The sequence below is a fragment of the Chenopodium album genome, chromosome 19 (genome assembly GCF_948465745.1).
Source record: "Chenopodium album chromosome 19, dcCheAlbu1.1, whole genome shotgun sequence".
Classification (NCBI taxonomy): domain Eukaryota; kingdom Viridiplantae; phylum Streptophyta; class Magnoliopsida; order Caryophyllales; family Amaranthaceae; genus Chenopodium; species Chenopodium album.
Window position 1 is genome coordinate 33,877,271 of NC_137852.1, and position 65,512 is coordinate 33,942,782.

General features: G+C 36.2%; 2 protein-coding genes across 2 annotated transcripts in view; both read right to left on the minus strand.

Annotated features, from left to right (window-relative positions):
• Nucleotides 1-1,339, minus strand: part of LOC145595201 (GCN5-related N-acetyltransferase 4, chloroplastic-like) — an 8,956-nt gene extending 7,617 nt beyond the window's left edge. Inside the window, exon 1 of the mRNA XM_081651581.1 lies at nt 1,072-1,339. Within this exon, the coding sequence (XP_081507707.1) occupies nt 1,072-1,231 (160 nt within the window). The 5' untranslated portion in view covers nt 1,232-1,339. The remainder of the gene's footprint in view (nt 1-1,071) is intronic.
• A 23,886-nt stretch (nt 1,340-25,225) lies between these two features.
• Nucleotides 25,226-37,616, minus strand: LOC145595202 (mRNA-decapping enzyme subunit 2-like). Its single transcript, XM_081651582.1, has 8 exons — nt 37,476-37,616; nt 36,621-36,772; nt 36,236-36,363; nt 33,042-33,137; nt 30,005-30,157; nt 29,281-29,384; nt 29,133-29,200; nt 25,226-25,872 (listed from the first exon to the last, which is right to left on the minus strand). The coding sequence occupies exons 1-8, from the start codon at nt 37,553-37,555 to the stop codon at nt 25,688-25,690; spliced, it is 966 nt and encodes a 321-aa protein (XP_081507708.1). The 5' UTR covers nt 37,556-37,616; the 3' UTR covers nt 25,226-25,687.
• Between the last annotated feature and the right edge of the window lie 27,896 nt (nt 37,617-65,512).

Genomic DNA, 65,512 nt, shown 5'->3' on the forward strand with positions numbered 1-65,512 from the left:
CGGATGCTATGTAAGTTAGTCTTTCCACCCAAAACAATATCGACTCTTCAATCTACAAGGATCATTTATGATGCTATGTAATTTAGTCTTTCCACCCAAAACAATATCGACTCTACAATCTACAAGGATCATTTATGATGCTATTTAACTATGTAAGTTAGTCTTTCCACCCAAAACAATATCGACACTACAATCTACAAGGACCTACGGCGCATGTCACATGTACATAGTTTAGCCATAATATTAATTGCTTGTATAAATTAGTAGAAAATTATGGTAAAAGTAAGGCAAATGAATAGTGCCAAAAGCCAATTTGTTTAACATATTTTGAAATAGAAGTATGAGTAAGCTCTAAAAAAATTTCAGAATTTGGTCGTCTAAGGAATGTGGGATTAGTCTAACACCAACTTTTATATGTGGCTGGCCACACTAGCCATCATGGGAGTCACTTCATTAGTGTTATAGGGTTACTCGGTTAGTGTTATGGGGTTACTTTGTTCTTTTAATATTAGCATAATGGTTTGGCTAGCCACACACAAAATGCATTATTAATCTAAATGGCATGCTTGTAAGGAGAAAAAAAAAAAGGAAATTCACACACATAAATAGAAAACACCTTAGACACCCACTGCAACTTTGCTGCATCCAGCTAGTATGAATTATATATCTGCTTGTTTTGCCATAACTAACACAAATGTAAAAGCCAAGTTGTTCAGTAGACAGGCATAATAGTCTCATTTTCAGTCAAATGACTCAAATCCCTTCAACCAAAAAGGGCCTAACCAATACTAAATTACTTGAGCTACAAATTCACTAACCCAAAATTCTATGAAATCCATTGACACCCATTATTGCTAATCACATATCTATAATGAAAACACAAGTTAATGATCAATGAAAGTTAGGAAGGGGAAAGTTGAACAAAAAAAATAGCATAATTTAGAGTAATACACAAAGAAAAACTAGTTACCTCCGTTTCAAATTATTCGCAATGATTATACATTATCTAATCACACTTTATATCAAATCGTTGCAAATAATTTGAAACGGAGGTAGTATATACATGTATACCTGGGAAATTGGGGGGCGGAGAAGACGAAGAAATATGAGAGAAGTGGGGTGAGATGGAGGAAGAAGGAAGACGAAGTTTGGTGGTGTTGAAGGTGGAAGATTTAGCGTTGGAAGTCGGCGTGAGAGTGATGCCGACGCCGCCGAGTGGTATGGACCGCATCTCCGACTAAATTGGAGGAGTTTTGCGATGTCAAGTGGAGGTGAGGCTACAAAGAGCAGCGCCTGTACTGGCCAAGTGGCCTATAATTAGTCAATGAGTGTGGCCAAAGATTAGTCCCTCTCTCTTAGTGGGGATAATTAGGCACACACGTAAATTACTGTGCGGATGGCTTGGCTGATATGCTGATATATTTTACTTGTTGGTTGATGTGTTTTATGTGTTGACTGATATATTTTATTTGTTGGCTGATATAGTTTTGTGGTGGTTAATATATTCCTTTTGTTGACGGATATGGTTTTGTGTTGGCTAATATATCCCTTTTGTTGACGGATATGTTTTTTTTTTCTTTTATTTGGCTGATATCAGACATAATTTGGCTTATATGTTTATTTAGTTGGCTTATGTATTTATTTTGTTGGATGATATGTATATTTTAATTGTTCAGTACCTTTTTGGTGCAGCAGGCCACATGGTGTGGCCTGCTGCCAAATCAGCAAAGATAATGGGAGTTACTGGTATTGTCAAGGTTACTTGTATTTTTCAGCTGTTACTTGTATATTTTTTTTCAGGAGTTACTTGTATGATTACTTATTTAGGGGTTACTTATAATTTTTTTTTCAAGAGTTATTTGTATGGATTACTTATTCAGGGGTTACTTGTTTTTTTTTTTTTCGGGAGTTACTGATTACTTGTATTTTTTAGGGGTTACTTGTTTTTTTTTAAGGGGTTACTTGTATGGATTACTTATTCAGGGTTTACTTGTATGAGTTAATTTAAGAGTTACTTGTATGATTAATTATTCAAGGGTTACTTATATGAGTTACTAGCTTATTTAAGGGTTACTTGTATGCATGGGTTACTTGTATAAGTTACTTATTCAAGGTTACTTGTATGAGTTACTTGTTCAAGGGTTGTTTGTACGTATACCCTATACCAAACCAGTAACACCCTACAAGTAACCCCGACCAAAATTAGTAACACCCTACAAGTAACCCCTGACCAAAACCAGTAACATCGTACAAGTAACTCTTGAAAAAAAGAAATTGTATTATGGGTTACTTGTTTCAATTATGGAGTTACTTGTATTCTGGGGTTACTTGTATGGAACACTTGAATGAGTTGAATAACCCCAGATCAAAATCTCGTACCAAACCAATAACACCCTACAAGTAACCCCTGACCAAAACTAGTAACACGTATACAAGTAACCCCATTATACAAGTAATATCTACAAGTAACCCCTGACCAAAACCAGTACCACCCATACAAGTAACCCCAGAATACAGGTAACACCTACAAGTAACCCCTGACAAAACCAGTAACACCCATACAAGTAACCCCAGAAACAAGTAACACCTATAGTAACACCATACAAGTAACCCCTGCCGCACCATGTGACCAGCCGCATACAAAAATTTGTGTTAATTGTTACCTTATATGTTTCATTTTGTTAGCTGATAAGTTTATTTTGTTGGCTTATATATTGCTTTTGTTTGTTGATTTCATCCAGGACCGGCCCTTAGGGTGTGCGGCATGCACAACCGCACAAGGTCCAAAATCGCTTGGGCCTCAAAGTCTTACAATACATACAAGTTTTGTTGTGATAAATATCTAGTGTTATAAGGATGTGGAGTTGGCTTGATGGTAGCACTCCCATCTCGTAACCTCGAGGTTACGGGATCGATCCTTGCCCCCAGCATATGCTGGAATGTCCCCACCCCCCGTTGTACCCGCCCTTGTGGCTCATATGAATAAAAAAAAAAAATCTAGTGTTATTGTTGTGGCTTAGTGGTAAGTATGGTGATATTAAATCTTGTAGATACGAAGTTTGAGCCTTGCTTAAGCTCTTTCTTTCAGTTTTTATTTTTAATTTTTTTTTTTAATCTTTTCTTAATTTTAATTTTATAATTTAAAGGTTTGGATATTCTTTCGATTTTCAAATACTAGTAATGGTCCCTTGACTCAATATCATTTTAAGAAAATATTATCATTCTCTCTCCTCTTTACAATAACCCATAAATACTATTATAACAAATTTTTTTTGCTTTTCAACATATTTTGATCTCTTCAATAGTATTACAAAAATTACATTTATTTTTTTTATTCTAAACCTCTGCAACAAATCATTGCGGAGCATTTTATTAAAAAAATGCAATATTATTATACATTACTTGGGGGGGGGGCACAAATTTATCTCAATTGCACAAGGCCTCCATAATAGTTGGGACGGCCCTGATTTCATCCTCTTGTTAGCTGATATGCTTCATTTGTTAGCTGATATGTTCCTTCTGTTGGCTGATAAGTACATTTTGTTGGCTGATATATTCTTCTTGTTGGCTAATATCTATCTTTTGTTGGCTGATATATTTTTTTGTTGGCTGATATGTTTCGTCTTTTGGCTGATAAGTACCTTTTGTTGGCTGATATTTTAATCTTGTTGGCTGATAGGCTTCTTGTGTTGACTGATACATTTTAATTAATATCTCATGTTCATAATATTGACTGATATCATACACCAATTGGCTGATATGCACATTTCGATGGCTCATATGAGTTATTTGTTGGCTAATATTTTTTTTAATGCAAAAGGGGGTGAGAACCCATTTATTCAAAGCAAACTAAAATCAAGCTACAAAACGTGGCCAAGCTACACCAACAACATTCTCCCTAAGAAGATTATTTATTTCGATCGGAGGCGAATTGATATAAATAACCCTCTCTTCATGTATGAACCCCATATTGGCAAGTCAATCCGCTACTCTATTCCCCTCCCTAAAACAATGAGCTAAGCTAAAACAAGAAAAAGATTTAATTAAGCTTCGGCAAGAAGAAAAGATGTGAACACATTCTCCTCCTTGGATTGCAACATTGCTAATCGCCTCCACACAAGTTTTATTATCCATCTGTAAAATCAGCTCCGTAACACCCAAATCTTTAGCTATCTGCAAGCCCAATTCTAATGCCATAAGTTCAGCCTTATATGCATTGCATATCCCAAAATTAGTAGTGAAGCATTTTATGAAAGCTCCCCTACAGTCACGTAAGATACCACCTCCACCTGCGAAACCTGTAGACCTCTTGGCTGCCCCATCAGTGTTGAGGCAAGCCTAGCCCATAGGGGGCGCTAACCAACGAATCAGAACCTCCCTCCTTTTATTGTTGCCACCTCCAAGAGCAGAGTTATTACTTGCATCAGATTGCGACCTTATAAATGCTCCCACATCAACTGGAATATTGTTAGCATTCCCAAACTCATGGCAATTGAGCCATCTCTAAATCCAACACAAAGTAAAAGAAAAGCAGGTAGGCCACCTCTCTGAGTGGATTAATTCACCCCCCCCCCCCAAAGTTTCTTACTAACCACTCTTGCAAGTCACCTGTGTAAAAGGATGGATAAAAGGCTGTTCCACCTACACTTTTTCATATGTCTCTTGCTATTGGACAGTCTCGGAGCAAATGGAGTAGACTCTTTTTTATGTCTTGATTACAGCGCTTGCATCTGGGGTCATCAGTGAGGTGCCTTAACTTCTTGTTGGCATTACAAAGTACACGATCATGGAACAAAAGCCATAGAAAACTCTGATGCATTGCTGCACAGGTGCTGACCAAGCTAGGTCCCATTTTATGCCTGTAGGAGTAACATCATCCTCCTTCATTATTCTCATAGCATATTTAATTGAAAATTTCCCTGAATTAGACCCTTTCGAGTAACGCAGATCACCTAAATTCGGGTCTTCAGCTATTTTGTGAGCTGCTATACATTTCAAAGTAGAGGATGGGAGTATATTAGCAATTAAATCCCATCTCAAGCCTGAAGCCGTGTCCCAAAGGTCTTCAACAATTGCTCCATTCAGTGAGCTAGGAATGGGACCATTAATCAGTTCATGGAGAGGCACTTCGTGATCCCAGAACAACGTAGATCAAACATCCATTCCCAACTGCTACTGCCGAGCCTTTTTTCAACCACTCAACATTGTCAGTAATCCCACGCCAAACGTTAGACATATTTTGCGTAGAAACGAACATGTCTATATCACATGCATCTACGTTTACAGTATTTGTGACGAAGGACCCTTGACCATAATGCATTTGGTTTCGTGAGAACTCTTCAGCCTAGTTTGGTGAGAAAAGTTGAGTTCACTTGCCTGGCAGAACGGATACCAATTCCACCCTTGTCACGAGGTAGTTTTAATGTTTCCCATGATAACAGATGGATATGGCTTTTCTCTTCATCACCTCCCTAAATAAACCTTCGAGCTTTCTGATCAATGCTATCATAGATTGAATCATAGATTGATCTAGGAATTTTTGCAGATTGCATAGAGTATAGTGACAGTTGATTTGGCTAAGGTAATACGTCCTGTAAGTGACAAATATTTTGACTTCCACTTAGTCAAGCGCCTATCTATTTTTTCACAAAGATGCGCAAAGGTCTGCTTTGTCACTCTACTTGTCAAAGTCGGCATCCCTAAGTAAAGGCCCAAGTCATCAGTGACATCCATCCCCAAAGACTCACTTATATTGCCCTGCTCTTCCACACTGATAAAAAAAATAGGGAATTTCTCAACGGTGACCCCCAACTTATGCTACGCACCAATGGTGACCTCCCCTTTTTTTTATTATATAAAATAACCTTAGTTAAAAATTTCATTTCACTCATAACCTTATTTCATTAAAAATTAACTATGGTTAGATTTCTATTGTTTTTTTTTAAAAAAAAAGAAAAATTAAAAAAATTAACCATATCCACCAAAAGGCAAAAACCACCCACCAATTCAACTACCAGCCACAACCAGCCACCATCGTCGGCGATGCTAACCCAAGTTCCTTAGATCATCGGCGATGCAACCCAGACTCCCCTGACCACCGGTGATGATGCGCTGACTCCACCTTAAACACCGCCCTCTCCTCCACCCTCTCTTGATCGCTTTATCTTCTTCAATCTCTGCCCAGTATCAAAACATCAAACACTAAACCCACCACCTCTCCTCAAGACCTCGACCAAAACCAACCCGCGGGAGGCGGCGATAATCGAAGGTCAGAGGAGACAATTGTGAGGTTAGGGTTCGGCTCTAAGTAAATTGGTGGTCAGATCCATTGTTCCGCCACTTTCTTCCCTTGCCAATCCATTGTTTGCAATCAAAACCCTAGCAAAATTAAAGGAAATTGTTGAAGTTTTGTTCAATTGACATCCCTAATTTTCGAGATCTGAAGCAAAAGAAGATCGAAAATTTAAACTTATTGAGAAAAAAATTATCAATTCTGAATGAAAAGCGTTGCCTGAGATTGGAAACGGCGACGATGAAATTTCCAGGTGAGCTGAGTGAAATTTGGAGTGATTTTGAGAGGAGAATCGAAGGTCAGAGGAGAGAGAAAGGGCGTTTCAAATGAGGGTGATGGGTGGGAGGTGGCTCCGGTGAGGGTGGAGGTGGTTGTAACACCCTAGAAATTCCTTTCCTTTAAAAATACGCCTTACCCTCTTTAAAACACGATCTAGGAATATCTAAGACATTACCGCCACCGTGAAAACGGCTAAGGCAAATATCAAAGAATCACAGCGGAAGACTTGGAAGTCAAACTAAGAAATAAAACAATTTAAAAACCGAACCAAACGAAAGTAAAGTTGGAAATCAACAAAACCAAGTTAAAGATTAACTACTACAACTTGGAACCTTTAAGGCCCTTATTCAAAACCGTCAAATCCAATAATGATGTTAGTCCGACAAATAATAAATCATATTATTCAAAACTCAAACATGTCACATCCTAATGAAAACTAGCATAGTTCTCTCTTCACTCATGCCCCATCATGAACATGCCTCAATACCTGAAAAGAGAATCTCTACTTGCCCCCACTACTCTCCATTAGAATGGATCATCGTAGGGCCAAGATAAAGACATAGCCAGACACAAACAAAACACACAATCAGCAAAGCTGAGTACATACGTGTAATTAAACACACTAACATGCATACTCCTATCATCACACATACTTACCTCATTGCACCTGTTTTCAAGCACACACAAGAAGCAAACATGACTCTTTAACTGGACACGGATCAATTTATTTAGTGTTGATTACACATCGAACGGGTTTCCAACCAAACCTGCCTCAATAAATTGAGGACCACTGACACGGGAGCTAACCGTGCCAGTATCACCTGTGCCACACATTGGTGGCGGAATTCCAGCGCATAATAATAAAAAGGGAATATACAGCGTCCTGTACTCCATTAGAAGTTATGGTTAAATATGAAACCCCATAACTCCCCCCATATGTTCATACTCAAGGTATATACGTTCCAAGAGTTTTGGTGCGTAATCTCTTTCACTTTACGTTGTTTACATATTATTAGACTTGGTGATGACTCACAAAACATAACAATTCAATCATCAATAATAATTCAAACAAACAAACATACCAATTTAATTCTTGAATGATTAGTGACCACATATAATTTAATGTTGAACCCTTTTTAAATCTACCTCAGTGTCAAAGACACCTTAAGCGCATAAAGCGCCAACAATCCTATCCCTCGGTGTCAAAAACACCTTAAGTGCACAAAGGCACCAACATACAATTTATTCCTTGTGTACATAGACACTTATATAGCTCCTTCTTCATGCTTAACGCATTAATAAAAATTATATGAACCATAATAAAATTCCTTGTCAATATTCCAAACATAATTAGACAATTAGTTTAATTAAACATGCTCTCTAACATGCCATAAATAAATATGTAGTCCATATAATCATGCCAAAATATAATTTTCCAATCCATAGATCATTACAAATATTTCATTCTTCACAATTCAATCACCAACACCAATAATTCACAATTCAATACATGAACCTTAGCATGATACTACTTGTAATTGATTGAAATTAAGCCTAGCATGATTCTACATATCAAAATATGCTAAGTACGCGAACGTACCTTGAATATGATCTTAAATTCGCCACGACTAGTAAAAATCGCTTACTTCAAAGTCTCCTACACATTAAAATTATGATAATGTATCAAAGTCCACTCTAAACAAATTTCCAGCAATATATACTATTTTAAAACCCTTCATAAATTAATTAGAATAGGCTGAAATTATATTTAGAACACCCTAAATAAGTCCCCTTTAATGGGTAATTTAAATTCCCTTTAAAAACATAAAAATTAGGTTTCTACATAAAATTCCTGCACTATATTTATAATTAAAACTTGCTGAAAATCAATCTTAAAGTACATAATTTAAAGGTCTAAACATAATTACATCATATACTTTCATAATTTCATGAATCAAGAACCTAGGGTTTCAAAAATTGGGGCTTTTTAATTAAAATCAAATCTGAAAATTAATTAACATAATTACAATATTCAAACATCAAATTTTAATCCCAAACTCAAAGTTATAATTAAAACTAAGCATAGATTAAATAGGAATAACAAAAAAAATAAGTTTTTTTTTTTGGGAGGCTACCACGGCAGCAGCAGCCACCGCGGCAAGGCTGGGCTGCTGCCGCCTGCCGCTGCAGCTGCTGGCCGTGCGCCAGTGCTGTGGTGGTGCGCCGTGGTGGTCCGGCCACACGTGTGGTGGTGTGCGTGGTGGCCGGCCGTGAGAAAAGGGGAAGGGAAGAGGAAGAAAAAAAAGAAAGAAAAGTAAGGGAGAAAAGGGGAGAAACTTACCTTGGGTTTTCTCCACTCTGGGCAAAGTTGATTTGCCTCATAAGTGGGATATTTATACCCCCTTTTTACCCTAAACTTTCCTCTTTTAATTCTCCTAATCCCTTTCCAATTAAAACTTGTTAAAAATAAACTTCCTTAAATTAAAACCCCATCTTTTTTTAAATAAAGATAATTAAATAAACTTTCCTATTATAAAAATATATTAATAAAATGCTTTAATTAAAATTATTAAATCTACTTAAATACTTCATTAAATACATACTTTGAATAAAAATACGTATAAAATACGGGGTATTATAGTCTACCCCCCTTAAAAAAAGAACGAAATTGGACCTTTTTCTCAATTATGTATAGTATTGCTGTACTTTTTGTTACTCTTTTACTGCTTTATGTCTCTTGAGGGCATAAATACTAGAAATACTTGTTGAAATTTGGGGAAAAAGCGTGAAATTTACCGCATTCTACCCCCCTTAAAGAAAACGAGTTATGCCCCCGTAACTCTACATACCTGAAACAACTCTGGGTATTTCTTTTTCATTTCATCCTCGGCTTCCCAAGTGGCTTCCTCATATTCTTGGTTAGACCACAGAACTTTTACGATCTTAACATTCTTATTGCGTGTACTGCGCACCTTGCTGTCAAGAATCTTAACAGGTCTCTCTTCATAGGTTAAACTTTGATCTATCTCAATGGTTTCTGGTTGAAGCACATGGGACTTGTCAGGGATGTACCTTCTTAACTGTGATACGTGGAATACGTCATGTACTTTGCTAAGTTCCATAGGTAGAGCTAACCTATATGCTACTTTGCCTATTCTTTGCAGTATTTCATATGGACCGATGTATTTTGGACTGAGCTTTCCTTTCTTTCCAAATCTCATAACTCCCTTCATTGGTGACACCTTTAGTAACACTTTATCGCCTATTTCAAACTCTTCTTCTCTTCGTTTTGAGTCTGCATAGCTTTTCTGGCGATCCTGAGCTGCTTGGATTTTAGCTTGGATCTCCCTTACTTGTTTGATTGTATCTTCAATCAGTTGAGGCCCAAGAACTACAGTTTCACTAATGTCGTTCCAACAGATTGGGCTACGACACTTTCTCCCATACAAGGCCTCGAATGGAGCCATACCAATGCTCGCATGATAACTATTGTTATAAGAGAATTCAATTAAATCCAAGCTATCCTCCCATCCTCCCTGGAAATCTATAATGCAGGCTCTCAACATATCCTCCAAGGTTTGAATGGTTCTCTCGGTTTGCCCATCTGTGGCAGGGTGAAAGGCTGTACTCATTTTAAGGATTATACCAAAGTTTTCTTGCACACTTTTCCAAAATTTTGATAGAAACCTGGAATCCCTATCAGATATGATATCTTTTGGAACCCCATGTAACCTCACAACATGCTTGATGTAAGCTTTTGCAAGTTGTTCCATTTTCCAAGTTTCTTTCATTGGTATAAACACTGCTGATTTTGTTAGTCTATCTACCACTACCCAAATGGTGTCATTGCCGCTTTTGGATTTAGGAAGACATGTCACAAAGTCCATTGAAATGCAGTCCCACTTCCAGCTTGGGATTTCCAATGACTGTACAGTCCCTTGAGGTCTCTTGTGTTCTATTTTCACCTATTGACAAGTTAAGCACCTTGCCACAAATTTAGCCACCTCGTTTTTCATTCTAGGCCACCAAAACATTTTCTTTAAATCCTTATATAACTTGTCTCCTCCCGGGTGTACTGAGTAAGGTGTATTGTGACCTTCTTCCATCAACTTTCTCTTCACTTCTTCACATTTTTGTGGTACACACCATCGACCCTTATACCTTAAACTTCCATCCTCATGAATCTTGAAGTCTGTAGCTTTCCCTTGTTTAATCTTTTCACGAATCCTGTCCAACTTCACATCTCCTTCTTGGTTTTCTCGAATCTCATCGAATATTGTTGGTTGGACACTCAGATTTGCCAGAATACCTGCTGGTACTCCCCATTCCACGACTTCTAAGTTCAATTTTGCCATCTCTCTACATAACTCATTAGCTACTACTAACGAGTTTATTTTATGACTAGATTTACGACTTAAAGCATCCGCAACCACATTCGCCTTCCCTTCGTGGTATTGTTTGTCCAAGTCGTAATCCGTTGTATACTCCAGCCACCTCCTTTGCCGAGAGTTCAAGTCTTTTTGAGTGAAAATATACTTTAGGCTCTTATGATCGGTATAAATTCTACATTTCACTCCATACAAGTAATGACGCCAAATTTTTAGGGCAAAAATGATGGCAGCTAATTCTAGGTCATGGGTTGGATAGTTCACCTCGTGTGTTTTAAGCTGCCTTGATGCGTATGCTATCACTTTCCCATTTTGCATAAGCACGCATCCCAACCCATTCTTTGACGCATCACTGTACACATCATACAACCCGCTATCATCGGGAAGTGTAAGCACTGGTGCTGTAACTAATTTGTGCTTTAAGAGTTGAAATGCCTCTTCACACTTCTCATCCCACTCAAATTTCTTGCCCTTCTTCATTAAAGTAGTCATAGGTTTAGCAATTTTCGAGAAATCTTTAACGAAGCGCCTATAATACCCTGCTAAACCTAAGAAACTCCTCACATCAAATACAGTTTTGGGTGTAGGCCAACTTTTCACAGCTTCTATTTTGGCTGGGTCTACCTCTACTCCATCCTTAGACACAAAGTGTCCTAGGAATGCTACCTTTTCCAACCAAAACTCACACTTAGAGAATTTTGCATAAAGGTGGTTTTCTCTCAGTGTTTGCAGCACTGCCCTTAGATGTTCTGCATGTTCATCCTTGTTCTTGGAGTATACCAAAATGTCGTCTATGAAGACTACTACAAACTTATCCATAAATTGATGAAACACCCTATTCATCAAATCCATAAAGATTGCTGGAGCATTAGTCAACCCAAAAGGCATAACCGTGAACTCATAATGTCCATACCTTGTCCTAAATGCCGTTTTAGGAATGTCCTCATCGGCAATCCTCAATTGATGATATCCGGACCTCAAATCGATCTTAGAGAACACTGTGGCTCCTTTCAATTGATCAAACAAATCATCTATTCGTGGCAAAGGATACTTATTCTTTATCGTCACCTTATTTAATTCTCTGTAATCGATACATAACCGCATGCTTCCATCCTTTTTCTTTACAAATAGAACTGGAGCTCCCCAAGGTGAAGCACTTGGTCTAATGTATCCTTTCTCCAGTAAGTCTTGCAACTGCTCCTTCAACTCACTCATTTCCGCAGGTGCCATTCGATATGGTGCCTTGGATATAGGGGCTGTTCCAGGAACTAAATCTATGGTAAAGTCGATTGCTCTCTTAGGTGGCATCCCCGGAATTTCTTCCGGAAATACATCCAGGTACTCATTCACTACTGTTATATCCTCTGGGTTGGTCACTTGCTCATGGTCCATATCCCTGACACTGCAAAAGTATACTGGATGCCCTTTCTTCATGTATTTTGCCAACTTTAGGACAGAAATTAATCTCGGGCACTTAGTACCACCTTTCATCCAGTATGTCACTGATTCATTGGTGCTCACAACCATCTTGACTTTTCGTGACCTACAACTAATTTCAGCATTATACTTACTCATCCAGTCCATTCCTAGAATAATATCGAAGTCACTCAACCCAAACTCAATAAGGTCAGAAGGAAACATCTTTCCTTCTATTTCTAATGGCACATTTCTAAACACCTTAGTACAATTCACTACCCCACCTGTCGGAGTTGTTATGGGTAAATCTACTGGTTTGACTGCTGTTAAGCAGTCCCTAAGTTTTGTCACAGTACCCTTAGAAACAAAAGAAAAAGTTGCACCAGAATCAAACAATACTTTAACAGGAATAGAGTTAATAGAAAAAGTACCAGTAATAACATCGTTCGTGGCCTCAGCCTCATGTCTACTCAGCACATTCAGTTTTCTAGCAGCTCCACCCTTATTTTGGTTATTGTTATTATTGGGGTTACCGTTCTTCACTCCATTCTGTTGAGCTCCCTTGTTCCCATTAAAATTGTTGTTGTTGTTGTTCCCTTGGAAATTCCTCTGGTTCCCTTTTGAGTTAAAGTTGTTCTGCCTATTCCCATTAGCATTCTTAGAGTAACACTCGTACTCCCTATGCCCCAGTTTGTTACAAGCACGACAAGTGACCAGATTTCCTTCGCAGTCCTTTCCAGGGTGGTTGTTATTGCACCTCCTGCAACGATAAACCCTTCCATCTCTGTTATTCCCCCGGGTATTGTTTCCAACCCCTCCATTGTTGCCACGTCCACCCTGACGGTTATTATTCTGGAAGTTATGATTATTATTGGAAAAGTTATTGTTGTGGTGGTACTTCTGCGTCTTAAAACCATTCTGGTTTCCATGTTAGTTACCAGAAACTTGCACCACCTCCTTTCTTTTCTCCTTTCCTTCCATTTCACTTAGCTCTTTCTTCTTCTTTTCCTCCAACGCATACAGGTGTGCGGCTCTCCCATACACTTCATCCAGAGTTTCAAATACTTGCCCGCAGAGTTTTAACTGCAGATCCGTAGTTAAACCACTCTCAAACTTCCTAGCCTTGGCTTTTTCAGTAGCAACAGTCTCTTCAGCAAAGCGGGACAACTCTATAAACCTAGTATAGTATTCCGTGACTGACATCTTTTCCATTCTAAGGTTTGAAAACTCCTCAGCTTTCTGTTTCTGCAAAAAGCTAGGGTAAAACTTATCCCTCATTCTCTCCTGGAATTTGTTCCAGTTGAATCCAGGTAGGGTCCTAATAGTAGTTTCATTTTGCTGCCACCAGAGGTCAGCTTCACCCCTTAGGTAGTAGGTAGCACAGCCCACTTTCGAATCTTCAGGGCACCCCACCGCTTCAAATAGTTTTTCGAACTCTCTCAACCAGTTTTCTAAAATAGTAGGGTCGGGCTCCCCTTGATAAACGGGTGGCTTACTCTGGGCCACTTTCCTAAAAAGCTCCCCCTGAGTATCCCCGTTACCAGACGTGTTTCTAGCCAGCTGCTGGGCAACTGCTGCTAATTGTCTTACTACCTCACTAAGTTTATTCCACCGGTGTTGGTACTGCTTCCTCCTGCCATCTTTCTTCTCCTAAATTAAAAGAATCAGGTTCTAAATTAAATGTGGTTTAGGTTAACTTCCAAGGCATTCATATGCTAGGTTTAGAAGTATTAAAGCTTGCACAATTCTTTGAAGCTGATAAATTTTGAATTGGATTTACCAAATTCAAAGTTCATAGCTTTATCAATTAATTATTGATTGCTAACCAACCAAGCATTTAATAAAGCATCACAATAATAAATAAATAAAAAAGTCCCCGTTAACCCTCGATATTTGAGACTAGAATTAGATTTGTTGGAATTTGGTTAGTAGAATTAGAATGGCAATATAAGTAAAATTATTGGGAAATGGAGTGATTGTTGTATTTGAAATAATTGAATTATTGGGAAGTAGTAAGGAAAGAAAAGTGGAATTTTATTGATAGATGCGATCGGTAAACTATTTCTGCAGGCAGCCTATCAAATCAAATCGGATCTGATCGTAGCTTCGAGTTCAGGCTCAATTACTTTAGATGGGAAGCCCAGGCAAAAGACCTGAGGCAGCTAGGAGCATAATAAATCAATACTGGAATATAAATGAGTATAGTCACTAGCAAGTGTTCATAGGATCACTAAATTTTTGTGGAAATACCACTTATTACCTAGTTGCAAGAATTAAAGATACCGAAATAACTGAAAGTCCTAATAAAAGAGATTATAATAATTAGTCCTTTCGAACGTTGTCCCTTTTGTCAGTTGATTGCCTATAACTCGAAGGATCGAAATCATTGTCGTTAGAATCCTCCATTGGTTCAGGTGACTCAGGTTCAGTATCTACTTGGACGAATTCCCCCTCATCTTCCTCGTCTGATGATATGTCAATTATGATTGGAGTTGGAGGTGGGTTAAGATCGGATATCTCCATCATTGAACTGTCCCCCTCTTGTTGCTCCCCATTTTCCGCTTGGTTACCCCCTGATGATGCAGAAGAGGAACTTTCTGGTTGTTGATTTACATGGGGGTTGTTCTCTACTGGGTTGTCATAGTAGTAGTTAGGGTATGGAAGATTTAAACGCTGATAGTGAGCTCTTTCCACCCTTACAATGTAGTTAGTTAAATAAACATAGTCGGGGTACCACTGGCCATAATAATTTTTGTACTTGTAGTAGTTTGGAATATCTCCTGGAAGGTAAAAGTCAGCAAATTTTTCCTTGATAGCAACATAAGGAGGCTCCTCTGGCAGACAGTGGACAATCATTGCTGAGATACGATCAGGGGTCTCAAATATTTTGTCCCGCAAGACATTACTCCTATAAGAACAATAGTATCTGATTTTCTCTACGAAGTCATAGGGGTGCTCATCATTTTTCTTTATTAATGACCCCATTTGTGTATACTTACTAGGAAAGTTAGGCATCCTGTAGAGGAAAAAGACTTAGAAGGAATTCCCTTCCCCAAAGAAATAAAATAAATAATACAATTCGTGCAAGAATTTAAGTTTGGTGTTCAATCATACAATTTGAATAATTCCCACAAAACAATACATATATTCATGCTTCAATCAATAAACAATTAATCATACAACATGCATGAACACCCTGAAATAGAATTAATGCACGCAGGGAAGAAATTAAATTTTAGACTATATGCCCTTTCCTTTCCTACCCAAGCTCACCAACATGTTAATAAAAGCTTTTAACACATAATTCTTACCTCAATCCTTGCTCCCTGCAAAATTAACAAACAAAAATATTTTTCCTGCTAAAAAAAAAAAATTTCGGTCCTAAAAAAAAAATTTCGGACCAATAAATAAAATAAAAAAAAATTCGGCCCAAAAATTTTAAAAAATTCGGACCTCCCTTTTAAAAAAAATAAAATAAACTAAAATAAAATAAAATAAAATCGGGAAGAAGTGGAAATAAATAAATAAATTTAAAAAAAAATAAGCACTTGGCCAAGTTTAAGTCATAAAAGAACGTTTTCGTGTTAGTGGTAATTTAAAATCTCAACCAAAGCTCCCAGATACCACTTTGTAACACCCTAGAAATTCCTTTCCTTTAAAAATACGCCTTACCCTCTTTAAAACACGATCTAGGAATATCTAAGACATTACCGCCACTGTGAAAACGGCTAAGGCAAATATCAAAGAATCACAGCGGAAGACTTGGAAGTCAAACTAAGAAATAAAACAATTTAAAAACCGAACCAAACGAAAGTAAAGTTGGAAATCAACAAAACCAAGTTAAAGATTAACTACTACAACTTGGAACCTTTAAGGCCCTTATTCAAAACCGTCAAATCCAATAATGATGTTAGTCCGACAAATAATAAATCATATTATTCAAAACTCAAACATGTCACATCCTAATGAAAACTAGCATAGTTCTCTCTTCACTCATGCCCCATCATGAACATGCCTCAATACCTGAAAAGAGAATCTCTACTTGCCCCCACTACTCTCCATTAGAATGGATCATCGTAGGGCCAAGATAAAGACATAGCCAGACACAAACAAAACACACAATCAGCAAAGCTGAGTATATAAGTGTAATTAAACACACTAACATGCATACTCCTATCATCACACATACTTACCTCATTGCACCTGTTTTCAAGCACACACAAGAAGCAAACATGACTCTTTAACTGGACACAGATCAATTTATTTAGTGTTGATTACACATCGAACGGGTTTCCAACCAAACCTGCCTCAATAAATTGAGGACCACTAACACGGGAGCTAACCGTGCCAGTATCACCTGTGCCACACATTGGTGGCGGAATTCCAGCGCATAATAATAAAAAGGGAATATACAGCGTCCTGTACTCCATTAGAAGTTATGGTTAAATATAAAACCCCATAACTCCCCCCATATGTTCATACTCAAGGTATATACGTTCCAAGAGTTTTGGTGCGTAATCTCTTTCACTTTACGTTGTTTACATATTATTAGACTTGGTGATGACTCACAAAGCATAACAATTCAATCATCAATAATAATTCAAACAAACAAACATACCAATTTAATTCTTGAATGATTAGTGACCACATATAATTTAATGTTGAACCCTTTTTAAATCTATCTCAGTGTCAAAGACACCTTAAGCGCATAAAGCGCCAACAATCCTATCCCTCGGTGTCAAAAACACCTTAAGTGCACAAAGGCACCAACATACAATTTATTCCTTGTGTACATAGACACTTATATAGCTCCTTCTTCATGCTTAACGCATTAATAAAAATTATATGAACCATAATAAAATTCTTTGTCAATATTCCAAACATAATTAGACAATTAGTTTAATTAAACATGCTCTCTAACATGCCATAAATAAATATGTAGTCCATATAATCATGCCAAAATATAATTTTCCAATCCATAGATCATTACAAATATTTCATGCTTCACAATTCAATCACCAACACCAATAATTCACAATTCAATACATGAACCTTAGCATGATACTACTTGTAATTGATTGAAATTAAGCCTAGCATGATTCTACATCATCAAAATATGCTAAGTACGCGAACGTACCTTGAATATGATCTTAAATTCGCCACGACTAGTAAAAATCGCTTACTTCAAAGTCTCCTACACATTAAAATTATGATAGTGTATCAAAGTCCACTCTAAACAAATTTCCAGCAATATATACTATTTTAAAACCCTTCATAAATTAATTAGAATAGGCTGAAATTATATTTAGAACACCCTAAATAAGTCCCCTTTAATGGGTAATTTAAATTCCCTTTAAAAACATAAAAATTAGGTTTCTACATAAAATTCCTACACTATATTTATAATTAAAACTTGCTGAAAATCAATCTTAAAGTACATAATTTAAAGGTCTAAACATAATTACATCATATACTTTCATAATTTCATGAATCAAGAACCTAGGGTTTCAAAAATTGGGGCTTTTTAATTAAAATCAAATCTGAAAATTAATTAACATAATTACAATATTCAAACATCAAATTTTAATCCCAAACTCAAAGTTATAATTAAAACTAAGCATAGATTAAATAGGAATAACAAAAAAAATAAGTTTTTTTTTTTTTGGGAGGCTACCACGGCAGCAGCAGCCACCGCGGCAAGGCTGGGCTGCTGCCGCCTGCCGCTGCAGCTGCTGGCCGTGCGCCAGTGCTGTGGTGGTGCGCGGTGGTGGTCCGGCCACGCGTGTGGTGGTGTGCGTGGTGGCCGGCCGTGAGAAAAGGGGAAGGGAAGAGGAAGAAAAAAAAGAAAGAAAAGTAAGGGAGAAAAGGGGAGAAACTTACCTTGGGTTTTCTCCACTCTGGGCAAAGTTGATTTGCCTCATAAGTGGGATATTTATACCCCCTTTTTACCCTAAACTTTCCTCTTTTAATTCTCCTAATCCCTTTCCAATTAAAACTTGTTAAAAATAAACTTCCTTAAATTAAAACCCCATCTTTTTTTAAATAAAGATAATTAAATAAACTTTCCTATTATAAAAATATATTAATAAAATGCTTTAATTAAAATTATTAAATCTAATTAAATACTTCATTAAATACATACTTTGAATAAAAATACGTATAAAATACGGGGTATTACAGTGGTGCTGGCTAAATCTGGTGGGGATAAGGGTGGAGGTGGTGGTTGGGTTGGTCGTTTTCCTTTTTTGTTTTTTTTTTCAAAGCTAACCATAGTTAGGTTTTTTTAATTAATTAACTCTCATTAATGTGATAAGTGAGATAAATTTTAAATTTGAGGTCATTTTGTATAATTGAAAAAAGGGGAGGTCACCATTGGTTCGTAGCAAAAGTTAGGGGTCACCGTTGAGAATTTCCCAAAAAAATACTCGTGAATTCTAAAAGCTTACACGCTATCCAGAGGCAGCATAGATTCGATCCAAGCAATTCTTGATGATTCCTGCTTGATAAGATGTAGCCTCGGCAAAGAGAATCAAATCGTCAGCGAAAAATAGGTTCGATAACAAAGGACCTCCCCTGCTAGCATATATTGGCTTCCATTTGTTAGCCATAATTGATCCTTCGATTACTTGATTCAATCTCTCCATACACATAACAAAGAGATATGGAGACCAAGGGTTTCCTTGTCTAATGCCTCGAGAAGGGTAAAATGTTCCACCATTCCATAACACGTTCATTGAAGGAGAAGTAACACATTCCATGATGACCTCAATTAGTTTGATTGGGAAATTCATTTCCAAGAGGGTATCTCGGATAAACGACCACTTTAGACTATTGTACGCCTTTTCAAAGTCATTCTTGATTGTCATATAGCCCTTCCCACCCTACTTTCTTTTCATAGTGTGAAGAACTTCTTGGACAATTACGATGTTGTCCATAATCTGTCGGCCTGGCACAAAGTTGGATTGTGAATATGCAAGCAACCACAACAAGAAGCGTTTAATACGATTCACTATTGCCTTAGTGATTATCTTATAGGCTACATTGCAAATAGGGGTGAGCAAAAATTCCGGGTACCCGGAATTGGAACCGGAACCGGTTAGGAACCGGCGGGTCCGGAACCGAGATTGGACCCGGTGGTTCCAATTCCGGGTAATAAATTAAGGACCCGGTTATAACAAATTCCAATTCCAATTCTCAACTTTTTGGACCCGGAACCGGTTGGGTACCCGGTTACCCAATATATCCTAAACTAAATAAATTTTAAATAATAAAAATATGTTGAATGTATCTAATTTGTACAATAAAAAAAGTATTATTAATACCTAACATGAATACAAATAGCTTAATGCATATATAAATATAAGTATTAAACACTAATAATGATACTAACTAAAATAAGAATTATAATTTGTATTATATTTTAACAATTACATACATAAGTGGGTACCCGGAACCGGAACCGGTACCCGGTGGTTCCAATTCCAATTCCTAAAATTTAGGACCCGGTTAAACCAATTCCAATTCCAGTTCCGAATTTTAGGACCCGGTTCCAACCAATTTCAAGTCCGTGTCCTAAAATTTTGACCGGGTACCCGGTTTGCTCACCCCTAATTGCAAAGCCCTATAGGGTGAAATTGATTGGCAGATTTCGGATTATCTATCTTTGGGATCAGTACAATATAAGTTTCATTCAAAGAAGTAGGAAAATCCTTCCCTTCAATCACATTTTTCACTAAGGCATACACATTAGGAGCTACTGTGTCCCAATGCTTTTGATAAAAAAGCGCTTGGAAACCGTTCGGCCCGGGTGCCTTAAGAGAACCCATATTCTTCACGACATACTCATTATAACAATTAGTAAAGGGTCTGTTCAGAATATTCCAGTCAGATGTTGAAAATGCAGGGCACACACACCTGATAGAATGTCAAAGGCACCCTCCTAACCTTCATCAGTAATTCAGTATAGAGCTTGGTAAAATACGAGACCACCTGATTTTTCACTTGAGCCTGATCATGTAACCAATTCCTTGCTTTATCCTTGATGGCCACTATTTTGTTTCGCCACTTTCGAACCATTGTGCTTAAATGGAAGAAGGTGGTATTGCGGTCCCCGTTTTGAATCCAATCAATTCTTGCTTTTTGATACCAAAGGAGCTCCTCTTGATGTAAAACTAAGTCAAGCTCCCTTCTTAGATTCGCTTCATGTTTTAACAAACCCGATTTTCTGCCACTCGAGAGTTCAGACTGAATGCCCTTAATGCTGCCATGATCTCTTTTCTCTAAAAATATTGTGGAACACATCCTTATCCCACTCTTGTAAGTCAGTAGAAAAAGATTTCAGTAAGGCCGTCAAAGGTTGGTTAGATTTCCACTTATCTGCAAGAAACTCGGCAAACTTCTCATGAGATAACCACGCAGCTTGGAAACAAATGGACAATTGATTGCATCTCGAGCAGCAAAGCCATTAGAGGAGATGAGCAAAGGACAATGGTCAGATTGGATCGCTGGAAGGTGTTTGACCCTAGATTTATCAAATTGAAGTCCCCATTCTGCATTACACAAGGTTTTATCAAGGCGCGCACTTCTACGAGTTTCCATGGAATTACCTCGAGCCCATGAATGGGATGGTCTAGAAAATTCAACCTCAATGAGTTGATTATGTTCCACCCAATGATTAAATCTTTCAATTCTTCTAGTCATTTCAGCACAGCTCAAATTTCTTTCCCATTTAAACAAAGTTTCATTGAAATCTCCTAACAACAGCCACGGTTTGTTTTTTTGTCTAGCAAAATCCGAGAGTTCTCTCCATAAATCCTGTCTTTTGGAAGGGTCAGGGCTGGCGTACACTGAGGTAAAGTACCATGGTTCTTCACCCTGCCTCGTAATTACCATGGTGATATATTGGTTCAACTTGACAATAGGGTTAATTGTAACCAATTATCCAGTAGACCTAGATACCTCCACTAAATCCTTGAGCATCAACACGAGTATGACCATTATAGCCAAGAATCGAAGCAATTCTTTCAGCTTGATCACCTCCCATATGAGTTTCGACTAAAGCAAAACCAAGGGTTTGTTTATGCGGATTTATTTATGAAGCGTCGTTACAAACTCTCGACTGCCAGCTCCTTGAACATTCCAGACCATACTTGTGATTGAGAATGCATTGTTATCAGCTAATTGTGTGTTATTCATAGGAAATATTGAATTTGGGAATTTGGACATATAAGCAGCAGAGATGTGCTTAAAAGCTTCTTTAATTTTCCATGGTAACTTCAAGGTCACCACTAGTTCGAGTGTCTCTGGCATCGACACCCTCCATGAGGGTATCTCCATCTCGAGTTGATGGGTCAGGGGGCTTGCTATTCCCAAGTACTGGTCTGTGGGGGTGGTTACACAAATTATTTTCTCCAGAGGGATGGAAAGTGTGACTGTGTTCGGGAGTGGTTGAGACGTGAGTGATGGAATCAATGGACACGCTTGGTGAATTAAGCTTCTGGTGCTATCTTGAGAGGGAATAGTACTGGCGTGGAATTTGCTTGTGAAGGGCTTATGGTGTTCTTCTTTACCTTCTGCTCTGAAGTTAGAAGATAAATTTGGAATGCGATTTGCCACCTCATTAGATTTATCTTGTAAGATAGTTTTAGGAACAAGATTTTTTTTTCCTTAATTCTTTCCATTGTTTTGGAATTTCTTAATTTTTGCCTTGTGAAAGAGGAATTGAGTATCCTTGCCTAAGTTAAAGGAGATATTATTAGCTGGAATATTCTATGCTTGAGAAGATTTGCTCAAATCATTATTCTCCAAAATATCTTCAATTACCTTATTAGTCTCCAAATTTTCCTGATTCTGTTCACCAAGAATTGAAAACCTTGAACCTCCTCGATCAACCTTTTGACCTTGACCATCCTTTTGACCTTTATCTGGTGGCTGCTTACCCCCTCCTGGTTGCTTAACCACACTCTTCCTTGGTGGTGGTTTTTTTCACAAGCATCCAGTCACCATAGTCATGTGCCTCTACCGTAGATCGAACAAGATCTTTAGACAAATGAGGCCCTCCCTCCCTATCTTGAGCACTGGAATTTATCTCAGCAACATGTTTTGGAAAATTATCTTCTTGATGACCAATTTTGCCACATTCAAAACAGATCATACGAAGCCCCTCGTATTGAATTCTCCAAATTCTCCCTTTTAACCAGAATTTCGAAAGGAGAGGCTTGGATAAATCAAGTTCAAACTTAATCTAGTAAATTGACCACTTTGAGCCATGGCAGTATTGTTGTCAATACATACCACCTTGCCAATTTACTGATCTTATGCAGAAACTCCTTATCAAAGTATTCAACCGCTAAGTGTGGAATTCACACCCAGGCTGTTAAGAATCTTATTGGGATTCATCAGGTTTGAAATTTGGGATCTATTTACAAATGGTAAGATAGTTGTCATCCAACATCCAGGGTCTCTAGGTAAGCACATGATTGTAATTTCCCAAATTTGAGAAACAAGCAATGAAAAAATCATGGCCTATGTTAGTCACGACAAGTCCACCTGATAATTCCCATTTCTTCTTTTGTCTTTTCATTAAAGACATATAGCCAATCTTACTATCATACATTTTAATAATTAATGCATGATGCCAGGGTTTGCGAATGCGCCTTTTTTCCTCTTTAGAAAGAAGGATAACAGGGCATTTAGGATCTTCCAAAACCTCTAAAGGGGGTTCACCATCATTAAACATATCATCCTCTTCCTCTAATCCAGCCAATATGGGGTGATACCATTAATCTTATCACTCGCAACCATAAATCTGAAGGAAAATGAGTTTTGCGCATATTGCTTAGGCGAGGAGCTTGGCAGCATTGGAAAGTCTTCTAAGTGCTCAACTTCATTATGACTATTGTTATTTCTCTATTGAATATCAAATGAATAATTTTTCTCTTAGGTTTTTTATTAGAACGAGAGATCTAGTCTCTTTCTTCATTAGAAGGTTGTTGATTTTTGGTTTTTTCCGCCATAGTAGAGAAGAGCATCGAGAGAGAATTTTTCTATTGAAAAAGAAAGATAAGTGGTCAGAGATTTAAAAGAGGAAATGAGTGATTGTAATTGTTATATGATACTACTAGTCTACTACACATACGAAGTATTTATTTCTTTCTCCCTCCTCTTTCTCCCTCTTCCTCTCTCCTCTTTCTTCTTCCTTTCTCTTTGTTTCTCACGCCTCCTCCCACCCATTTGTTTCTCTTAGTTGAAAGTTTGTTTCACTCGGTTGAAACTTTGTTTCTAACGCCACCTCCACCCACAAACATAACATCACTTACCCTAACCTCACGACACACCCAACCAGCCACCATCCTAACCTCACGCCACCTCCTTAACCCACGACCCTAACCTCACGCCATCACCTCCAACATCGCAACACCACCACCAGCCACCATTAATCGGCAAATCGCAAATCGCCAATCGCCAACAACTGGTAGACATCGGCCGTAAATTGCATCACCACTAACCATCAGCCACAAATCGCAAAACACATAACCGCTTCACCTTCGTCTCCGTCTTCGTCCTCATCGTCATCTTCGATTCTTCATTTTCTTCGATTTTGTTGGCTGATTCAAGCATTATGATGTTATTATGAATTGTGAGCCCTAAAATCTCAGTTTTCATTGATAATTGAAATAAATGGTGAAGTTTCAATTGTGTTTGGAGGGAAAATCGACTTGCACGCACAAACACTTGGGTGGGGACGCCCGCACCCAATAGTTTGTGTTGTTTTATAAGGCTGACCATTAGTATACTTTTAATTTGTGACTCAAATCTCTCGTTATTAAATTTGTTACTCATATTGTTAGAAAACGTAAAAAAAATGACATAAATTTTTAGAAAATTTTATGCTAATAATACAACATTTGCCTGATTTATTTTTCATAATTCGAGTTTTCAATTATTATTACGAGCTAGGTTACACACACAATGCGTGTGCAATATAACAAATCTATATGACACGATTTTTAAATTTTTTTTTTTTTCTAAAGTATGTTAAAAACAATTTGCTCAAGTCATAAAAAATGGTAGTATTTTAATTTTGTAAAGAATAGGTAGCTTTAATTTTTTTTTTTTTTTTTTTAATACACAAATAAAAAGTTATGAGAGGTTTTCTTATTTTTTTTTTTAAAAAAAAAAAAGGTAAGAGAGGTATTTTGAAAAAGTAAAATTTATTACTCAAAACGTCCTTTCACTTTGTATATTACGAGTACTATAGATTCAATAAAACAACCTTTTTATACCCATTCTATTTTAAAGGTCAAACCAGTCACCAAACCCACAACTGCAAGTCAATGTCCACGTGTAGCATTTACATTAGTCTTATACAATAACAAACATTACATCATAACTTAAAATATACGAAGTATGAATTAACCGCCTGTCTTGTGTGTGGCTGCCACACCGTGTGGCAGCTTATAAAAGAACAAAATAATCCCTATAATATAGACCAAGTAACGGTTGTAGTATTGACCGAGTAACTCCTATAACACTGACCAAGTATCCCTATAAAACAAACGACGTACCCTTTTAACACTGACCAAGTAATCCCTATTACACTAACGAAGTAACCCCCGCTTATAAGACTTTATGATAAACTAAAAATCTGTCATCAATTTACAAATAAATAAATAAAAATTGTCAGCAACAATTTTTGTTCCATTGTTTATATTGATCACAATATGCAAATTTCTTGAGAAAACCACTTGGTAATTGGTACTCCGTGATTCAAATTAAGCAGCAGAACGCTGCTCACAATGCTAGAGTGTGATCGGTGTCAATTAACACTTTAGCAGCGATCAGGGTCCTCTTACAAAAGAACTCGATGCATTGGATTAAAAGTTTTGATACAAGAGTTCATAATACATAGATAGATTCATGCTTCTACCTAGTAACACCTCCACTATCTCGAATTGACCACTGCGTTTCTAATACTAGTCTTGCCCTTTCAAAGATAAGAAAATCTAGAATGCTCAAGTAGAATAATTATGAACAGTCCATTCTATTTACCATGAATAGCATCCATATTTAAGGCACATGGTAAAATGAGATTCAGCTAGAAGCGAGGATTAACATAATGGGCAGCAACTGCCTTTACTTTGAAGGAATTCTGTACATAATGTACAAGTACCTAGAACCTGAAACTCCTGACAAATACAATGTACAGAAGCAGAACTACCTCGGCTAATTCATGTGCAGTACTAAACTTGATTATCATTTTTGTAGCAGAAACTGTGAGACAGCCTTCTGGAAATTAGCATCAAGCAGAGCATTACGCAGAAAATCCTGATTCCATAGCTTGAAAGATTGATGAGGTATCAAAATTAAAATTTCTAAGGGTCTTGCCTGGGCCTTTTTCAGTAAAATGAGTATCTGGTGCAATCTTAGGCTGCTGGATGTCCACCATGGCTGAGCTGCTTCCCCCAGAGTTATTTTTCGCCTTCCAAACACTAAGTCCTGTGATGTATCAACAAAATCATACAGATAAAAAAGCATAAGGAAAACTGGAACATCAACATGCACAATTCACATATGAGTACCTACTCCTATAATCCAAACTGAGCTCGCAATCAGGAAGCAAGAGAAAAAAGCAAGACACTAACCAAGTCCCGGTGCCCCAACACTCCAAGAGTCCAAACAAAACACGTTTTACATTTATATTCATAAGGTCAACTGGACAGCGCCATGAGGCTTTAATAAATGTCACCAGAAACCCCTCCTATTTTTCCAGAAATATAATGAGAAAGAATTGCATATACGTTACCAACGTCCTGAAATTGGAAAACGGGTGATTCTTCATAATGTATAATGGTGAAGAGTCAGTTTAGGCCAGAAATGATGGATAAGAGGTGATTCTTGGTGTATAAACCAATGTAAAGAAAGGATCAAGATGCACCAAGGCAATAGGGTCAATAGCGATTTCCCTGCGCCTTAGATGTGCCACCGTATGCCCCGTTGAAGTCAGGCAAACTTAATAAAAAGCGAAAAAAATAAATACTGAAAAAATAAAAGCTTTGCACCTCAAGCTACCTCTTTTGGTGCGTCTCACCAAAACCGTTTTACTCCCTCTATTTTTAAATACTTGCTCCACTTTCCATTTCCGGCCATTTTTATTGCTCCATTTTCTTATTTGAAAAATTTTACAATATTTAATTCATTTCTCTCAACTAGTAGGACCCAATAGAATTATATTTTATCACATTTATATTCACTCTCCACCAATTTACCTTCTACTAACCCCACCACCTCTATATTTTATTAATTTCTCCTAAAACTCCAAGCATGGAGAAATGAAGCAAAGCTGATATATACAGAGAAAACAATGACCAGGTCCCCGGTGAAGGCAAAATTGTGGGAGCAGCTTGTCCTGAATGTAATGCAAAAAAAATCACAGCCAACACGGCATGAATTTATTTATTTATTTGTTTATTTTTATTTTTTTATTATTATTATTTTTTTTTTTTTTACATGAACCTCATTTAGAAGCATACTTTGAACATAATATGACCAGAGCTACCATAGCATGACTAGATTGTATTGAATAACTATTAGTATAATACTCCGATATGTTCATAATTACACAATTAATAAGTAAATTATTAATTGTCTATTCAATAATTAGTATCATTTATCAGCAACTCAACCAATTAATGCTAACAAGTTAAAAAAAATAAAAAGAATAAAAACGGAAGCCACGTCCCTTGTTAAATAAAAACAAATTGACAATATTATTATACTTTAGCCACTATGGCTCTTCAGGTTCTCCCTTCTTTGTGGTGTGTGCATGTTTTCTTTAACAATCATGTTTTTCCTTTCATTAATTTCTTCAAGATTTTTTGACATTTGCTACCACTAAAAATAACTACCTACCTTATGCCTTACACCGTTATAATTTTCGTCACTAGGGTTGTACCACCGTCTAGCCACCTTGCCACCCACCAGCCTCCCTGCTACCACCAACAACGATCCTTGTCTCACCACCACACACAACACCTCCCTCCACCGTCACCACCGCAAAATCTTGCAGCAGCACCCACCTTCATCGTCCCACCTTCATCGTCAGGGCAACACCACACACCGCACCTCCTCCATTAGCACCAGCACCGCAAAACACCACCACGCACAGCGGCATATCCCCCCTTCAGCAGCAGCACCAACACCGTCACCAAATTGCGACCAACCACGAAGCCAACCCCACCCCCTCCCCTTGAAAACCCGATCCCAACCCCTCCCCCCCTTGAATTAGGGTTTGAGATTTGCTCAATTGGGGTTTTTGGCTGGGATCGAGGCGGGTTTTCGAGGGGAGAGGTTGTCGGTGGTGGTGGTCTGGGTTTGGGGGTTAGGGTGGTGTCGTGGTGGTGGTGAGGTCCGGGTTCGTGGGTTTTGGGTATAGGGTTGTCGGTGGTGGTGGTGGTATGGGTTTGGGGGTTTGGGTGGTGTCATGGTGGCTCGTGGGTGAGGAATAGAGAGGGGGGTGAGGTCGCCGGCGCCGACCAACTCTTTTGGCGCCGGCCGCCGGCAGGGGGGGAGGGGGAGGGGGAGGGGTGGGTGGCAGTTTGGGGAGGGGGTGGCAGTGGGTGGCTGGGTTATTTCTTTTCTTTTTTTAATTTTTTTTTTTAATTTTTTTTTGTAAAAAAATTAACTTAACGGAAATCCTACGGATTCCGTTAAGTGGTAGTTATTTTTAACAAACTCTGTTTTGTCTGGTAGTAAAGTAAATTTTTTTTTAAAACTGGTAGTGAATCTGAAGACGGCCACTTTTAGTGGTAGTAAATGTCAAAAAATCCATTTATTCAATCATGTGAAATCCACTTGTGCATTGGCTTGGCATACACTTCCTCTGTTTCTTTTAAGTTGCTATGTGATGTGGCACAATATGTTCAAGATAGTGAAAGAAAGGTAACGATAACTCGCGAGTAACATGACATTACCAACTAAAGAAACGAAATAAGCCTAGTAAGAATTATATAAAAGCCACCCCAAGTAAATTCCTATTGAATATGGAACGAGCAAAATGTCCTTTAAAACTTTGTCATGTTTCCAACTCATGTCCAGTTTAAAGAGTCCCCATCTTCAAACTTGATGCAACAAAGTGTCAAGACAATTAGAGTTATATTTATACCAACACTTGTAACCAAAGTTTAATCAATAAACTGACCAATTTGGGGTGTCGCAGACCATTCTTTCTCTGTAAACTACAACTTTTCAGCACAATGGACATGCTCTAGCTGAGCGTGCACCACATAAGATTTGTTCAATCATTCATAGAAAATGCAGGTGGCAGATAGAACATTTGAATTGGATTTGGGTCGTGTCATTTTGGGTCACCTAATCACATTCTATTTTCACCACTGTTTATGTAAGCATATAATTTGCAATAAGGCTTGAATCATTTGAAGTAGATTACATTTGTTTCAAATCACATACAAAATAATTCATACATGTTTTATGTTTTATGAAAATATGCATGAATTTGAATACAACATCAGAAACAATTAAATCAGTCAAGGAAGAATGAATGTCAAGTCAATATAGCAAAAACTTGTAAGTTTGATTGATTTCAAGTTTTTCAACTTTCACCATAAGGTTATTTTTTAGGTTAGTGTTCAATTCCAAGTCATAAGTGTTCAGGCCAAACGACTAGGATATTTTGGATAGATATTGAAAAGCTAAGGATAATAATATAAAAATAAATAAATAAATAAATAAAGATAAACCTCTGCGAGAAGCATCAGATTTTGAAACAGTTGCAGGCGCATGCTTTGCAATCCATGTCTTTAATGATCTGAAAAGTACAAAAATTCACTGGGACATCAGACATATGACAAAGACCTGAACAAACAAAAGGTCTGCTTAAAAACTCACTTCAAAAATGGAGTAACCATGTAAAGCTTAAGGCCTGTGACACTACGTGATATAACTTCATCACTAGCGGGTTGGAGATCATCTAGTCTATGCCATGCAATTTCCTGAGCACAAAAAACATTAACGTTAGTGGATGATGATTCTCTGCAAACATTAGACTTCCTAAAACTAAAGAGAGAATAGTTCTTGTGGAAGACTGGTCTGTGATAGAATAAGAATGACTATTAGGCAAAGTAACTTTAACATATAAAAAAAAATAACACACACGAGGGGCTTGCAATGGAATATGGGGAGGCTTATTCCATCTCATAGTACGAAAAGGTCACATGCACGGATTAAACAAAGAGAAACCAAAGAAAAAAGTAACAAAAAGGGAGAAAAAGCTATTAAAAGAAAAAGGAGGAATAGGGGAAAATAGAGAAAAATGTAAGGAACATGCGCTGGATATCAAAATTTGTTTATACTAAACAAATCAAAGTTGACATCTTTATATATATTATTCTACGGAATAAAGATTGTATGAATGTTTAATGTGTCCTAAGTTAACTGAATTCTTCGTTTCATCTCAAGTACCGGGGGGATACTAGGATTTCCGACATTCCAGCATGTCACGGACATGCGACGCTCTAACGGGCGGGAGGGGGGGTGTATGACTACAAAATCATGACAGAAATTATGGAGTATCTCCAAAAAGAGTTTATAAAGGAGGAAAATAAACTCTTACACTGATCTCCTTTTTGGTCTGTGGAGCAAAAGAGGTGTCTTCACTAACACCAGCAATTATATAAAGGCGAACCCGCTGCTGCCCAAATATTACCTCAAGGTACTCATCTTTGTCAAGAAGTTCAGAGACGTCAAATCCTGTTTCCTCCAAAACCTGTAGTCATTGTAGAAACAATGATCCAATAAATCAAAACCCACACAACCAAGAGTCAAACAAAAAACCAAAGGATATCACATTTTCTTCACCCTCCACCGCACAAACAGAAAATCCCACTTTAACTTCCATGTTCTATATAATTGGTTCCTCATTTTTTTATACCTGGATCAGAGCCATTACAGATGAGACACAATCAAACAAGTGGTAACAAATACTCATCACAAAGTCAATTTTCTTAAGATGTTATGCAACAAGATGTGAAGGACACAAATTTACAGGATATTTCCTTGTTCATAATAGATAAGTAAAACGTTGATGAAACCACAAGCTTGTGGCACACGGCTACTAAGCAACTACTCTTAGCCAATTAATGGCAAGTGTAAGCAAATTACTGGACTGCCCTCAGCTAATAAATAGAGTTCCCAACTAAGAAGAGAGTGTTTTGGATTAAAGCAGAGACAAAGCATTTCAGGACTGAGGAAGACCATTGCCATCACCCCACTCCCCAAAGCTTAGCTAATGAATTGGGAATCGTGAGTTATATAGAATTTCTGTGAATTGTGATCATTTTATTATTGCAGATTCCCCACCTATCCAATCCCCCCCCCCCCCCTAAAAATGCTTATAACGTGAGTTCATATCAAATTATCAACGAGCAATTCTAAGCGAGAAAAAGATAATTTACATAATGATATCTATTTTCTTTTTCAGAAAATGCAGATGAAAATTACACCAAAATGGGTAATTGGTTTGTGAGATCACCGATATGCATACATTGATAGTCCTCCTCTCTACCCCTGCTATACCCAATTAAAGTTTGTAATCAGCTCATAATATAGCAGTGAGAAGCTCTAAGCCTCTAAGCTACACTAAAGTTCACTTGAATGGAGTTCACTTCCTCACACGTCCAAAACGTGATTGACAACGGAATACTATTAACATAAATGTGTTACAACACCTCTTTTATCCCTTCACCTCAAGAAAGATACCCGGTCAATAACTCACTGTCAGGTCTTCTCCCTTCTTTTCCCTTCATCCCCCCTCACTCCTTTCAACAGCTAGATCCAAATGAGCTGAAATTAAAAGGGAAAAACTTCAATTGGAAAACAACTTCCTTTCAATGCCAATTGATAACGCCTGAGAGAGTGGTGCCTAATTCAAGAATGGCTATAATCAGAATTACGCAGCTGAAGACTTCCCATGTACAAGAATAGTAATGTAAACTCATATGGATAAGGCCCTACTCTCTTCACCTCTTATAGAATTTATATTCAGTAAATTAAATTCAATTCGGTAAAAATAATTTCAGTGCACTAAAAATAAATTCATTTCAGTAAATTTTATTTCAGGTAGTAAAAAAATTTCTAATCAATAAAAATCAGTTACTTTAATGAAAAACAAAATTAATAGAGAATCAGTAAAAAAAATAATTTCAATTCAATAAAATTAATTTCAGTTCAGCAAAAATAATTTAATTTCAGTAAATAATTCAATTCAACAAAATTAGGTGAAGAGAACAAGACCTAAGTAATTTTCTATGAACTAAACACTCCCCCTTTTAGAACAAATGACACCTTAGAGAAAGAAAAAACTTCTTGGAACAAGATTTTAGCTTACAATGGCCATGAAGCCCATGAGGAGCGTATCTGTGAATAAAAGACCATACAATGAGGAAGGGTTAAAAAACACAAGCTCTAGTTCTGTTAACATGGTCTATAATATAGATAAATTACTTTAAAATTTGCATTGTACCAAGTTCAGAATAAAATATAGATACAAGCAACTAACTACCTGTTAAGAGAGGAGAAAAACCTAAGTTATGACCAAAGAAAGGATGTTTGAGGACATAAAAGCAATATTGAGTCACAACAACAAAACTACATCCATGATACGATTATGTGAAGCCACCACATCAAGTAATAAACAATTGTGGTCACTCAACAACATCTATCTAAAGAATCACTAAGTAAGTGGTGCAAGTAATGTTTAATCAAAAGGCAGCATAGGAAAAAATAAATAAACTTGTGTCATGACTGTCATCAACATCATACTGGTGGTCACAGAGTTACAAAGACAGCACCTACAGATTGCCACAATGTATTTGAGAAGTTGGAAGAGTCTAAAACCCCATTGTTCAACGTATTTTGACTTGATTCACACACAAAAAAAAAAAAAAGATTTTAGATAAGTTCATACATATACGTTCTGAAACAAACAAGTTTAGACAAGCAAAAAAAAAAAAAAAAAAAAAACCTTGTCAAATTAAGTTCATAGACACTCGCAAATAAATTCTGCTACTGCCATAAGCTTAAAAAATATAAGTTCGTGTAACATGAGTTCAAATAACTTGAGATAAGTTCAAACAAAATAAGTCAGATATTATGGAGCCTTACTTAACATTCTAGTTAAGTGTAATAAATAAAATTTACAAATAAGACTTGAAAATACTTTTTAGCTCACTCATGTTGTCTGGTCGTGAAATTAGAGATTAACACTTAGTGTCACTAAAATATGAGTCAAGTGTTTCATCAAATATCAATTTCTAAATAATCAACATGCATAATGTCTTTTTTTTGAAGAAAACATGCATAATGTCCTTAATAATATATTCTAGAGTCCTTGTGGTACACAACAGCCTATGACAAATGTCGCAAAGTAAATCTTTCAAACAAGTCATAGAATTGTTCTGTTCTAATCGTTTTCAAAATGGTGACTACATACAAAACCCTTTACATATTGGTTTCAAAAATATAATGGACATTATATAATCAACAAACATACAACAGCATAATTTTTTAGAATTATCCACATTAAACGCACAATTGAAGAGAGAGAGATGCTAAAGGGAAAACAAACAAAAAAAAAACAAAAAAAAACATACTTCTCTGATGGCACATGCATGATCTTCCTCATCCTTGTTTTTTTTACCACGTGGAAAACTCCAGCTAGTTCCTTTCCAGCCTTTAACCAGCAAGCACTGCAAAAGATAAAATGACCTTCAAACCAATAATATCTACGTAGCATATGAATACCATATTTGTAAAAGGGGTAGCACTGAGTGCTTGATAGATCTAATATGCAAAAGGCAATATCGATTAACAAAGTTTTGTGGTGGCTTAAATCAATCACCACACTATTTATTGATAATATTTTACCTAATTTTTGCCAGTACACAAAAAACACATGATTAGTAACTTAGAGCTCAAAGATTCCAAAAATAAATCAACTCAACATAAAAAAAAAAAAAATAAATAAATAAATAAATAAAAAGAGAATAAAAAATACAAAAAAATCAATGAAAAAGAATATTCAGATCAGAATCCTAAACAGAAGTCTCCCAACGGGATTGGGTTGAGCATAATACCTAAATAAGGTCTATGCAAGAAATAAGTAGGAAAAAAAAAAAAAAAAAAAAAAAAAAAAAAAAAAAACAAAACCAGTGAAACAAGAAAACGCAGGAAGATCAGGTTTGTTTCTAAACATTATGTGATCAATGCTTCAGGTATATGGGGAGGAGCAACTTTCTTGTCTTCCTCCCCAACATTCTAGTTAATTGACCTACCTATAAACCCCTTCCCATAAACCTAATGCATTACAGATGCTCCATATCTCAAAATAAGTATACATATATGACAGCCAACAGGAACCACTTCAATATGGAAAATCTTAACACGATGAAGATATTACCACCATTTATCAGTTGTGTATAGTATCCTACTCCATTTCAGAATAATTGCAACAAGTTTGTCTTTTGCACTATCCATGTACTAAAACTGGATTCTTTTCCTAATAGTAAAACAAATGTTATCAAAAAGATTGTTTTTAATTTTGTATCGATTTATATTTTCATGATATGAAATTTTATAATTTAAAATAATATAGAAGTTGTAAGAATTCAATGCTAGTGATGCCACTATTCACGGCCTATCCCAAGCCAGGACAATGGAGGAGCGTTGCAGTAGGTCTGTGTCGCCAGCGTAAAACTTAGTCACATCTTACGGACATGAATCGAAATTTGGATATTGTGGAGGCGTTCCCTAGTCAACGACAAGCTACACAGGGTGTAGTGAAAAATAAGCAAGAGTTGCTAGGTCATCGCTCACAAGCGACACACCATCCTAAGATTGGTGTTAAGTATGCAAGGGGTTCCCACATGACAACAAATGTGGGTGAAGAAGCTAGTCCATGGAAATAGTAAGGGTAATAGGATGCGTTTTGGGACTTGAAATGTCCGCTCTTTGATCAGGAGGTTGTTTGAATTAGTAGAGGTTATATATGAGGAGAATCAACATAATGTGCCTAAAAGAAAGTGGGTTGGACAAAGGAAGTAGCTCCACAGGGCTATAAGCTTTGAATAGAGTAGGTATCCTCATTCATCAGGAATATGTTGATCATGTGGTGGAGGTGTCTAGAAAGAGTAATCGAATTATGAGTGTTAAGCTTGTGATAGACTGATAAGTGATGAGGTCGTAACTACAAGTGCTTATGCACCACTCGTAAGATTGGATGCCTTTGCAAGACAAGAATTTTGGAAAGACTTCGAAAAAGCAACAAGTTCCCAGATGTGAGAAAGAGGTCATTGGTGGTAATCTCAATGGACATGTGGGCATTAAGAAGGATGGCTTTCACAGTATTCATGGAGGTTTTGGTTATGCCGATAGGAATGAAGTTGGAAATAATATCTTGGACTTTGTATTCACATTATGACATATGACTCGAACATCATGAATACTTGGTTTGAGAAAAGGATCTCTCACGGAGTCACGGTCTCGCCTAGTGACTTATAAAAGGGGGTAATGCATGTCAAATTAATTTATTTATAGTAAGCAATGCTCGGAGGAAGCGTTAGGGTGATCCCTAGAACAACTCAACTTTGACTAGTGGTGCTCAATTTTCAAGGTCATAGATGTGTAGGAGACCAAGACCGCAAGTGAAGCCTAAAATTAAGTGATTGAAACTTTGACGGTAAAACCAACAAAAATTTGTAGTAAAGATAGATGATTCAAGAATTTATCTCAGCAGCATTAACTTGGATGTGGATTCAAAGTGGAGTAAAATGGAGCATGGCATAAAGGAAATGGCAAAAGAAATCTTAGGAGAATCCAAAGGAAGCATGCCATTGTGTAAGGACATATCTTTGTGGAATGAAGAAGTGTGACAAGCGATAAAGAGCAAACAAGAATGCTGTAAAATGTTGGGGATGAATTGCAAGAGCAAAGGTGAATCAAGACCATTATGCAAACTTCAATACAAATGAAGAGGGGAAATGATTTTTATAAACTTGCTCGTATTAGAGGTCGGACGACGCAAAATATTGGAAAGGTCAAGTGTGTGAAAAAGTTCATGATGGAGACAAGGAGATAAAAGATGGAGGTCATAACCTATTCAATGGAGTTCGAACCTAACATATTAGTAATGGTGATACAAGTAATTCTCATGATATGGTTAATCGGGAGTTTACAAAATGACATTAAAATAGATGGGATTGAAGAAAGTAGATGGCCTAATGGCATTCTTACTAAGGTTTGAAAATGCATGGGAGAAAGAGGAATTGAATAGTGTTCTATGCTAATTTTATTTGTCCCACTTGGAACCTAGAGAAATTCTATTGCGAATGGTATTTAATACTTTAACCAAAATAAAATGCTTCAAAAATAGTAAAGCGAGATCGAGTTAGTTTTGTCTTGATTAATAATTTTAACAAATTTTTTTTTATTGTAATGTGTACATAAAGATACTATTATTACGAGTATAATATTGCATTGAAAGTTATGCAAAAGAAACAGATAAAAAAATAAAAAAAATTATTCCTTTTAGACTTTTATTTCCACATTTCACAATCGTCTACAATTTGGGTCACGAATGTCTATGATTCCACAAAACCTCAAACCCTTACCGAGACAAATTGTCCAATAAAAGTGCTAGCACAAGGTAACAGCTTCTTTCAGTTTCCATACGAGTATACGACAATGTAAAGACAAAAGAGAATGATAATAAGGTATGCCTTCACTAGATGATAAAGAAAAGAAATTAATTGATCCCCCAATAAAGTAGATAAAAATTCATGTACATTACCCTTTCATATGCTTTGTCCAAAATGATTGCTCCAGTGACAGGAACCCGAACCTTGTAGGAAGTGAAGTCCTTGAATATATCATCAATATGAGGAACATAGGGTTTCAAGACCTCACAACTATTAAACACTAGAAGGATTGAAGGTAAAACAAGTGTTTAATCAAAAAGTACAGAACTGCAATAAATGCCAAAACTAGACAATCAATTTAACCAACTTAGATCAGACACAAGTCACAACCGCAACCCAAACCACCCCCCACCCCCCCAATAGACACACACAATCTCAAAAGTAATTTTTTAAGCGTTCTTCAATCGTAAGGAAGCAATTTCAAGATATGCAAGCATGTGCAAATTTGAAAATGAAATAAGAATGATTAAAGGATACTTAAAGACGTAAATTCTTTGAGAGTAAACGACTTCAATGATGGATTCTTCTCCACTGTATTATCTTCATAAAACCAATGTGCATACTCAACCAGAAATAGGATTCTCTCAAAGGATTGTTGGTCTTCCTTAGGAACATTCAAGACAAAGCGACTGCACAATTTCAAAATTATGTAACAGGAGAAATAATGCATTAGGGCAGCACATATATTGATATTATTATCTACGAGTCATCTGATCACAGCCAAACAGTAAGCATGAACGGCAAACAGAAGCATAATTTGGGCATAATAGGAATCCCCCAAATTAAGCATGAAAAGTTATTACACCTAAAAAGAATAATTTGTTAAGTCTGGAACTATTACTCGTATTCATACTGTAATTTGAACTAGTAACGTGACAATTTATCTCGACAGAGCGAGTTAAAGACGTACAGTACTAAACCGTGGCTCGCGCCAACATCAATTTAGATCTTCTACTGGTAACACATGGGAATTACAAAATTACATAGATCAACATCAACATTTTTCTCATCATTTTACAGGGTTTTAAGACAACTTACCCAAATCAAACTCTAACACAATACAATCAAAAAAATGAAGGGAAAAAAAAATAAAATTGAAGAAAATAAAAAAATGACGAATTATTGTTATACAAAGTGTCGAGAAAGCTGTAGAAGCCCGAATTTAAACAGCATAAACCAAAAATTAAGTTGAATCGATTGAATTAACAAATTAAATGAAATTGAGAACAAAAATTGAAAAAATGAATTGACAATGCAAGTTGAGTTGAGTAGAATAGAGAGAATTAAAGGTGGTAAAAATGGCGGAAAATTGAGGAGAGAGAAGATGGAAACCTGCAGAGATCATCGAGGAGTTCTTGAGGAGGAAGACCGTTCTTCAATGGAGCGCTAGAAGATCTGTGAAGCCCTGACATCACTCCGGCGCTCCGAGACTGTATGGGTGTGTCGCTGATGAATTGATCCCCGAGGAACAAGGGGCTCGATGCTTATTTATGGGATGTTATTGGCTAATTTTAATCGGTTTTTTTTTTAAAATAAGAGATTATTAATTTCTTTTAGAATTATATAATTCAAATGTCACGTAAGCAAAATTGGCGAATGAGATTTTTAAGTTTAAATTAATAAATATTAAATATTATCTTTTAATATTATGAACTTTATCTAAATATATAACAAATTTTAGCGAATAAATACAAAAAAAAATAAAAAAAAAATAATTAAACAAATCGTGCATCGCACGGGCTTCATCTAGTTTTTTTATAATTACTAGTTTACTGCTATTTAGTTTGTATAGTTTGTATATTAAAGCAACTTACGCCTCTTTTTTTTTTTGAAAAACGACGGGGAATATATTATATTAAATCAAGGTCCGCCAAAGTTATAAGACTTTGTGGAAAAGGTCCACAACAAACACGTTCAACACAACCTCTAGTATCCCACCTTGCCACCAAGTGGGCTAAGGTATTCCCCACCCTTTTCACATGAGAAAAAGAACATAAAGAAAAAGACTTAGAAATAGAACAAATATCATCGAGCATTAGATAGAAGGGAGAGCATCCATTTGATCCTTGCTTAACACCCAAAATGACGCTAGCCGAGTCACTTTCAACATAAACCTTCGAGTATCCAAGTCTAGCTGCCACCCTCAACCCAAAACAGACGGCTGCCACTTCAGCTACCTTCACATACCAGCCATTCATCCCTCTTCGCACCGCAGCAGCCATCACTGCCCCCTTATCATCCCTAAGAACAATACCCAAGCTCGTTTCCACGCCAATTTGAGCATCACAGTTTACCTTTATCACACCAGGGGCACTTCCACGAACTAGCTAGCCCCAAGACAAGGCTTATGAGCAGCAGATGGGAGCACTTTTTTCGTGTATTCATTATGGTCCTCCACCCACCTAGACATACCAGCAGCTACAGAGATAGGATCAAAAGGCTCGCTGTGAACACCTTCTTATTCCTGCAGCTCCATGAAGCCCACATAAGGGAAGCAATCTCAATAAATTCCTTCCCTGTCACCTTCTCATATAGCCAAAGCAAACGAGCAGCAAAGGTAGAGGAAGGGGCTTCATCAATAATCCCCACAAACCTGCTGGCAGCCCAAATAACCTTAGCATCGCTACATTCGAAGGTGGCATGTACAATAGACTCATCCCCACACCCACAAATTGAACACATTTTATCAGGGAGTAAATGCCGATAAAAAAAGCCTTTCTCGAACCGCCAAAAAACCCTTGCACGCCCTCCAAAGGAAGTGACACAACTTGGGTGGAGCCTTCAACCTCCATATTACTTTCCACGCCTCATCCCATGTGGTATTGTGACTCGATTCAATTCTACTTTTGCTCATCCAATACCCCGATTTTACATTATACTCCCCATTCTTGTTCGGCCACCAAAACATAATATCCTTTGGGCAGCGATGTGACAGAGGGATTACGAGAACCAACGGCCTCTCAACCTCAATGAATGTAGCATTAATCATCTCTACATCCCAAGAATTGGTGTTGTGGTCAATCAGGTCACACACCCTTAGACTCATATCACTGTCAACGGTTGGAGTAGGCACTAGGCTTGAAGTGTCGCCGGGCAGCCACGCTTCGTCCCAAACACCAATCACACTACCATTTCCAAATCTCCACTTAAGCCCCTCAAGGAGAAGAGACCGAGCCCCCCACATACTCCTCCACACAAAACTTGGGTCGAAACCCACACTAGCCTTCAATACGTCACAATTCTTGTAATATTTAGGCTTGAGAACAGAATACAACAAGGAGTTAGTATTGTGATGAAGGCTGAAGGAATTATGTCTTCAATAAGTGCAATTACTAGATATATCAAGGATCACTATTATCAAAATAATTAGTTCATTCTATAGGGTCGTCAATATCTGTTGCTAGATATGATAATTGATCTTTGGGTTAGTTAAATAGCCCAAAGCCTTATAGAATGGATCCTATGAGGTCACACAACAAGGGTATTGGGTTAAACAAGTAAGAGGCCCATTAATGGGCCTCATGAGATTATGACATACCATGTAGAGTGTTGGGCTAGAGTAGTGTGTTTATAATAAGGGTTTTGGGCTTTTGACATGGGCTCTTATTTAGAGATGTGATCTATAAATAAGATTCATGCCTAGGGTTGTAAGATAAGCAGTAACAATCAACATACAGTAGATTGTGAAAGAAGCAACCAAGCCCCAAAACCCCAAAACACTCTCCTCACCTGACGACCCTCCCTTCTCCCCTTCACGTCCGTACGTGCGGTGCCTCTCATGGTGGCTCGTGGTGTTCGTCGTGGTGGTTCATGGTTAGCTCGTGTCTCTCCTCTCCGTTGAAGGTTGATTGAAGTGTTCTATCACGACTAAATAGTATTAATGGAGGTTTAATCTGTGCCCGTGGACCAAGTAGAGGAATCACGCTTGGGGTTCTTTATCTCCCTTTGTTCTTGCTCGATCGCACGTGGAATCACGCTTTAAAGGTACAATTATGTGTTCTTTATGTGTTATGCAAAGATCCTTGGATTAGGTACTGTATAAATATGATTCATGTTTATTTCCGCTGCGTAGTACCTATAAACCCCTACAGTGGTATCAGTTAGCCTATTGCATTTACGCATATTGCCAATAATTCTTTGATAATCCACAATTTTAATTCAATTAGGAGGGAGAATATTTAATTATGGTTCAATTGTTATATTTAATGGTACTAAACTTTTGGAATATATTAAATGTGATTTAATTATGCTCATAATAGCCATGAAGAGATCCGAATTTTGCCCTAATTTATTCGAATCTTTTCGAACCCGAACCCTAATTTTTCGAAAATTTCGAACCTAATTAGCCCTAAATTCTGATTTTTGTGCTTGATTTTTTTGTTCGATTTCGTTTGTTTTATGATTCATGAATTTAATCTAGTTGATCTTATGTATAAATTGTGAATTTTGCATGATCAATGATTTGATTTAAAAGTTAAATTAAATTAGGGATTATTTTCATGAAGAACCCTAGATTTTAAAATTAGATTGTAAATTTAATTTTAATAGGATGAATAACATAAAAGTTATGTTTTAATTTATCATGGACCATACTAATTTTATTTAACAAAAGTTGTTGTTTAAAATTGGTAAAAAAAAAGGGTTTATTGCAGCAGCAACCGCAACTGGGTGGCGCAGCCACGGCGGCTGCCGCTGCAGGTGGTTCGGAGGGAGGGGCGAGGAGGGGCAGCAGGTGGACCAGAAAGGTGCAGCAACAGCAGCACCGTGCAACAGTTGCGCGACACTGCTGCTGCTGTGCGCCGCTGCCTATAGCAGCGTACACCTCACGGTGTACGGCCACCGTGGCTATCTTCGGCTGGCCACACCACGGTGGCTGGCGCATATTTTCAAAAAAAAAAAAAAATCAGTTTTTGAAAATATTTCAAGATAATTACAAATTATTTTGGGATAAAATCATTTTTATTTTGGATAAATATTGTTTATTAAAGGATAAAATCAAATCTTTCAAAAGTTATTAAGTTTGATATTATCCATATTTAAAGTTGTTATTTTGATAATTATCCATAATTAAAGTGGTTAATTTTGGATAAGATTTGTTAGGATAATCTGAGCATATTCCAAAAGGATAATAATTGATTTAAATAATGTGATTATCCCATAATTATTTTTGGATATAATTGATTTAAAATTTTGTGATTGGCTAGTAATTAGGATAGAATCTCCTAAATTAGTTAAGATAATCATGGAAGATTAAATATGATTTATCTTTCTAGATTAAAATATGATTTGATTCTATCTCATGACTAATTTAGAATATATGATATTTTATTGATGATCATGAATAATATATGATATTATCTAATTACATTAATTAAAAGATGAGATATTTAGATGCCATGTTTCCTTAATTGTAAACATTCGATGTTGTAGTTTAGGAAAGCATGATGAGTGATTATTATGTGGCAATTTATAATATATGATGTTGTTTATTGCTATATAATGACTAGTATGACCCAGTAGATTGCTAAATACGATCTAAACAACATCATATATTATAAATTTGCCACATAATAAATCACTCATCATGCTTTCCTAAACTACAACATCGAATGTTCACAGTTAAGGAAACATGACATCTAAATATCTCATATTTTAATTAATGTAATTAGATAATATCATATATTATTCATGATCATCAATAAAATATCATATATTCTAAATTAGTCATGAGATAGAATCAAATCATATTTTAATCTAGAAAGATAAATCATATTTAATCTTCCATGATTATCCTAACTAATTTAGGAGATTCTATCCTAATTACTAGCTAATCAAATAATTTTAAAATCAATTACATCCTAATCTAATTATGGGATAATCACATTATTTAAATCAATTATTATCCTTTTAGAATATGCTCAGAATATCCTAATCAATCTTATTCATAATTAACCACTTTAATTTAGGATAATAACCAATTTAACAACTTAAATATGGATAATATCAAAAACAACAACTTTTGAATATTTGATTTTATCCTAAAAATAAAAGATTTTATCCAAATAAAACCAATTTTATCTTTTAAAATAAAAGATCAAATTTTCAAAATATTTTAACTTATCCAAAATAAAATCAATTTTATCCCAAAATAATTCATAATTATCTTGAAATAAATTTTAAAACATAATTTTTTTTTTTTGAAAAACCGTGATGCACGGTTGCTGGCCACCGTGGTTGGTTAGCCGGAGCTAGCCACGGTGGCTGGCCGCTTCACAGCAGCAGAGGCAGCCACGGCAGCAGCGTGCAACGCTTGCACAGCTGTTGCCTCAGCCACCAAGACCGCCGCCTTCCCCTTCCCCTCCCTCTTGGACCGCCACCTGATCGGCAGCCGCCGTGGCTGCGCCACCCAGCCGCGGTTGCCGACCAAAATTTTTTTTTTTTTTGTGTTTTTAACTTAATTAAAATAACATTTATCCTAATTAAATTAAATCAGTCCATTAGATTAAAATAAAATCATATTCAACTTTAAAATTAGGGTTCATCATAAAATTAATCCCAATTTAATTCTAACCTTTTAAAATTAAATCTATAATCGTACATAAAACATTTTTATGCATAAATCAATCCAATCAAAATTATGAAACATAAAACAAATCGAATTAAAACAAAATCAAGTACAAAAATCATATTTTAGAGCTTGGAATTTTCGAAATTAGGGATCTAGGGCTCGAAATTTTTGAGCATATTAGGGCATAATTGTAGGGATTTATAGGTACTACGCAGCGGAAATAAACATGAATCATATCCATACAGTACCTAATCCAAGGATCTAATGCATAACACATAAAGAACAAATAATTGTACCTTTGAAGCGTGATTCCACGTGCGATCGAGAAAGAACAAAGGGAGATAAAGAACCTCAAGCGTGATTCCTCTACTTGGTCCACGGGCACAAGTTAAGACCTCCACTAATGCTAGTTAGTTGCAATTGAACACTTCAATTGACTTTCTATGGAGAAGAGCGACATGCTAACTAAGAACCACCACGAACCACCACCTAAGGGGCGGTCGTACAAACGTGAGGGGAGGAGAGAGATAGCCGTGTTAGAGAGAAAATAAGGGTTTTGGGATTGGTTGCCTTGATGTCAAAATTCACAGTGTGTGAATTATGACTGCTTACTACAAACCCTAGGCATGGATCTTATTTATAGATCTCATCTCTAAATAAGAGCCCATGTCAAAAGACCAAAACCTAATTCCAATCTAACTATGCTAGCCCAATCCAATTCATGATTAGTTTATTGCTCATGAGGCCCATTAATGGGCCTCTTACTTGCTTAACCCAATACCTTTGTGTGTGACCAATATAGGATCCATTCTAAAGGGCTTTGGACTATTTGACTAGCCCAAAGATCATCTCTCATAGTCTAGCAACAAAGGATGACGCCCCAATAGAATGAACTTATTATCTCTATAATAGTGATCCTTGATATATCTAGTAATTGCACTTATCGAAGACATAATTCCTTCAATCTCCCACTTGTCTGAGACAAGTGCGCAATATTCAAATTCCTTAAGTCAATGTGTGTCGATTTGATAATATGATTGCATCTTATGTCGTGATCATATTAATCTACAAATCTTTCTTGAAATCTGAGTTAGAATTACAAAACAAATGGTTACTATGTAACACATTTGAGCACGGCCATGCATTTTCTGAATTCTCCCTTTTCAAGGGGCCAAGACACATTCCTAATTAAATAGGTAGACTCAACCCAATCTTATGGCAACCAAAGCTCCCACTCAACTTCTGAAATAACCGGGAAACACCCTTTATAATCTCCAGTTACGGACAGACGTTTGAATGTACCACAGTTATAACATCCATTGAATGAGATCAATGTTCCACTCATGTCAAAGGAATCCACTAATATATCCGGAAGCTCTATACTTGAACTTCAAAGTAGGACTATAGTTTGATCATGCATCATTCATGCATATCCATGTGATTGACCGAGCATCACTACGCTCCTATAGCCCATGAAACTGCGCTATCCAATCAATCTTAACATGCTAGTCATATTGGAAATCATTTATGTCCAGTTTAATGATTCCGAACTAGGAACTTAAATAATATATGAATTTAGTTCACCTGTGGGGTTTCATTCAAAAGGTCATTAACCTAGTGAGCCCATCAATTCATAATTATTTTAGACATTTTATTTAATCTTGAAACCACGATTAAATAAGATTGAAACTTTGTTTCAATTGATAAACATAATTCTGCAAGCTAATGTATTTAATTTTGTAATGTGCTTTCTCAAAACATACACAACTAAAATTACGTACATAACTTGCTTCAATCCAAGAACCTTATTAGTATGACTCTCATACCTTGGTCATGGAAGGGGTTTAGAAAGTAGAGTTCATGACACATTCTCATAAACATGAACTTTGCAATTTCTAAATTTTATAATCATTTTCATCTCCATACACTAAGAATTTTCCTTCGCCCTTTCGCAAGGAATTTAGAAATTTCTAATTTGTATTCCAACGTTACATTGGATTTCGATAGAAATCTATCATCACTTGTTCTTTAAAACACGTGAATCAAATAGACGAGGATAGTCCATGGCATGCATGATGCATTCTTTGCGAATTGCATAAGTATCATCACTCAGAGTCTTAATTTCATCAACCTTTCTCAAGGTATTGAATCATTAAGCAACGTGCCATGTCACATGGGATTGAAACTCCTTTCAATATAATGTTGAACCTTATAAGAATCTTATCAATATAAGCTTCTTAACCAAAAATCAAATATCGTTCGTGACCTATATATCTATATAGATCTTGAATCCCAAATGTACTCATCTTCTTCTCCAAGGTTTTCATACAAAATGAAATAGTCATAACTTGATCCTTCAATAATTGCTCTCTGTACTAGACCAAGAAGACTTCATATCTCCCACTAAACATCTTGTACATACAAGACCTTTTCTTCATTTTACGAGAACATCAAACGATTTGATTAACTCATAAAATTAAGAACATTAACTCCCTGATGCTAACTTCAATCCATTATGGATCTTTTATGCATCCCTAGGATTATTGGATCTCTAAACTTTTGATTATATCATATATAAATCTTATTTCATGAACAATTTCAAGAAAGCGTTTTGAAATCCAGCTACCAAATCTCATAAGGTAGAAATCACTAAAGTATCTTTAATATATCTTTGCAACATGACTAATGTAAAGGTTTCATCGTAATCATAGTCATACGATGAATTACTTGAATCCTTTAACAAGTCTTTGCTTTAGTTAGAAAACATTTTTCTTTCTTGTCTTGTTTTGCTTATATTGGGTTTCACCCAACTTAGGCAAATTATTCAAGTGTCATACACTTGCTTACAGACTTAGAATCTATTTCAGATTTCATGGTTTTAAACCACTTGGAGTTATAACTTGTCAAATCATCTTTATTACTTGCATAATCATAATGTTCCAAAATAAATATTTTAAAACTCTTAGTCAATATGAAATCATATTTCTCTGGCTAAGTTTTACATATGCTAGTCACCATTGTGGGTTTTTATGCAACAATTGAATCTCATACAACAACTTTGTTTAGCTTTCAATGAGAAATGACAATAGAGGATTGAACTTGGAATGTACTACCTTCGACACATGGTTATTAATCCCATTACACTTAATGAGACCACGCGTTGTCATTTTTAACATGAGGTGAATCATGCTCATATTGTTGCTTTTATTCGATAACTTCTCAAATTTCTTCGAGATTTTCGAAATCACTTTTCTTGAACTCTTTCAAGGCTCTCGAACTTTTCAAGATTCTTATACTCCCACTTGCCTTTTGAGGAGGCATATTTAGCATAGGGTGAACCATGTTTGTTTGTTGCTTTTCTCGAACTCTTTAGAGATTTACACTACTCCCACTTGACCTTTTGGAACAATTTCCATAAGGACACCTACTTGAGCAGCAAACATTTTGTGCTAAGTATGGTTGTGTAGTAGTACCCCGTGCTCTATTTAGGAATCGAATGTGCATTAAACGTTTCAATACAACTTTTATTCCTTGCTTTGTAGAAAGACTTTATAAGAACTTTTCTTATCCATATCACATATGAAGCCTTTGCTATTTTTGATTTGACGTATGTAGTTTTTGTTTAGTTTTGTAGCTTATCTTAAAAGTATATCCCTTGAACAATGGTTGGAAGATAGGGTATTTTCATCTGTTATCAAAATATATCTCATATAGATTGATAGCTCCCTTCATAAACACTTCACAAGGTTTTCTTTCGGATTTTGTGTAAAACGATTTCACAACTCTTGGATGTTTATCAATGTGTTGGCTTAAATTCTCATTATTACGATCATATCGCAATATTTCGAATATGTTTCCAAGTACATGTCTTTGACTTAAATTTTTCACAATTACAATCATATTGTAATGTAATCATTTTCTTGTCAAGTTGATACTGAACTACATACTGAACATTTTGAACTTTTCAAAATCTTCACTCTTATGCTTCAACTAAGCACAAGTGATCATATCACAAATGAAGTTTCATTGTCCGTCTCTAGCCTTGAACCTTTGGTTTTCTTACATCGATATGTATTCGATCTCGAGTTCACATCATCATTAATCTAAATGGTGACTTAGTCAAAATTTCAAATTAGAATGATAATTACATATATTAATAGATTCATAATCTAATGATATTGAAAGTCCATCCCTTTGGATCTTCCGCATGCAATTTTCATTTTCATTCGAATTAATTGATATTTTAGAGACAATTTATATATAGAAATGGTTTAATTATTTCTATCATATAGAATTTTAAACCTATTTAGCAATTCAAAACACATTATGACTCAATGAAGCATAGAATAACATTCATTCCACGTTTTGAATCTTCGATGCTTAGTCATTACTAACATTGAATGGTGTTTTGATAATGGCAAGAATGAATAACATTTATTTAATTCTAGCCAATTATTAGTGGTGAAATACTAGTTCTACTTGTAAAGTTGCAACTTTTGCTTCCAGACTTGTAGATTCTACTTGTGAAGTAGCAACATTTGCTTCTAAACTTGTAGATTTATTCCTCCTTTAGCTAAATTCTTCCTTTAGTTCAACCAGATTGTGCAATGAGTGATCTAAACAAGACATCATATGTCCAAGAAGTAGCAATATGCTAAATCAATTTCTATAATATAATTCTTAAATTGGAACATTTCCATTCTTTACCTTCCAACTATATGAGGTAGTATCTAATCAATTGGAATAGATCCATTTAATTAGAAACATTTGTTGTTCATAACAACTTTTAGCATATAAGTAGTTCTAGGTTTGAGAAGTAGCAACTTGTTTGCATTTCTTGGCCTATAACATCTTAATGCAATCCTCATATATTCCTAAACCTTTCCCGTTTGAGCCACTTAGAACATTTCTCTTAGGTTCAAAATGATACTTTGCTTGACTTCTTTAAGCACTTTTCATGATTTTGCTAAGTCTATTCTATCATTATTTATATTTGAGTTTAATCAAGTATTAAACTCTATATAAAGTAGATGAAGAATACTGTCATTTGATCAACTTTTGATCATAGAGATTTCCAATCACTTTCTTATATTCAATCATATTGAGGATAAGAGATTTTATTGGATTTTTATACTTGTCTTTTGAAGGGTTTGTACCTCTCATCTCATTATATCCCTTGAAACATATTTCAAAATGAAGATGTGTTGGTATTTTACTCAAACATTTTGAATAAAACCAACCTTAGACATGTGACATGAATTTCTAAAACTTGCCTTTTAGAACAATCTTAGCAAAATTGGAATATAGGTTTATGGATTATCTTTTAAACCTTTTGAGAACGTTTCTCAACTTTATTCTCAATCGAGGAGATTATATATAATAATAAAATTAGAACGACATGTTACTTATAAGTAAACGCAAAATTCAATTATGTTTATTAAATTTAAAGTACCAAAAGCGAATTAAATTGGTTACTTTAAAACACTCTATTCAATTTAAGTGATCCCAACTTGAATTAAGTGATTCCAAGATCCTTTATTCGTGCAATAATTAACCGGACTGAGGCCCTGCCATCAACCATTACATTTTCAAGGTGAGTAAACTCTTTACTGATTACAACTCTTGTAACTCTTGGTTGAATAATAAACCATCACATGTTTAATTATTACCCTTAGCTTCAAGGTTCTAAACCGATCTTTAGGTAACCTTGTTGAATATAACCAATTAAAAGTGTAGAACGTGATCTACCCCCACTTCCCCAAGATATATTATGATGCTCTGCTGAGGCCGACCCATCACAAACGATCAAGGTTTTCGTCGGGTTTTTAATTGGAAAAGCTGCATCAATATTACTGGGATCTAGATTTATTATGTTGTGATTAAATAGTGAACTCTAGCGCATCATCACAAATCATCAATAAAATCTAACATGCATAAAATGCTGAATGCATAAATAAGACATAGCATGGCCCCTAATCCTAAGAAAACTAATAAAGTAAATGCTCCCACTTGAATCATCATGGATCACATCCATCTGGCTCCTTTGGGCCTTCACTTCATGGGCTTCTTGGATTATCTGCAACCTGTAATTCTACTCTATTCTATCTACTACTTAAACAAAATAAAATAAAATTACAAAATACTTTATCGGTACGTAGACCGTACTAAGATTACAAAAATACATCACGATGCGCGGATCGTATTTAGCAATCTACTGGGCCATACTAGTCATTATATAGCAATAAACAACATGATATATTATAAAATTGCCACATAATAAATCACTTATCATGCTTTCCTAAACTATAACATCGAATGATCATAATTAAGGAAACATGGTATCTAAATATTTCATATTTTAATTAATGTAATTAGATAATATCATATATTGTTCATGATCATCAATAAAATATCATATATTCTAAATTAGTCATGAGATAGAATCAAATCTTATTTTAATCTTAAAAGATAAATCATATTTATCCTCAAAGATTATCCTAACAAAGTTAGAAAATTCTATCCTAATCAGCCAATCACAAAATTTTAAATCAATTATATCCAAAATTAATTATGGGATAATCACATTATTTAAATCAATTATTATCCTTTTGGAATATGCTCAGAATATCCTAATCATTCTTATCCAAAATTAACTGCTTTAATTTAGGATAATTACCAATTTAACAACTTAAATATGGATAATATCAAATATAACAACTTTTGAATATTTGATTTTATCCTAAAATAAAAATATTATCCAAATAAAACCAATTTTATCTTTTAAAATATAAGATCATATTTTCAAAATATTTTAACTTATCCAAAATAAAACTGATTTTATCCCAAAATAATTCATAATTATCTTGAAATAAATTTTCAAAAAAAGATTTTTTTTTTTTTTGAAAAAAAAATGCGCCAGCCACCGTGGTGTGGCCAGCCGAAGCTAGCCACGGTGGCCATACACCGTGAGGTGTACGCTGCTATAGGCAGCGACGAACAACAGCAGCAGTGCCGCGCAATTGTTGCACGGTGCTGCTGTTGCTGCACCTTTTGATCCACCTGCAGCCCCTCCTCGCCCCTCCCTCCGGACCACCTGCAGCGGCAGCCGCCGTGGCTGCGCCACCCAGCCGCGGTTGCCGCTGCAATAAACCCTTTTTTTTATTATTAATTTTTATTTACAACTTTTGTTAAATAAAATTCATGTGGTCCATGATAAATTAAAACATAACTTTTACGCTAATTCATCCAATTAAAATTAAATTCACAATTTAATTTTAAAATCTAGGGTTCTTCATGAAAATAATCCCCAATTTAATTTAACTTTTAAATCAAATCATTGATCATGCAAAATTCACAATTTATACATAAAATCAACTAGATTAAATTCATGAATACGTAACTATCGAATCAATTCAAAATCAAAACACAAATTTCACAAATTAGGGTTCATGGTTTCGAAATTTTCGAAAAATAGGGTTAGGGTTTGAAAAATATTCGAGCATTATAGGGCAAAAATCGGATCTTGTAGGCGTCGTTTGAAGTGCGCCTACGATTTGGCGACTCCACTGGGGAGGATTCTTGGTTATTTATCGATTTGAGTGATCGGTATTTAATTAAGATGAGTGGATGAGACTTGAAAGATTCTTGAATTGTATTCCCGCGATTTAATTGGCATTGTCACATATGCATATGCATATTAGGTTACCTATTTTTCCACAATAGTACGTGTTCTACGTACGTGGCTAGCCCGGGGGATTTAAGCTCTATCAACCCAAAAACGCTCATGGCAATAAGGGTTCATCCGAGTTTTTAAATCCACCCAAACCATGGAGTCGAGTTCGATTTCATCACGAACTCGCGGAGCCGCCCGTTGGCATACACCCTCAAGGGAGGCTGCCTTGCTAACGCGTCCAAACTCTTAACCATGGTACCCTTTGACACCCAAAAGTTTGACCATAGTGGAACATAGATCTTGACTTTAGGTTGCGAACTTCATTGCATCATTCGTGACAATGTGCTTATGTGTGCATATTTCTATTTTATTTTTTCTTCTCTTTTTTTTTCTCTTATCAAACCTTTTTTTTTTGTTAGAGTCGAGTCATAGGATTTTTTTTAATTTATCTTGAGTCAACCCGGATTTTTATTCCCGTATCCTGCATAAGAGTCAACTTGTTTTGATCATAGCCGGAGTTCTAGAAAGAGTTACGTGTCGTGCCACCTATGGATCTGTAGCCCTGAGTTTTATCTGTTATTAGGCGTTGGTTTCGTCCCAATTTGAGTCACAGAACAAAAGTTAAAACCGATATACTACAGCCTGTCCAGTTTAGGTGTCTTTTTAGTGTGCAACCTTTTTATTCTTATTTTTTTTTTCTTTTCGTGTCAAGCTATTCTTAGCCAAGTCTTTTAATCCGTGTCAACTCGTATAACATAGGATTATAGATTTTTATTTATTTATACCCATGAGTCCTAACTCTTCTAGAATTCCACTCATCTTTTTAGTTTCTTGTGATTTTTTGTGCTAACCTTAACATGTGTTCTTTGTCGTTGATTGTGGTTGATCTTATTTATGACTAACGATTGCCAATGGACCGTTTTCACCTAGTAAATAGCATAAACATTAAAATTGGACAAAATTAATCAAGTTAGTTTGTCTTTTAGTCTTTCGTGCTATTTGGTCCTTTGTTTTTCACAATGTCCTCATGTCTAGCCATGCGATCATACCATAAGTCTTAATAAACTCACCTAATCATACATGTTGAGTCGTTGCACATACTTTGTCTTCGAGTTATGCACTATATTGCTTATGATCGTATACTAGGACCATGCATGCGTCGTTTTCCGTCGTAATAGGAATGAGTGGAGTATTTTCCATTGGTTTTGAAAATTTCTTCATACACTCTTCCTTTCCAATCCAAGTATTGAGTCAATGCATTAAGTGAGCTCATTTTGTTCCATATATAGTACTCGAGTTCAAGAATCACTAGGCAAGAGTTGGAAGAATAAGGGGAACGTCATTCCTTCCTTCTTTTCTTCTAATCAAAGCATCAGCAATAACAAATTTTTTGTCCCTCTTGGCGGTAACAAGTAATTCATAAGCATCTTTGAAGACGAAGCACAAGACAAGTTTCCATACAAGATTTCATGTTTTTTTTCTTCTTTCGTTCCAACCCTTTTTCCCTAATAAGTCTAGCATAGGTTCTCCTTATCCTTATGTCTCTATTTCCTTTGCATTCGATCATGTCATTCGCAAAAAAAAAAAAAAAAAAAAAAAAAAAACACCACCGAACTAAACACAAGGTACACCAATGATTTGAGGCACCTTTGCAACCCTGTCATTCCCCTTAAACCATTTCAATCACATATCCATTTCTTCATCAAACACTTTGAGCCTCATCTAACGTTTGGCCTTAATTTCTTCAACCCACATTCACCTAACCATGGGATGGGAAGATGTGCAATTTGTGTAACATTCATAAAGCAAGTTCAAATAATAATAAAAAAAAGAATAAGTAAATTAAAAAAAAAAATAGTGTCTAAAGGCAAGTGTTCCAATGTCTTTGATATGAACACGTCTCGAATTGCGTCTCTCATCGAGTACTTGGTACCGTGCCTGAGAAACATGAATGCTAAGTGAGTGATGAACCGCATGATCCGGGATTGCCTACATTGATTCAAATGACCAAAAAAAAAAAAGAAGAAGTTCAAAGCAAAAAAAAAAAAAAAAAAAAAAAAAAAAAAAATATGTGAAAAATAAAACTTGCAAAGTTTTCAAATACACAATTACACATCTCGGGGGGTTTCTATCGGGTCTTGAGCCTTTTATCCCTTTCTTCCTTAAACCATCAGCTTAACTACATTACAACCCTTGAAAGACCTCTTTGAGGTATACATACACTTGTGCAAAGCTCGGTTAGAGCTACGTTCGGCCTGATTCCTAACAGATACGTAGGCAACCTCACATTGAGGTGCGGCCACATTCATATTCATATCTATGCATGATTGAGTCAAAGAATATACAATACTTATCCCTTACCATTTAGAGCTAGACTTGGGGGCTTGAACCCACACCACGTAGCTTACCCAGCCTAACAAGAGTCATCATCTTTGACTCTTCTCGCATCTATTTCCATCACCACAACCTTTGCAGCCAACCTTGGTATCACTTTCACACACTTCACTCACACATACATAGCCATGTCATCCTTCCCTTTAAGAACCCTCTATCATGAAATCTTGTTTCAACACTGTGCATGTCATCATCTTTTAAGACAACATTCATTAGAAAAAACATTGTACACTTGCTTAGCTTCCTGACCTGAGCAATATTCATTGTTTCATGCATCGCATAATGTGCTGAGTTACATTTATATATCTGTGATTTTTAATCATACAAAGCATATCGTGCTTAGCTCCTTGACTTAAGCAACGTTCATTATGCAATAATCACTTCGTCTATATACGTGCTTAGCTTCTAGACCTAAGTGACGTTCAAGATCATTTCTTACACCATATATGATGCTTAGCTCCATAACCTAAGTTCATTCATCTATCGTGTCACATGATGTAATTGTCCTTAGCCTCTTGGCCAAAGAGCATGCATCATGCATAAACTGTTTTCAAGACAAGCAATTCAATTCATATGATTCATTTCGTTTTGCTTAAGGAGGAAGTTCAAAACTTCTTCCCCTTTTTCATTATTTTCTTTTGGGGAAGTTCAAAAACTTTTTCAAAATTTTCTCATCGAGGGAAGTTCGAAAATAAAACTTTTTTTTCATGTCTTTCTTTTTCGGGAGAAAGTCGGTACCCTCCACTCATGACAAAAATGACGGAAAATTTTTGCTTTTGCATCTTCGTTTGCTTGTGTCTGCATACACACTCAAATCATACATACACACACACACACACAATCAAAAGTCATACACATGTCATGTCAAGTCAAACTTGGTCAAGTCAGTTGGTCGAGTCAATCATGGTCTATACGAGTCCCTTGGCAAATTTTATTTTGTAGGTCTCAATTACAGCCCACGTCCGGGGACAAGCGGACCATCTATAGCCCACGTCCGGGGACAAACGGACCATCTACAGCCCACGTCCGGGGACAAGCGGACCACCTACAGCCCACGTCCGGGGACAAGCGGACCACCTACACCCACGTCCGGGGACAAGCGGACCATCCATAGCCCACGTCCGGGGACAAGCGGACCATCTACAGCCCACGTTCGGGGACAATCGAACCACCATCATTTCACGGCGCAAGGTTCTCGATACACAGAGACTTACAATTTCATCATCAGACAAGTTTTTCCTCAAGCATGGAAAATTGTCATATGTCGACTTTCCTCAAGCATGGAAAGTGTCATCCGGTAGATTTCTTCAAGCATAGAAAACTGCCAAATTCATCAGCCGACTTTCCTCAAGCATGGAAAGTATCTCAACCGGTGGGTTTCTTCAAGCATAGAAAGCTACCAAACATCATCTGTCGACTTTCCTCAAGCATGGAAAGTATCATCTGGTAGATTCCTTCAAGCATAGGAAGCTACCAAACTCATTTGTCACCGATACACTGGTGTCAGATACGCATTCTATCTCTTTACTCTTTTATCTGTGGAACTAACATTTTTCTGCAGGTATCGGCGTATATAGAGTGATTTAGGATCGCAGAACATCTTAAATCATTCTCCGTCCCTATCGACTACTTTGACTATCGTTTTCGAAACTGACGTTTCTACAAACTTAGTCAAAGTGGGGGCTTCTGTAGACACCTAAAAATGTCTCCCCAAAACCAAACCCGATGATGAACAACCTTTCACCGTCATTATTGGTCGGGTTGAGTATTTAATCTTTGGAGTGCTTAAATACATGTTCAATCTCAATACATTTCATAAACCAACCCAATTCCTAACCCATTTCACCAAACCATAACTTATTTTCCTCATTTTGTGCCTTTAACCCAAAACAATTCATTTCGTGTCCATTAAAATCATTCATTTCGTGTCCTTTTCATAAAAACGTTTATATCAGTTTATTTTGGTCCATAATCTTTGTCCAATTATTTAATATTTGGATGGGGCTTTAAAAGACCTTTCCAACGATGTATTATAAGCCCAAATCCGAGTTATAACAAATAAGTTATGGCCAAAATACTAAACTGAGTCTAAATCGAACTTATGCCCACCTTACCTACGACCCAATGATCATGTGGAGGGTCCAAAGGATTTAATCTCATTCCTAATCCAATTAGGTTTAATTGGAAGCTTCTATAAGTTTCTAAAATATCTTAATTATCCTTTTTGAAAAGATAAGATTAAAGAGTTTGAAATATAATAAAACTTTTCTTTTTGAAAGTCCTAATTCGATTCGAATTGAAAGACGTTCAAAGATTGACAGATATTATTTTCTTTCCTCGCTGTTTTTATATGACTCTTAGATGGTTGGATAGCTCTTGAAATTATCTTTCCAATGATATATTATAATATTAATTCCGAGCTATAACGAAAAAGATATAAAAGAAATACGAAACTCTATCCAAAACTGACACCGTCCCACTATTTCGACTATATCTTTTATTCTACAAATTATTTTAATCTGATTCTAATTGGGTTAGAAAGTAGACTTCAAGATCTTTCCAATGACATCTTATTCATCTTATTCCGATTTCTGGATCAAAAGATATGATAAAAACAAAAACCGCAAAAACTGCTGTCTATCGCAAGAGTTTTATCCGATTCGAATTCTTATCTTTTCTTGATTCGACCCCCTCTTTTTTCCCTATAAATAGAGGTCATATCTCCCATTTTTCAATCATCAACAAGCTTGATCACCTAATCCTTCTCTCTTTCTCTCTTCTACACCAAAAATTATTCTCTCTCCCTACACCAAAAATATTCTCTCCTCTCTCTCTTGCTCTAGCCTAAATTCTAGCCACCCTATTCTCTAATTTTATATCCCTTAAGCACTCTAAGGAGTCCATACAATACCCGAAGTTCTATACTTAAACCAAGGCGTGAAAGGTAGAATTAACTGAGGGTTTGGACCAAATCAACTCTACTTTTTAGTTAATTTAATTTCAATTTGATTTATTATTTATTGAAGTTACTAACAATTTATTCATGATGTAGCAATTTCAAGGAAACGCGGAAAGTGAGTAATTAATCACTTAATTACCCTTATTATTATTTCTTATTGCTAATATCATGATGAGGATTATTATTTGATTTGACTAACGCTATTATTGTTAGATTGCTTCCAATATTAATGTTTATTCTATTATTATTTATTGATCACCATATTGCATGTTTAAAGGGAATATGTAATTGAAAATCACGACTAATAAGATAATTTGGACAATCGGTTTAGGTTCCTTTTTAATCTTGTTGTTAAATCGAAGTGATCACGATATTGTAGAATTATATGTTGCATTAATATTCAACCAATTTAGCATAATAATAGTTTGGAGCAAATTGAATTTTGTTTGTATGCCTTTGAGATCACAGGAATGCTTTTCACAATAAGAATCGAGTAGAGGCCAATACGGGCTAATGTGACTCCATGACTCACTTCGTACCATCATCCCCGATCCTCCTTTCGTGGTTCCGAACCATATGGAGTTAGTAATCTCATGGATTATGAATGGGGTGTAACCTTCACGGGTCAATCGTTGTTGCCTATCGTTGTCCCTTAATCGTGGTTGCCTTTTATGATCCGTGAACGGTTTACAAGTTCCTTAAAAACTTGTTGGCGGCTCCCTACTTTCCTTGTCCCTAATCGTTGTCCGTAATCGTTATGTCAATTCCCACTTCCTATGAGTGCCAAGCATATTCACACCATGCTTTAACGTAGGCGCACTTCGAGCGACGCCTACAATTTGAAAAATGAGAGATTATTCCCCAGTGGAGTCGCCAAATTGTAGGCGTCATTTGAAGTGCGCCTACGTAAGCATAGTGGTGAATATGCTTGGCACTCATAGGAAGTGGGAATCGACATATACGATTAGGGACACGATTAGGGACAAGGAAAGTAGGGAGCCTCCAACAAGTTTTTAAGGAACTTGTAAACTGTTCACGGATCATAAAAGGCAACCACGATTAAGGGACAACGATAGGCAACAACGATTGACCCGTGAAGGTTACACCCCATTCATAATCCATGAGATTACTAACTCCATATGGTTCGGAACCACGAAAGGAGGATCGGGGATGATGGTACGAAGTGAGTCATGGAGTCACATTCGCCCGTATTGGCCTCTACTCGATTCTTATTATGAAAAGTATTCCTGTGATCTCAAAGGCATACAAACAAAATATTCAATTCGCTCCAAACTATTATTATGCTAAATTGGTTGAATATTAATGCAACACATAATTCTAATTATTAGTGATCACTTGATTAAACAACAAGATTAAAAAGGAACCTAAACCGGTTGTCCAAATTATCTTATTAGGCGTGATATTCAATTACATATTCCCTTTAAACATGCAATATGGTGATCATAATAAATAATAGAATAAACATTAATATTGGAAGCAATTCAACAATAATAGAGTTAGTCAAATCAAATAATAATCCTAATCATGATATTAGCAATAAGAAATAATAATAAGAGTAATTAAGTGATTAATTACTCACTTCTCGCGTTTCCTTGAATTTGCTACATCATGAATAAACTGTTAATAACTTCAATAAAAATAATCAAATGGAAATTAAACTAAATAAAAAGTAGAGTTGATTTGGTCCAAACCCTCAGTTAATTATACCTTTCACGCCTTGGTTTAAGTATAGAACTTCGGGTTAAGTATGGACTCCTTAGAGTGCTTAAGGGATATAAAATGAGAGAATAGGGTGGCTAGAAATTAGGCTAGAGCAAGAGAAAGATTTTTGGTGTAGGGAGAGAGAATGATTTTTGGTGTAGGGAGAGAGAATAATTTTTGGTGTAGAAGAGAGAAAGAGAGAAGGATTAGGTGATCAAGCTTGTTTATGATTGAAAAATGAGAGGGGGTCGAATCAAGAAAAGATAAGAATTCGAATCGGATAAAACTCTTGCGATAGACAGCAGTTTTTGCGGTTTTTGTTTTTATCATATCTTTTGATCCAGAAATCGGAATAAGATGAATAAGATGTCATTGGAAAGATCTTGAAGTCTACTTTCTAACCCAATTAGAATCAGATTAAAATAATTTGTAGAATAAAAGATATAGCCGAAATAGTGGGACGGTGTCAGTTTTGGATAGAGTTTCGTATTTCTTTTATATCTTTTTCGTTATAGCTCGGAATTAATATTATAATATATCATTGGAAAGATAATTTCAAGAGCTATCCAACCATCTAAGAATCAGATAAAAACAGTGAGGAACGAAAATAATATCTGTCAATCTTTGAACGTCTTTCAATTCAAATCGAATTAGGACTTTCAAAAAGAAAAGTTTTATTCTATTTCAAACTCTTTAATCTTATCTTTTCAAAAAGGATAATTAAGATATTTTAGAAACTTATAGAAGCTTCCAATTAAACCTAATTGGATTAGGAATGAGATTAAATCCTTTGGACCCTCCACATGATCATTGGGTCGTAGGTAAGGTGGGCATAAGTTCGATTTAGACTCAGTTTAGTATTTTGGCCATAACTTATTCGTTATAACTCGGATTTGGGCTTATAATACATCGTTGGAAAGCTCTTTTAAAGCCCCATCCAAATATTAAATAATTGGACAAATATTATGGACCAAAATAAACTGATATAAACGTTTTTATGAAAAGGACACGAAATGAATGATTTTAATGGACACGAAATGAATTGTTTTGGGTTAAAGGCACAAAATGAGGAAAATAAGTTATGGTTTGGTGAAATGGGTTAGGAATTGGGTTGGTTTATGAAATGTATTGAGATTGAACATGGATTTAAGCACTCCAAAGATTAAATACTCAACCCGACCAATAATGACGGTGAAAGGTTGTTCATCATCGGGTTTGGTTTTGGGGAGACATTTTTAGGTGTCTACAGATCTCTTCATGGCTATTTTGAGCATTATTAAATCACATTTAATCAATTCCAAAAGTTTAATCCCATTAAATATAACAATTGAACCATAATTAAATATTCTCCCTCCTAATTGAATTAAAATTGTGGATTATCAAAGAATTATTGGCAATATGCGTAAATGCAATAGGCTAACTGATACCACTGTTGGGATTTATAGGTACTACTCAGCGGAAATAAACATGAATTATATTCATACAGTACCTAATCCAAGGATCTAATGCATAACACATAAAGAACAAATAATTGTACCTTTGAAGCGTGATTCCACGTTCGATCGAGCAAGAACAAAGGGAGATAAAGAACCTCAAGCGTGATTCCTCTACTTAGTCCACGGGCACAAGTTAAGACCTCCACTAATGCTAGTTAGTTGCAATTGAACACTTCAATTGACCTTCTATGGAGAAGAGCGACATGCTACTAAGAACTACCACGATAACCACCACGAACCACCACCTAAGGGGCGGCCGTACAAACGTGAGGGGAGGAGAGAGATAGCCGTGTTAGAGAGAGGATTAGGGTTTTGGGATTGGTTGCCTTGATGTCAAGATTCACAGTGTGTGAATTATGACTGCTTACTACAAACCCTAGGCATGGATCTTATTTATAGATCTCATTTCTAAATAAGAGCCCATGTCAAAAGCCCAAAACCTAATTCCAATCTAACTATGCTAGCCCAATCCAATTCATGATTAGTTAATTGCTCATGAGGCCCATTAATGGGCCTCTTACTTGCTTAACCCAATACCCTTGTGTGTGACTAATATAGGATCCATTCTAAAGTGCTTTGGACTATATGACTAGCCCAAAGATCATCTCTCATAGTCTAGCAACAGAGGATGACGCCCCAATAGAATGAACTTATTACCTCCATAATAGTGATCCTTGATATATCTAGTAATTGCACTTACCGAAGACATAATTCCTTCAATAATTCGGTCCTTTCATGGCTATTTGAGCATAATTAAATCGCATTTAATCAATTCCAAAAGTTTAATCACATAAAATATAATAATTGAACCATAATTAAATTAATTTCTCCCTCTTAATTGATTGTAAAATTAACGTGGACATCAAATAATCGTATTATTATGATCTAGCGTGTTCATGCAAGAGGCTAAATGATACCACTGTAGGAGTTTATAGGTACTACGCAGCGGAAATAACATGAATCATATTCATAAAGCACCTAAACCAAGGATCGCATGCATAACACACAAGACACATAATCATACCTTTGAAGCGTGAATTCCACGAAACTATTCGATAGGCAAATCAGGGAGAGAATAGAGCCCCAAGTGTTGCTCCTCTACTTAGTCCACGATATTCGAACGAGCCGTCCACCAATACTAGATTTGTCGAGTGATTGAGGAAAACCGCGATCACCACCTTTTCGGACAACCGACCACCGCACGAACCACCACCACCACGAGACACCACCGTGCGCCGGGGAGGAGGACAGAGCCGTGAGAGAGGGGAATCTGAGAGGGGTTGGGTTTCGTGTTTGCTAATTCGGGTTTGATCAAAAGATCAGTAAACTGATTACTTACAAACCTAGGCACCTAGTCTATTTACAATCTCATTATAATTAGACTAGGGCTTGAAGCCCAAAACCCTCTTCTAATCCCCATAAGGCCGGCCACCTAGAGTGATGAGGCCCATGATGGACCTCGTCCTCTAATGCTCGATGTAGCCCCTTTGTCTGACCTTATAGGATCCGTCAAATTGGGCTTAGGCCTATTTTACTAGCCCAAAGATCGTAAGTACCTCTAGCTATGGCAAAACGACGACCCAAATGTCCGGACTTAATTATCTCCATAATTTGATCCAATTATATATCTTGTAATTGCACACGACGAAGACATAACTCCTTCACCCAGACCATCACATCTCGGTTCGAGGGTGGCGTGGCATCGTGAGTTTCTTACGCCTCTCTTTTTTTTTTCTTTCCTTCTTTTCTTTTAGGAACCGTCTTTTATTATTTTGGTTCTTCTTCTATTTTTTTAGGGTGAGTCTAGCATGAGACTATACGGTTTTGGTGACTTGTGGACCCGTTTTAGGAGCTTACCCGAAGTGGTAAGGGACATTGTGGAGCTTTCTGGGATTGGCCGCGCGTTGGCGGCTCTTCGGGATTTGTCAAGTCAATCTGCTTCGTTAGCTTTCCTTCGCGGATTGCTGGAGTTTTGGTGGGATTCCACCAACACTTTTCACTTTCTGTGGGGAGAGATGACGGTCTCCCCATACGACTTCTCTATTATTACGGGTTTTCCTTTTATAGGTGAGTCCATAGTTATAGAGAGCATAGCAGGGTCGGACTCGAGACAGAGGGACCTCGTGGGGGATTGTCTAGCGGCGGTCCTTCATGTGTATCCTCAGACTTGTCCTTACTCGATTCTTGCCGACGAGTTGTCGGCTGATGAGGTCGATCGACAGTGTACACCTGAGCAGCTGGCTCGGATATACATTGCTCACATTATTTCCGTCACTCTCTTGAGTAATCGGGGAGAGCGTTTCCCTATCGGGTTACTTACTTGCCTCTCAGACTTGGGGCAGGTAAGTAACCTGAACTGGCATAGGTGTCGTATGCCCGTATGCTTAGAGCTATGGGCAAGGCGACCCGGGTAGTGGATCCTGCGGAAGCTACTGAGGTGCCTCGGATTTCCCTTACATGGCATGGTCATATCCTTGAGGTATGTACCTTTAAATTTTTCTTTTAACTCACATATATATTCTTTTTTTTTTTTCTTTTTAAGCCATTTTTCCTTTTGTTTAGGCTTGGGGATAATCGTACCTGCCTTTCTTAGCCCTCAGGGTGCTCGGGGCTGCTTGCTTTCCTATCGCCCATCGATTGGCTACGGTTAAGAAGAAGCGAGCTACTTCAGCTGGCGACTTTTTCCAGAGGATTCTCTCGGCGACCCGTGCGTCAGTGAGTATTTTGACAACACAAGTGTATCTTTCTTCTTCTCTTTTTTTTTTATTATTGTTTTGTTGTGATGATTTTCATGTGATTGTATTAGATCGATCTCCATCCTTGGAGTTTGATCGTCGCAGTCCCTGAGGATATCTGGTCTGGCATGGTTCGTTGCCAGTTCCGGGCTCTCTACTCGGGACTTCCGGTGCTACAGAGGACGGACGCTTGGTTTTTAGGCGAGTGTGTTCTCTGACAGCATTCGTCAGAGGAGCCTGTGGTCCCTATGGATCCTCCGGTCCGGATGTTACGTTCGGATTTGCTGTCGACTGAGGATCGAGCTCAAGCGATCCTTGGTTATCCAGCGGATCAGTTGGTGCTGCGGAATGCTTCCTATCCAGCTTTTATTGCAACCAGGCTGACTCCTTTCCCAGCTTTTGTTCCGGTTAGTATCTTGATTCTCTTTTTTTGTTTCTTCTCTTTTTTTTCGGAACTTCGACCCTCTTTTTTATCGTTTTATATTTATATATTTTTTAGCGAGTCGAGCTAGGTGGTTGGGTGCTTCCTTCAGCGGAGATCACGTATACCGATGTTGTTGGATCAGTAATTCGTGAGATCCTTCTAGCAGCGGAGGATGATGAGGGGATACCGTTCGTTCCTGAGACGGTTGAGTCGGTATGTCCTTTTGTATATGTACTTAAAATATTTCTATTTTTGCTTCATATACATTTATCTATTAACCATCCTTGTATATTTTTATTTTTTTTGGAACAGGTTCCGCGGGAGACCGTGAACGACATGGTGAGGACCCTACGTGCTTTCCGAGCTGCTTATCGGAGAGCCCTCGTGACTTTGTCATGCCGTGATCATTGGATGATCGCGGTAAGTTTTATTTATATATATATATTTTTTTTGACGAAGTTATTACATTGCATGTATTAATCTTCGGTTTGGATTTTTACAGGATGTACAACAGCCGTCTAGCAGTCGCAGAGCACCCTGTGCCCTTTTGTACACATTTTGTTATTATTTTTTTTTCTTCAGGAAACATTGTACACATATTTCTTGTTTCTATTGTACATATGACACACATTTTCTTTTTTGTATATGTCATATTATTTTTTTTTGTTTTCATATGTACTTTTAAAAAAAACAAAAATTTTCCGAGGGAGGGAAAGGGTTCCCGACTTAGGCCCTGTTCTTTTGAGCTTCTGGGCAGAGCAGAGCAGAGCAGAGCAGATTTCAGCAGAGCAGAGCAGAGCAAAGCAGAGCAGAGCAGATTTCAGCAGAGCAGAGCAGATTGAAGCAGAGCAGAGTAGAGCAAAGCAGAGCCGAGCAGAGCAGAGCAGATTTCATTAATATTAATATTATTATTATTACTAATATTATTATTTTTACTATTATTATTATTATTACTATTATTATTATTATTATTATTATTATTACTATTATTATTACTATTATTATTATTATTATTTTTACTATTATTATTATTATTACTAATATTATTATTATTATTATTATTATTATTATTATTATTATTATTATTATTATTATAACTACTACTACTACTACTACTACTACTACTACTACTACTACTACTTATACTTACTACTACTACTAAATTTTATTATTAAATATTAATTATAATTAATAATATTTATATTATTAAATATTAATTATATTATTAATATTATTATTATCAAATATTAATTATGTTATTATTAATATTATTATTATTAAATATTAATTATATTATTATTAATATTATTATTATTAAATATTAATTATTATTATTATTAAATATTAATATTTAATAATATTATTATTATTAAATATTAATTATATATTATTATTATTAAATATTAATTATATATTATTATTATTAAATATTAATTATATATTATTATTATTATTATTAAATATTAATTATATATTATTATCATTAAATATTTATTATTATTATTAAATATTATTTATATATTTTTATTATTAAATATTAATTATATATTATTATTAAATATTATTTATATATTATTATTATTAAATATTAATTATATATTATTATTATTAAATATTTATTATTATTATTATTATAAAATATTATTTATTTATTATTATTATTAAATATTGATTATTATTATCATTAAGTATTAATTATTTATTATTATTATTATTATTAAATATACATTATTATTATAATAATTCAATATTAAGTATTAATTTTAAGCAGAGCAGAGCAGAGCAGGGTAGAGCAGAGCAGAGCAAAGCAGAGCAGAGCAGAGCAGAGCAGAGCAAAGCAAAGCAGAGCAGATTTCAGCAGAGCAAAGCAGAGCAGAGCAGCTCTAAAGAACGGGGCCTTACCCCCCTCGAAAAAAAAACAAAAGAAAGAAAGGAAAAGGAAAGAAAGAGAGAAAAACGAAAAAAGAAGAAAAGAAGAAAAAAAAAATAAGAAGAGAAAATAAATAAAAAAAGAAAAATAAAAATAAAATAAATAAAAAAAGAAAACGAAACAAAGAACACAAGAATTAGCAAAAGGCAAGCATATTATTAGTCTTAAGATTTCGTTAAGATTCCGTTAATATGTAGGTCAAAATACGGAAATAATCCTAAACCACATGTCGCGACAGAGGAGACGCGCGCAACTGAAGGAGTTGCGCGCGGCTGTCGTGCACATGTGATTTAGTTGCGCGCAGATGTCGTGCGCAACTTCATGAGTGTCGCACACCACCTGTTTCTAAACTTTCCTTTGCGCGAAAATTGCCGAAATTTTGGCCCCTCTTGGGTCTATTTAAGAATGGCTTCATATAGGTTTCTAATCATCTCGCATTCATTTGCTTAACAATTTTATAAGAACTAAAAGAAATAATCTAAATTCTTATTTTCTTCTTCTCTTTTTTTTTTTAAATATTAAACAATGGTAAAAACCTTTGAACAACGATTGAAGCAATGGGTCACCTCCCTTTCAAACGAGGACAAACTAGCTTTCAAAATTTATCACCTAGATCCTCTATTGAACTATATGCAATTAGTAATTAATTTTGACTTCCTTCATGTCGCGATTAACCATTGGGATTCCAACCACCATCTTTTCTTATTTAAAGGGGACGAAATTATTCCCCTTCCTGGTGAGTTTGAGGCCTTGCTAGGCTTCCCTACAAAGACCTCCCCGTGACTTATTCGCCTCCATTGTCAGATCCCAAACCTGTATTCCAAAGATTTTCGGCTTGTCTGACAATGACATGACTAATATTGGAACTGATAAAGGCGTGAATTTAATTCAATTTATTGAACATTTCGCTGCCCCTCGTGACAACATGACTAAACAACGCTTTAAAATTTGTGCTTTATGTTATTGTCTTGTTGTCAATTGTTTACTTAGGACAGGCAAAGAATATGGAGACTATTCCATGGTGTTTGTAGTTGAGCAAATAGAGGGATGTCATTCACCCGCTCCTTTGGCTTTGGTGGAAACCATTCTATGCTTGAATCGCCTTAGAGGAGATCCTAACGAAAATAATTTCACGGGGAGTCCACTCCTATTACACGTAAGTTTTTTTTGTCGTCGTATTTTGAGCGCAAGTTAAGGAGTTGTGCTGGCACTGCCAAAAGGAATCCAAAAGGAAAGCTCCTTCCAAACCCGCACAAAAAGGCGTGATAATCAAGGAACCTTCACAACAAACCCAAAAAAGGACTCTAACAAAAGCTTCGGAAAAAGGAAAAAGGGTTGAAAAGGCTCCTATTCCCGAATTGAAGAACAATGTATGGATCAAGAAGAAGAATGTAGGGGAGAGTTCTAAGGTTTCTGAAAATACTGCGATGGAAACTACTCCTCCATTATCCGTGACAATCGAGGATATA

Excerpts from the sequence above, each read along its gene's own strand:
- LOC145595202 (XM_081651582.1), bottom strand. The coding sequence starts at position 37,555 with ATGTCAGGGCTTCACAGATCTTCTAGCGCTCCATTGAAGAACGGTCTT. Across the intron at positions 36,773-37,475 it reads CTCCTCGATGATCTCTGCAG|TCGCTTTGTCTTGAATGTTC; the intron begins GTTTCCATCTTC and ends GAAATTGTGCAG. Across the intron at positions 29,385-30,004 it reads AGACCAAAAAGGAGATCAGT|GAAATTGCATGGCATAGACT; the intron begins GTAAGAGTTTAT and ends TTTTGTGCTCAG.